The sequence below is a fragment of the Cheilinus undulatus genome, linkage group 4, assembly GCF_018320785.1.
Source record: "Cheilinus undulatus linkage group 4, ASM1832078v1, whole genome shotgun sequence".
In the NCBI taxonomy this organism is placed as follows: domain Eukaryota; kingdom Metazoa; phylum Chordata; class Actinopteri; order Labriformes; family Labridae; genus Cheilinus; species Cheilinus undulatus.
This window is the reverse complement of record NC_054868.1, coordinates 20,736,132-20,808,220: the sequence shown is the minus strand read 5'-3', so window position 1 is coordinate 20,808,220 and position 72,089 is coordinate 20,736,132. Positions and strand designations below refer to the sequence as shown.

The 72,089-nt window shown below is 38.8% G+C and overlaps 1 protein-coding gene across 1 annotated transcript; it reads left to right on the top strand.

Moving 5' to 3' along the window:
- The first annotated feature begins 43,029 nt into the window (after positions 1–43,029).
- Positions 43,030–63,426, top strand: cxcl12b (chemokine (C-X-C motif) ligand 12b (stromal cell-derived factor 1)). The gene is made up of 4 exons (XM_041785188.1): positions 43,030–43,191; positions 46,345–46,462; positions 55,469–55,552; positions 58,930–63,426. Exons 1-4 carry the CDS (start codon positions 43,125–43,127, stop codon positions 58,967–58,969), a joined length of 309 nt encoding a protein of 102 aa, XP_041641122.1. The 5' UTR covers positions 43,030–43,124; the 3' UTR covers positions 58,970–63,426.
- The last annotated feature ends 8,663 nt before the right edge of the window (positions 63,427–72,089 follow it).

Below are 72,089 nucleotides of genomic sequence, written 5' to 3'. Positions count from 1 at the left end.
ACAGATAACTTGACTAACTGTCGTATGGTTGGCACCCACCTAAAACACGGTGTTATAAGTTAGAGTTCAGTACGAGACGAGAGAAGGAAGTAACAGGTGCTGATCTGAATTATCAATCACCCATTTAAATTTTTATATCTAGATGTCTTTGTGGTGACCTTCCTTACTCATAAATACAGCCCTAATATGCTGTATTTACAAGCTATTTATAGTACTATAGGAATGAAAGTTACGCGCTCCATGACGTCTGCTGTCATTTGTTTATATTTATGTTTTTGAGCCTGTGGTCACCTTGGTCAAGTGATTGTGTCACATGGTGCTCTTCTTGTATTTAAACATATGTTTTTATCTGCTCATTATGTCCTGATGAAGACTCTCTGGAGTCAGAACGCGTAGATATCCCAGGTTAAATAAAGGATTTGTATTACATCAGAGTGTTTCGGATTCTCAGTTCTGTCTGCCATTTATACTATGGACTTTCATTGATGTTTATGGGCAAGTCATTGCATTTTTTTTTTTGCAAACAACTTTTTGTCCATTCCTGGTCCTGACTACACAGTGTTGGATACTTTGACCCCACGTAGCACTCACCCACTCTTTTTTTTCTATGTTTACCCATTTAAATAACTTGGACTGATATTGAAAAAAAAAACAAAAAACAGAAAAGGTTTACCATTCCCCCCACCCCAAAAAAAAAATCAGACTAAAGTTTCAGCGTCAGTGTGTAAAAATGTCTGCATGCTCTCAAATCTTAAGTTGTCTGCCCAGATTTTATGTGGTCATGCTCAGCCTGTTCTCTCACTAAGGATGCGTCTGCTTGCTCGTGAAACTGTCAGTCACATTTTTCTCTGTTGTTGCTCTAAAAACTTTCTAAAAAGTATTTTTGCCTTTAGACTTTTTGATGAACCAGCCAATAGGAAACGGAAACAGAACCAACTATAAAAAGTAGACAAATTAATGATAATTTGTCTACTTTTTATTGCAAAAATGAAGTCTTTAGGAGCACTTCAGCAGGAATTATAAGGCTTGGAAGTCGACTGAGATGATGTGTGTATGTGATACGATGCTGGGACTCTCAGGTCAAAGCAAGTGTGTCCTGGAGAACAGCACAGTGACAATGGGCAGAGCAAGTATGATCCTGTTGCTGTTTCCTATGAGTTCATCAAAAATTCCAATAGCAGAAATGCGATTCGAGGACAAAGTTCTGAGTGCACACAGATGAAGTTTCGTACGTGCAGAAAGAGTTTTCTATGTGTTCAGAGAAAGATTTGAGAGCGCATATACAGAGAAAATAAAAGATGCAGTTTCACAAGCAAGCAGAAGCAACCTGAATGAAATGAGCATGAACATGAGCATGAGAAGCAACTGAAGATGTGAGAGCAAGCAGACATTTTGAGCACAAACAGAGAAAATACAAGCATCAGGAGGACATTTGTAGGCAGGCTTTCGTAGCTAGTTTGAGAGAAAATTCAGAGCCAAAATCAAAACATTAAAATGTGCCCTTGACTCAACAATAATGACTCCATAACTGAATCTGCTTTCATTTGACCTGAAAAGAGAGCAGCTTTTTTTCCTTTTTAGTTTAGGGGAGTATCAGCATAGTATGTTTGGTGTACTAATATAAAATCCTGGAGCGGAAAAAACATTTCTGGTTTCCGTGTGAATCCAGCCAAACCCTCTTTTTTACCCTCACTTGGTAAATGAAATTCTAGAAGTAGAAATACTCCCTGTGAAATCCTTTTGCTATGCAAAAACAGCAGGATTTCATGCCTTTAAAGTTTTTTACTGAGATACTCTGCCACCTTGATCCAACAGTTCGAGGGAGGCTGTCCTTAAACGCAGCAGCAGATGGGTTTCAGAGCTCATTTCTTCACAGAGTTCACACTTTGTAGATTTTTACTGCAGCACAAAGCTTACTGTAATCTTTTTTATGTTTACCTTTAAAAGGAAAGAGGTCACAAAATGACATCTGTGCACTGAAGACACTATTTTGCTAGAGTGGTCAAATTTTGGGAATGTGTTTCAGATAGACAGTCTGTGTTGATGGTGATGTTTTAGGCGCCAAGCAGGAAAGTTTATGATTTAGTAACATGGGAGGTAAAGCATTAAAGAGTGAATAGAGGTGGCCTTCGCTGGCCTCTGGACCTCGGTGTAGCTCAAGATGTCCTTAATGACATTCATTCATCACCAAAGGCTCATTCACAGTCCGGTGCTCAAAGCTTGACCATGGACTTAGACACATGAAAACTCTCCCTCTTTGCACTTTTTCCCCCTCAATGGCAGCTTCTCTGCCTTTGTGGGTCGCCCACTGGAACGAGATGGGTTTTGAATGATGGCTGTCTGTTTGTGTGAAGTAAAAATGTGGAGTGAAAAGGAGGGCAAAAGAGGACTTCTGTTTGCTATTTTCCTGAAGACTTCACAAAACTAACATCCTATAGAGTGGTTTCTATAGAAGCCACTGTTTTTGTCCTTTGGAGTCATGGGGTTAATGCTATTCTGCAGGAACCTGGGCTCCAGTTGGTTGTTCTGGGTGCTGAAGTGGTCCTTGTTGACTCAGTGTGAGTCTGTGAAATCTCTTGGTGTGGTCATGTTGGTGTCCTGACAGTCAGTCAACATGTGTATTCATCTGTGTTTGTGATATACTTAGGAGACATGAACCTTAATTGCCAACCTTAATTTGAGTCTTAGATTGTGAAATGAGTGATTGTGATTAGTGATTGTCACAAAGTTTCAAGCCGGCTTTAAAGTGTTACAATGAAATGATTTTTTGTATTTCAAAATTTCATCTTTGGACTCTTTCAAATTTGTTCCTTTGGCCATTTAAACGCTGCCTCTCATGACATATTTTTCAGTTGTGGTGGCTAGCAGTGTGCTGGTACGTTATCCTTAATTTATTCTCATTCTCACAGTACTAACAGTTTAAAAAAAAGACAAACACATTGAGAAAGAAGGCAACGACAAACATGCAACATTAAATCTAAATAAACCATGTCAAGTGTTGTAGCAATCAAGCTAACAACCTTTGCTAACAGCTTGCTAGTGCTGTGTTTATAAGGAATGCCATTTCATTAACTTCTGAGTTGAGATGTTGACACACTTTCTATTGAAATAAATCCTTGTCTAAACCAAATTTTTAGATGAGCAAAAGTATTGGAACGGATATACTTGAAATAAGTTAAAGTGAATAAGTCTATAATTTTGTCGCAAATCCTTTGCTTGCAATTACTGCATCCAGCCTGTGACCCACTGACCAAACTTTAGCATTCTTCTTTTGTTACGCTTTTCCAGGCTTTCACCACAGCCTTTTCACTTGTTGTTTGTTTTGGGGGGTTACTCCTCCCAGTCTCCTCTTTCGCAGGTAAAATGCATGCTCCATAGGGTTTAAGTCTAGAGATGGACTTGGCCAGTCTACAAATTTCCACTTCTTGTCCCTGATAAACTCCTCTGTTGTTTTGGCAGTGTGTTGTGGGTCATTGTCTCGTTGCTGATGGTGGCATCTTTCTTAAAATTGGCAGAAAAATTGTTTCTGCAGACTTCTGAGATATTTTGCTGCATGATCATGAGCAAATCCTTATGTTCTCAAAACTTTAGACTTTACATCACTTTGGTAAAGGTTCTCATCAGTCCATAAAACTTTGTCCCAGAATTTGTGAGGCTCACCTCTGTACTTTTTGGCCAATTCCAGCACCTTCCTAACCTTGTAAAGCAGATGGGTACGGCTGCTTCCGTGTTTCTCACTGGCGAATCTATCTTGCAAAGCTCCCGTCTGAACCGTTTGGGCCAAGTGACAGGACCAATCAGCAACAAGGGGCAGTACTTTCAGGCGTGGCAGAGTCGTGACGTAAGCAAGCGGCAACAAGAGGCCGGTGCAGATATGGCGGAAGACATTAGCATGGATGCTGCTAAAGCGTAAGTTTTATCAGAACCTGACGACATTTCTTCATTAAAAGAAGAACAAAGAACAGAAGTGAGTTGTTTTCTTTTCAAAAATTACAAAAGTCGTGTACTGACATGTCTACAGTTGCCATGGTTCGCGTTATACAGTTTTCTGTAGTTTACTCCAGCAGCTACGTCACGTGTTTTGTTGTTCTGATTGGCCTGTAAAAATGTGACTGACAGAACGTTTATCAAATCACCTTCCGAGTTTTTTTTTCAAAGCCTCTGCCCTTTCCCAAACGCTGTGTATGAGGGGTTTTCGAGATGGATGTGTGAAACATCGTGGCGGTCACTTTATGTGGAAATTGGAGGTTAATATAAATACAGTTTGCACAGGCAAAACCCAAATCTGAATGTGTAGACATTCAGCACTGTTTATTGTTTGAATAATCAATGTAATAGGACACACCTGGGCAACAGAACACACCAGTAAGTCACATGTCATGTTCATCTTTTGATGTCAAACCCAAATTGTTTTCAATCTAATCTAAAGACAGAGACTACCACTAAATGTAAAATAGCTGCCAAAATTAACACTGCAATATAACTTTGGATGCAACTTTGTTGCCACATTTATTTTTTTAATGTAATCCAGTAAATGCCTTTGTGGTACAAAAGTTAACTGATGCAGCTTTTAACTATAAATTTGTTGACAGAGAGTGTCCTCTACTGCAGTTTTTAATGGAAAGTCCACTTTCTATTGGGCTAATGTTTAAAAATGTGCAGTCTGGTGTTGTGCCATCTTTTCCCTGATAACCTGCTTCACTTTTTCTACTTCTCTTGAAAAAAATTGCTATTATTTTCAACTATAAAACCCCTAACAGATTAACACAGATTTAATTATTTATCATGTTTGTTGTCGAGCATTTCCATTACCTTTAGTTTTTCCTGCCAGGTGTATTTATTGAGTTATCAGTGAGAGACACTGACAGCAAAATGGTAATCGTGGACACCGAGGGCAAAAGAGAGGAGGCTCATGATGGGGGATTTCAGCTGCAGGCGAGCTTGCCTTTATTGAGGTGAGAAAAAGGAGAGTATAGACAACTATAGGAGTACAGAGCCTGTATGCCAACAAGCCCCTTAATCCTCAGACATGGAGGCATGACAAGACTCCTAACACTGAGTCTAAACCCAAACAGATTGACACAGTGATTGAGACGTTTAGATTTGCTTTTTGTTTGGGTGCTGGTTTTCCCTGCAGGCTGGGTTTGAGCTGTTTGGAGTGTAAATGCAGTGTTTAAGTGAGAAGTGTGTGCCTGGGGATGTTTTGGTATTCTTTTGTAGAAAATCTGACCAGTTTATCAACCATACAGTTCAACCATGCTTTGTGAAACTGGAATCATCAACTCAAAAACCCCACACATCACCTCTACTTCAGTATACAACCCTACACTGACTTGGACCAGCTAAAAATACAGCTGTGTGTTTTCAGTAAAAGCTGATCCCAGTAAAGTGATTTTGGCTGCTTATCAGGATTAAATTAATCATTTTGGACACAAAAGAATCGCATTGACCATTCATTACTATCATAGTGTACCAGATCCATCCTTAGTGCAGCTGGTGTGTAGATTGAATAATCCCTAAACACCATGTGAATGCTAAACACTGAAGCCTTTAGCTGATTAAATCAAACGTGTGGGAAATTGAGAAATCTGCTGTTTATGCTGTAAGAATTTCCACATTTGTCTAGGATTATTACGTTTGGCTGAATGACACCCACTGAAATAATTTATTTTTGTTTAAAAACACAGGAGCATGAACTGATTTTGTATGTCTGGGGGTTTCTGTGTGTTCAGGGACTAATTTTGTTTTGTTTTATGTTTGAAACCACCCAGGCTAGGCTTAAAATACCCTTAATTCAATTGAATCAAACAAACTGTTAAGTATTCTTTTCAAATCACCACGGAAAAGGAACTTTTATTTATGTTTTACAACTTGTGTTAGTGAAAACAAGCAGGGCTTTTATTTTTACGTCCTTGTGATTCTGAGATGAAAGAGGAAGAGATGGAGAGGAGACTGGTGTTAAGTGGATTGACCCCGGCCATCATGATTAAGACCATAAACATGACTCTGGTCAAGGGTTATTAAAGGATCATAAAGGGCTCTGTAAGTCATAAAAGGACAGGTCTGGGAAAGATTAGCCATCGCTGATGCTCAAATCAACACATTCCTCTTCCCACGTTTACACAGAGCTGAAGAAGACATCTAAATAACTTTCAATTTCTGCTAAGTTGTTTAAACTGTGAGAAGAAACCAGCGTTTCCACAGGTTAAAGTTTTTTCTTGGTGGCATGTAGATGTTCAGCTCAATGTCAAAAATAAAAATCACGTTTTATTTTATAATCAATTGTTTCTTGAATGATTGTTTCCTGTCAGGCTCTGATTATATCCCCATTCTCATGTAATAGTTTCTGTTTACCATCAATCATTCCAGTCCAAATGTGTCAGTTTACAAATGTGGAACTGGAAATAAAGCTATACTCAAACTTGAATAATTTCTACCCATGGTGAGATCAATACCAAAAGACTTAATCAAGAATCATGACACAAAAATAAGTCTAGGGATGAATAAGATCAAACCAAGCACTGAGGAGATGTTTCCATTTTGTCATTTTGTGTACTGAGTGTAGATTAATGAGATAATAAATTAACTTGTAGCATCAGGCTGCAGCATAACAAAATTGAAAAAAAAAGTGAAGGGGACAGAATACTTTTTGAATTCACTGGAGCACCAAATCTCAACAAAAACATTAAAATAGCTGGAATGCATCATAATCAAATCACCTGACAAACATCCTCAAAATTTGATGGTCCATTTTAAGCTGCTAGATTTCTGGACTCTCCCTATGCCCTGCAGTTGTCAGCTCTGCTATGTATCAGTACTGTGCTTTTGCCTGAAACCAACCTCCACCCCAGCATCCACCTGACCGCTCCAATAGGAGGTTTAAGATGCTGGCTCATAGCTCCTCAAATTCTGCATGTAAAATAAACCTGTGAGAGGTGTAACTAGAAATATGCCATTATACTGTAAATGTTTGAAAATTGTAAACATGAATTGACTGACTGAAGTGCATTTAACTCTATGTATATGTATTGCAAAAATATCTAATTTACCAATTAAAGCCATACTTATTTGACAAGTTCCAATAAAAATGTATTTTAAGATAAGATTCACATTGTCTGTCACAAGTCAAAATACCTGCATTGCTGAGCCTGTAAGAGACCCAGTAAATGGGAACTACATAAGATTTGATTTGATAATGAATTTGATGAATTTGATTCATAGCTTTGGTGAAAGTCCAGAACATTCACCTTGTTGTCTTTAAACCATTTCCGTGTAGCTTTCGCTGAATGCACTGGGTCATTGCCTTGCTAGTAAATAAATCTTCTCCCAAGCTGTAATTCTCTTGGAGACTGAACGAGATTGGCTGAATGCTGAGAAGCATCCTCACAGCATGATGCTGCCACCACCATGCCTCACAGTGGGGAAGGTGTGTTTGTGGTGATGTGCAGTGTTTGGAGTCTGCAAAACAACGTGTCTTGCCTGATGACCAAAGAACAACATTTTGATCTCATCAGAAGAACTTTCTTTCACTTGACCATAGAAATTCCCACATACCTTTTGGTGAACTCTAGTCGAGACTTAATCTGAGTTTTCCTCAACAGTGGCTTTCTCTTTGCCACTTTCCCATAAAGGTTTGACTGGTGAAGAAACCAGGCAACAGTTCTGTTGTATGCAGAGTCTCTCCCATCTTAGCAGCTGAAGTTTGCAACTCCTTCAGAGAAGTCATAGGTGTCTTGGTGGCCTCTCTCACTAGTATGCTTCTTGCATGTCCACTCAGTTTGTACTGATATTAACTGATATTATGGCCATATTCCTTCCATTCCTTGATGGTGGATTTAACTGAACTCTGGGGGATGTTAAGTGCCTTGGAATTTTTTTTCATCAGTTTCCTGACTTGTACTTTTCCTTCACTTTTTCTCTGAGTTGCTGGGGTGTTCTTTTGTTTTCATGGTTTAATGGTAACCAGGAATACTGATTAACCAGTAACTTGACCTTCCAGACACAGGTGTCTTTATACAACAACCACTGAGACACATTCACCGTACTCAGGTGATCCACATTTCACTAACTCTGAGACTATTAGCACCAATTAGCTGGACCCCTGTTGAATTAGGTCAGTCACTTTAAAGGAGGGTGAAAGTTAATGCCATCACTTATTTTATTCTACCTATATTTGTTTAAATGATATAACAAAGAGGTTATATTCATTTTATTTTTGTAAAAGTTAATTATATTTACCATGATTGATTTTATGAGATCAATAAAAAACTAAAACATCCAAGGACATGAAAACGTTTTATAGGCACTGTAGTTTTTCCCCAGCTGGTTCTTCAGTGTTCACTGTTTGTCCTTAAATTTTTGCAGCACTGTCACTTGACTTGCCTCTGCTCCTTTTTTCCATGCATCAGTCCTGTTTTAAGTTCAAAGTCCTTCCTCACTTTCCCTCTCTCACATACACATAAACACTTACTGCAGACTTGTGTTTCAGCTATTTATCAGCAGCTAATCTCACTTGTCTGCTTTGAGGTGTGTTGGGGCCACGTGCTCTGTAATGAGGAATAGCCTGGGGGCACAGTGAAAAACAGATCACTGTGTTTCCTCTGTGTGTCTGTATTTGTGAGTTTCCTCAGCAGTGACCAGAGGTCTCACTTACATAAATATTTGGTCCCATAAAGGCCGTTAGCAGGGACTTATGAATCATAAAGCTCGTTAAACAGGAGTGTAAATAAACAGTAAAGCAAGTCCTGGCGCCCCGCCGAGCTCCCTCTCTATCCATAACTCAGTCTGGCCTCCCTCTGCTGTGGACGGATGTGTTCAGCTCTCCACCTGGGCTGCAGGTCCCACTGCTTGGTTCAATAACCTGCTCAGCTGGGTAGAACAATTTTGTATCAGTTCGCTGGAGGCTGTAGCTGTAGACATGTTTGGAAAAATCTTTTGACACAGGTTATCTCAGGCATGATTGCTTTTTATGGGGTTTATCGTTAGGAAGGAGTCAAAGTTTATGATGCATGGGTAATTTGGTTTTCACATCAAACAGACTTAGGATAAAGTGTGTCAGCTTGTGTGTGTAAAAATGAACACCAGATCATTTTCTCATGACTGCTTTTTACATAAAATGCTGTTTGATTTCTGTTGCATGTGCTGTATGGAAATGTGAATCCAGTAAATGTGCGCCCCCCCTTTATGGTCTGAAGTGCATATGAGGCTACGATGTCAGCAGGAGTTACATTAATCAAACCAAACGTTCAATACAGATAGAGAGCAGACTCTGACAGTGATGGAGTAGAAGAGAGATCTAAACTGAGGTTGATCTATGGACCATGACATCACCACTGGGACCAACACTGGAACCATTTTCAGTCCAAATACAGTTACCAAAAAGATCCACAGTGCTCTTATAGCAGCCATTTTTCATCTCTTGTACTGAAATATGTTTAGCCTGACCATTGTCCCTAACAAGAAGGTGACAAAACCTTTGTATCAGTAATTTTTTTATTAAAACTTTAGTATCTACCTGCTCCCACAGTTATGAAGAAAACACTGCCACTGCTCCTTAATGTCTCATTTCTCATTATACATCTCCCAGGTGGCACAGTGAACAATTCAAAAGTAATATGAACCTTCTGATGTAAAATACTTCAGTTATCCTATTTACTTTTCTTTCCATATAGACCTTTGTGGGCAGCAAAAAAAACGTTCTTTGTATTGAGAGCTATCGTGCTAAATAAACACTTCTATCCACCAACCCCCCTGATATTTCCCCAAAGACATTGGTGGCCAAATGTCAAGATGTAAAATTACCAACTGAATAAAACAAATTGCATATGTACATAAATGTATGTAATGCTTTAAATTATTCATCACAGTTTCATTCTCGCCCCACCACTATGACCAATAAAACAATGCATCTTTAAAAAAAAAAAACAAGAAGTAGTTTGACACCAAACACACTGTCAGCTGGACCATATAATCTAGACAGCTTTTTTTCCTTTAAGCAGGAAACTAAGAAGTGTCTTCAGTAACGCCGTCCCCTGTGTTAACCTCCAACATGCTCCCCTTTTGTTTGCTGCTGCACGGTTGATGTGGTGACCCTATGAACTCAGTGCTGATTGTCTTGCGTGGTTAAGTGCCTCCTGATTGTGGGCAAAGCTGTGTGGTGATAATGTCTCCCAGATTCTCCTCCCATCACTCACACCGTGCATGCATGCAGCAGCACGTAGGCACACATTTCAACAAACACAAGTCTACACACGAGCTACTCTTTGCTTTTTGATCCCAACAGTAAACAGTTTTGTGGTTTCATGATGCTTCCGAATGTTTTCAGATGGTGGGGAAAGCTTGAAAGCTGACATGTTGACAGGAGGATGTTAAAACATGTTAAGTGTTTTCAAGTGTGTTTGTTTTGGAGGCTAGATGGAGTAAACTTGTGCCCCAATTAGCCTGACTTCATGTCAGTATTTTATTACTTGACCTGAACCTCCACTTTGCCTTGGTATCCCAGATCTTTGCTCTGCATGATTGCTGGATTTTGACTAAAGAATCAGAGGTTTTGTAAATATAGTTGGAAAACTGGGTTTTGTGAGCAAAGTTTCAGAAAATGTGTCTCAGCAATAGGGAAAAACCATGACTCTATGACCGTCTGACCCACTAATGGGAAGAAAATGTTGACTTACTGATGAAAATAACAATTGGGAGTCTGCAATTGTGTAGTATTTTGAAGCTGATTGGATGTTTTGTGCGTTCACATTCCTGTGTGGGTTGATCGATCTACACATTTTGGCAGCAGCCTTTGAAAAAGATAGAAACACACTCTGTATGCAGATTACTGTGCAGACGGAGTATGTGGAATTTGAGGGTAGGTTTATGTACAGTATGTCATTTTTTGTTCAATTCTTCAAACACATAAAACACAGATATATTTTGTGCATGTCTGCATTGGTGCATTTCTCTCAGCAATCAATTTTCCATATGTCCGTCACTTTTTACTCCTACCCTCACCCCTTTGACCTCAGCTTCTGTTGTGGTGACTTCAACTGTCAACACTAGACCCATCCTACAGCACGGGTGCTGATTTAGTCTGCTGATGTGAAAACAAACCAGGTGTCCCCTTCCCCGCCCCTCACCTCACCTCTTTACTCTTAGTTCTTTTTCTGAAGTTTGTCTCACTCTGCTTGGGTGATTAACCGAACTCAGTGGTTATCAGGTCAGGTGTAAGAGCCGTCCTAAATGGCCTTGTGGCATCTCCTGTTTTCGCCATCACCAACATCATAGGAAACTTGAATATTGGGATTATTTCACTTAAACACAGACAGCTCTGTTGAATTTCAAAGGTAGCATCATCAGTCTCTTTACCTTAAACTGTAGTAATTCTAATAGTGCACCCTTTTTACTCATGACTTCAACATGTCTTGTAGAAATGAATTCCTGTTAAGCATGGGTCCTATTTCAAATGCTTAGTTGTGTAGATGACATGTAGGTTGAAATGTTTTGAAAATTCTTGAGAAAATCCCTCCAGTGAGCAGTTGTGGCATTGCTGTGATTGCTATAATGTAATCCTTTGGGTCAATTACCAGTAAGGGAAATAGCTCCACTTAAAAGCACCTTTTTTTCCTCTCACAAACTCAGGTTAAAGTATTAAACTTGGTTAAAGAGCACTGAGTGCGGGAATGTCTTGCTCTCAAGAAGGGTACTTGCTATAATAAAGAAAAAAAATCAAATGAGTAGACCAGCAAATTATGTTATATTCTCCATTTCCTGTTGGAAATCTGATTTCTGCAATAGAAACTAAGAGTCAGCTTCACATAATTCCTTGTTATGCTACATTCAACAATTTGCCTCATCATGAGATTTCAGAGTTACACTCCTTTTGGGCAAGAGCTAAACTTTGCAAGAAAAGTAAGGGAATTTGTGTTTGGTAGATTATTTGTTGTAACAATGCTTCTTGGCAATAAATCTTATACTCTTATAAAAGCTGTTTATCCACATTTGTAAGGAACATGTATTTGTGGGATGAGCAGCAGAGCTGAGAATGTGGGTTATGCCCATGAAAAATTTGCCAAATCTTCTCTGTCAATGCTTATTCTGCCATTGACTTTTACTTTTGTTTGGTGGACTGGATGAATGAAGTTCAAAGAAACAAGACATTTTAACAATGCACAAGGCAATTAAACAATTCATTCATTTAACAAACAGGAGCCTCAGTAGTGTGTGAGAGAGCCATACACAGCCACAACAGCCTGGCACCTCCTCATGCTGGTCATAGGGATGTAATGGTATCAAAATCTCACGGCACGGTATTTACCTAGGTGACAAGTCCACGGTACAGTATTTGCTTGGGTATTAAGAAAAACTCAGAACAGCAGATGTAGACTCAGAAAAAAATGGCATTGGCATTTTTTAAACAACAGTTTCACTTTACAATATGTGCAAAAAAAAAGTGTTGTATGTGTCCATAGTCTCAAAAATGATTGAGTATTTTGAAAGCTCTATTAAAAAATAGCAGATAAAGGAAATAGGATGGAGTATAGGATATAGGTGACTTAAAAGTTTTTTTATAAAATAAAAAAACTGCACCAGCTGGACCTTGTTAATAAAAGGCATACCTGTTTTTATGAAATCTAGTTTTTCAAACATTCTCAATGCTACTACCTATTTTATACTTTGCTCCAGCATGTTTACTAACCTTCTAAAACCTTCGTCACCCACCACTAAATGGCCGTAGGTCTTTGCCGATATATTCACCTATACTCTTTGTGATCTGTTGAGCCCTCACTCTGTCGTGGGGAAGTGGGGCTGCGAACGCTTCCTTAAGAGTCTTTTGTTTTGGCCGGATTTTGCTCCGCGGATCTCTGTTAAACCTTTTGGGATGATGATTTATCAATCAGCTCCATGTTGTATTCTTCGTATTCCCCATGAAGTGTGTCACTGCAGTCTGGCAGGGTATGCATACTGTCTTTTGTTTGTCCGTCACTTTTTCTCCTTTCTCATTTCTTGAAACCAGGAAGCCAAAATGCTTCCACACGTCAGATTTAAAAGTCACTGGAGCCTCTGCAGTCTCAGAAACGTTGTCACTCGTCTCTCCCTCACTACTCCATGCATCCGCTGTTTTCGCGCTGTAGAATCAAGCAAGTGAGTGGAGTGCAAAGCATGGTGGGTATGCAAGGGCTGATTGGAATTGTAGTTTCCACATCTATTAGCTCTGCTCCACTAAAAAATTACACTGTCTGCTCTGAAGGCATGCCATTTGAAACTGTCAAATGTCTGGGATGGGATTTAGATGCTTCTGTTATTGCTGTATTACCAATACCATTACACCCCTAGTTGGTCACCAGCCTGGTCACACACTGCTGTAGGATGACATACCATTCTTCAACCAGCATTTGTCACGTCAGCCAGTGTGGTTGTGTTTGTCACTCTGGTACAAATAGCACTCCCAAGCTGATCCCACAAGTATTCAATGGGGTTGAGGTCAGGACTGCTGGCAGGCCATCCCATTCTCTCCGCTCCCAAATTCTGGAGGTGGTCTCTGATAAACTCTGCTCTGTGGGAAGACAATTGTGATCAGCTGGCCATCAGCTGACCACAGCTGGGTGAATGACTACCATGTCCTGCATGAACTAAAGCTGAGCTTCATTAGTGTGCTAAATCTGGTTCATATTAGTTGGACAGAACATCTTCTACTCTGGAGGTCATTTATGTAACTGAACTTTCCCTTTTAAATGATGTAATGTTTTATTTCAAGAAAAAAGACAACGGTATCTGTGATCTTTGGTGTTTTATTTGTAGTTGAGATTAAAATGCATCAGAATAGATACTACTAAATCAACATGTTATCTAAATAAATTATTTTCTCACTGAATACCTTCAGTCATCTGTCTTTATTTGATTTACTTATTTATTTGGGATACCAGATTCCCTCTGAGTATTGCCAAAGTCATGGAAACTTTGTACCAATATGCAGATCCAAGGTCAGTGCTGGCCACTATTTATGGCACGTTTTATCATCTGAAGCACAAGACTGCACACTGGGGTTTAAATGGAATGGAAACTTGGTTTAAGGATCTGTTTATAGAAAATGCTGTACTTAGGAACAAAGACAGGGCAAGGGAAATGTCCTTATGTCCATTTTTGATACAAAACAATGTTGTGAAACATTGCAAACATGAGGGTTTGAAAATGTTTGTTCTTCAACAAGTGTAGAATTTCTGTTAAGCTGTTGCAGAAAACACTGTGGTTAAAGATTCATATTTCTACCAAACATGGCACTGCAGAAATTTTATCAACATTTCACCTCCAAAAAGTCTGATCTACTCACCCGAGGAATGTTCATTTGATTTGAGTAACAGCTGCAGATAATCGATAAATAAAAGTGTTTCTGCTCAGTCAACGCTCATGCCATGTAAGAAATGCTAACAGATGTCTCACATAGTATTCCCTGCAGGGAGATCAGTGACACACACAACTAGAGCAGATCAGGTTGTGTCTAGAGGGTTTTTTGAGTAGAAGTGGAAAAAACTTGTATCACTGTGTAATGGACAGAAGTGCTAAGATAAGGGCTTAGAATTAGAAATGGGATTTGCCCTTGGTTCAGGTTTGGACAGAAATAGCCCATGTGGCCCTTTGAGCACATATGATGCTTGATTATAGCGTTTGTGTTATGTGTATTTTATCAGCAGGCTATCAGTCATATATATTTCAATCAGGAGAGACTTATATGAGTGTATCAATGATTAATGATTACAATGATTATTTACAAGTTTGGCGATGTTTAAATTGTGAAATGTCTTTGGCGTATAGACTCCATTGTGATGTCTTTATGAACTTGAAGGGGTAGTGAGGTGCACAGCGGGATAGGATACCCCCCTATAGAGTCTTAGACACTGGTGGTGGTGATGAGTAAGAGACTATTGAGGAGCAGATTCTGGAGGAGCTTAACCCAGACACTGATAAGATGATTGGAAGTAGCATTGAAGGGATGTAGGACGCATGGAGGAGCCTGACCTGGACACAGATAAGATGTAATGGAGTTGGCTGGGGAGGAGGAGGGTTGCAGTGATCGCACTGAAACATCAGACTGACTGTGAAGGAAAGAGAACAGATTTTAAAATATGACGGGGGGGGGGGGGTGTCAGTTGGTTTCCTCAGCTGGGGACCACCAGCAGGCTGATTGCAAAGCAGTCAGGATGAGAGTCAGCACCTCCAAGCCTCAGGCCATGGCTCTCAGCTGTAAAATGGTAGATTGCTCCCTCCAAGTGGGGAGTGAGTCTCTGCCTCAAGAGAAGGGACTCAACTAGTTTTGGGTCTTGTTCAGAGTCAGGATAGAACGGGCTGTGAGATTCACAGGCAGATTGGTGCAGCATCAGCAGTTTTGCAGGCATTGTGGTGAAGAGGGAGCTGAGCCAGAATGACCAGAGTCTGGTCATGAACTCTGGGTAATGTCCAGAAGAATGAGACGGATACAAGCAGCTGAACTTAGTTTTCTGCAGAGGGTGGCTGGGCTCAGCCTTAGAGATAGGGTGAGGAGCTCGGACATCTGGAGGGTACTATGAGTAGATCTGCAGCTCCTTAACATGGAAAGGAGCCAGCTGAGGTGGTTCAGGCTTCTGATCAGGATGTCTCCTCGCCGCCACACTACGGAGGTATTCTGGGTACGTCTGGCTGGGAGGAGACCCTTGTCCCCTCGATAGACTCCATCTTGAATTTTTGCATCCTGGGCAGAAGACCACATAGGCGGTGGCCGAAGCTTGAAAGTGCAAAACAGTGCCAAACACAAAATCTTTCTGAGTGAGAAATTTAAACACTATAAACATTTTTGATATAGTGTGCAATGGAGCCAACATTTTTTTTGCCCATTCATACCTTAATGTTATGGCATTAAACTCGGGCCATAACACTTACTCTTGCAAAATTATGTGGAGCGGCCATATTCATCTGCTTTGCTCCTCAACCTCCAGCACATCCTGTTTGAAGTGGCAAAGCATATTAAAATCACTGGAGGCTAATGGTACTACTTTTGCCAAGTACCTTGTACAACTGAACTTTAGAAATACCAAAAATATCCCTTTAAGTAAAGTTTGGCATCAATAAAAGGTAGTTACTAAGTACTCAAACATGACATAATCAATACCTGACCATAGCTTACTTATAAGACCATAAGTTTTTGTGTTCATTAAACAGTCTACAACGAAGGCCTATTCTATTCTATTCTATTCTATTCTATTCTATTCTATTCTATTCTATTCTATTCCAACAAATTTGCTGACACACTCAAAAACACTCACACCTCCTCATCTATTTAGGCTCCTTTTTATCTGGACTGTGTTCATGATCTTTTCTTTCTTGCACCATTTTCTTTCTTTCTCAGTTTCCATTGAAGCCACATCTCCACCATCTGCTCTTCTATTCAGCGTGGTCTTCAGCCCTGGGCCTAGCACCAAAGGTCAGAGAGAGAGAGAGAGAGGTGTTTGTTAGTGGACAATGACCCAGTCGGACAACCCCACACACACTTCAAACACATCTCACTGAGACCTTTACTGTGGCCAGCCCATCGGCATCTTTCAGCACGGGTGTTAGTTCCACAAAGAGGTGAGAGGATGGAATTTATGTGTGCATCTTTAAGTGTGTGTTTGTGTGTCTCTGTGTGAGCCTTGTCTGCTTACATCCACACATCTCTCCATCACATTTTCATACACCAGAGGATCGGGTTTTTAAAAGCAGGCCAGATGAGAATCTAATCAATATAACCGGCCAGAAGTGAAAACCTAGGAGTCCACTCTCATTGATTTTGAAAAAAAATCATTATGGGTGGCTGTGTTGTAAAACACTTAAGATTTTTTTGGTTTTGTGTGCATTCTAAGTGCTAATGGTCAGCAATGATAAGTCTAACATTTGCAGGGATAAAGCTTTGAATGTTGCTTTCACCTCATCTCATACACTTGCTCTGACTTTGAATAGGTATAAAATATAGACAAACACAAAGATTAAAGTCTTAAATGTAAAAATTCTCTAGGTCTACTGGATATTTGGGTATTGTCTAACCTGCTATCATAAATAATAAAGTACCTCTAGAAGAAATTTCTTCAACAAATAATACAAGACAAAAAATACTTTGCACACTGTGCAATTTTTAGCCCGATAAGTACATATACAGAGTAATATTATAGATATTATAGCTTTAATACAAGCTATTTGCTTCATCCAATACAATGCCACAAGAGCCAATGCAGTGAATCGACACTAAGAAGTTGCAGCTGGGAAGCTAATTGGAGCTGCAGGTATTTAAGGCAACACAATCAGAGTTGTCAGACCCCCTTCACTTTATTCATTTTTCTTATGTTGCAGCCTGATGCTACAAAAAGAAATATTTGTCACCTAATTAATCTATATTCTGTACAAAAAAAAAAAAAAAGTTAAAATTCTGTTTTCACTTTGTCCTGATGGGATACTAATTTATTTAAAAACTACAAAAGCACTCGCAGAGCGCAGACCTCTGCCATTAGCCCTATCTCCCAATAATACAGAATCCTTTAAAAAATTCCTGGATCCAGACGGTGATCACTCCCAAAATCTAATCAGTTCTTCCTTATGCAATTTCTGACATTTCCTGAAAATTTCATCAAAATCCGTCCATAACTTTTTGAGTTATGTTGCTAAGAAACTAAAAACAAACAAACCCTGCCAATCACATAACCTCCTCGGCAGAGGTAAATATATATATCATATTGACATAGGCCCTTTTCAAAAACACTTGAACTTTAGCTCAGGTTCTCCCCTTTTCTATCAATCTTTGCTTAGATGTTTCTGCACCGTTGACTGGAGTCCACCTGTGGTAATTTAAATTGATTGGACATGATTAGGAAAGGCACACACCTCTCTATAGAAGGCCTCGCAGCTGACAATGCATATCAGAGCAAAAACCAAGCCATGGAGGAACAGCCTGTAGAGCTCAGAGACAGGATTGTTAGAAGGCACAGATCAGGGGGAGGTTACAAAAACTTCTGTTGCACTGAAGGTTCCCAAGAACACAGTGGCCTCCATCATTCTCAAATGGAAGAAGTTTTGCACAACCAAGAGCTGGTTCAGGGGAGAAAGGTCTTACAGTTAATTGCACGCGTTTATGGTGAATAACTTGCGTTAAAAAAAAAAAACGATAATTGCAGCATCGGCTGGAAAAATAGTAAACTAATTTTTTTTTAATGAGTTGGTTAGTTGTTTGAAAATGATTGATGGATATTTAGCTCAAAGATAAATTTAGGATGTTGAATCTGCATAGGCTGCTGACTGCCAGTCAAGAAACCAAGGCTTTTTAATGCTGCAGCATGACGCCTTGTAACACCCCTCATGTTATACGCCCATTTGGCACCAAAGAATTGCTTTTATTCTGCACATGGATCAAGAGGAAACCTCTGACCAACCTGTGCCACTGTATGAGAGAAGAGGGACATGTGGACTTCGATCCGTCACGTCTCATTTAGTTTGAGGATTTGTAACTGCTCCATCTGGGAATGATCTCAAAGAGGCTTCAACAGGTAAAAGTTTTCTTTCCTCCGTCTGGAGGGAAGAAGATGAAGGAGGAGAGGGAAAGTCCTGTCATGTTTCCACAGATGGGTCATAAATTGGCACTACAGAGAGAAGAAGACTCATAAGTACTGTGAATGGGTCTGTAGACATAACTAAGTGGCCAAAAATGTTTAAGTTGAAGCATCTTTGCTTTCAGAAAGAAACTAGACTCTAAGGCCAAAATATTTATTCCATTAGATAATATGATTGAGTGCCACATAAAAGGGGCCTCTTTTGGTCTTTATATTTATTACAGAAGGCTTGTTTTGAAGTTTGAAACTGCTCAGCTATATTATTCTTTCATGCTACTACAGTCTAAATATACATGACCCTCACTGAAAACATCAGCTGAATTATGGTTGTTTATTTTTATCTAAATGTATTCTTAATGGCTGCATATATCGCAGTTTATCATTCGAAAGCACAGCATGAAACAGAACATCTCATGACAAGTGCTGCTTGTTTGAGAAAAAAAGAGCAGAAGAATTCAGTCAGAGATTGAGCAATAAATTGAGCAATATCTTTGTTTATTCCTCAGGAATTTCACTGGATGTTGTTTAATCTAACTTAACTGCGATGAAGTCTACGTTAGAACAGAAGTGGATTTTGTTCAGCTTCTCATATGCAGATACTGCCGAGGATAAAAGATAACTTTCCCTCAAATATCTTTGTCCAGTCCCAGCTAAAACAAACTAATGAAACTAGCCTGGTATTTTGTAGCACAACCTTTGGAGGCAATCACTGCAATAAAGGTATTTCTGTAACTCTCAGTGAGACTTCTGCACCTGTCCACAGGAATTTTGGCCGACTCCTCATGAGCAGACTGCTCCAGCTGTCTCAGGTTTGAAGGGTGCCTTCTCCAGATGGCATGTTTCAGCTCCTTCCACAGATGTTCAACAGGATTTAAATCAGGGCTCATAGAAGGCCACATCAGAAAAGTCCAATGTTTTGTTCTTAGCCATTCCTTGGTGTTTATAGCTCTGTGTGTTCTGTGTCATTATCCTGTTTGAGGACACGTGATCTGCGACTGACACCAAGCTTTCAGACACTGGGAAGCACATTTCACTCCATAATGCTTTTTCTTGAGATTTCTTTGTACCTTGTGCAGATTCAAGACACCCTGTGCCAGATGCAGCAAAGCAGCCCCAGAACAAAACCGGCCTCCTCCATGTTTTACAGTAGCAGTAGTAGACTTCCTTTCTTTCTATGCTTCATTTTTGCATCTGTGACAGGACACACCTTACTTAACTTATGATCAAATAACGTTCAATCTTTCTGGGGGACCATCAGTTTTGTCCAAGCCAGGCCAGACTCATTTGTTTTTAAAATTATTCAGTTGAACAACGATTCAAAAGCAGTCTGATTTTCATCAGCTAATTTTTAGTAAATTTGATTTATCATTACTTTTGTCAGTTTCAATCTATTTGCGAGACTATTGCAGGGTTTTCTTTCTTTAATGGAAGGGTACCAACAATTTTGTTCATTACTGTGGCAATGGTTTTTGCAGCGGTAGCCTGAAGTATGTTTGCTCAGTCAAACAAGAATGAATAACACAAATTTACCCTGTACTAATTGGAGTTAAAATATCAAATTAAAACACAAATGGATTCACCTCAGAGCACAAAGTCAATCATTTTTCAGAATTTGGAGTATCAGAGGTGGTAAAATTAGATTAAGTCCATGGTTGCCCTCTGAAATCTTGCCTTTTACACACAACTAACAGAAGAGGACTTTCACTGTCAGACTGGGAAATATCAAATGATGTCGACCTACTATGAGTGAGTACATTAGGAAGCTAAAAGATTTATGTTTTCCATAAAGAATTTATGGTTTCATATAAAATCCTTTGGGTTTCTACCTCAAAATGTAACTTTAATTTATCTATTGTATTATGTTTCCTCTGTGACCCTCTGAACAACTGATAGCTCATGGCTTGTGCCACAGGTCAGGATGTCAAGTTGATAGTGATGAGTTTTACAGTTGAGTCTGTGCATTGTGTTGTATTCTGAAACCAACCGGATACTTTGTGCACTCTTACTCCTGTTTGAATCAATCTGCTCTAAGAAGATTAATGCAGCGATCTCCACCGAAATAGACCCATTATATCCAGCTAAGCAGATCTTTTTACGTGTTCAAGGGACAGAGAGATGCACATGCAGAAATGCAAATACTGGTTAGAAAAAGAGTGATTTACTCCAGAGTGCACTCTTATTTCCACATACTCGCTGTGTAGAGAGAGTATGTGGAAACTAGGGATGTTCCGACACCATTTTTTCATTCCTGATACGATTCCGATACCAGGGTGTTGGTTATCAGCCGATACCAAGTACTGATCCGATACCAATGTGAACTTTCTGAACTGACTGTTCAGACAAGCAAATTATTTTAGACTTATATTTGAATCAGAGCAAGTTCCAGGCTTCCTGAAAATGCTGCCACACTGGATTCAAAGGCATCAATCGTGTCGATGGGAAAACACAACAGCTAGCTTCAGGAAAAAAAACAAGTGAGAGGCAACGATGTATGATTCAAAAGTTATTTAACTCTTGATAAACTATGTCACTTTCTGTCTTGTGTGACAGCGCCGGTCTGGAAGGCATTTTAAGGATCACATTCACAAAAAAACTGTCAGGCAGCAACCATTCTTTGCTGCTGCAACGGGTCCCTTGGTTCTTCTTCGCTGGGCTAAAAACAGAAGCCCGTTCATACAGTGGCAGGGAAGAAGAATTGAGTTCTGGTTTATAGCGCTAACATTTACCATGGCTTAAAGAAGCAAAATATGAAGATAAACTGGTGTAGTTGCCGATACCAATACATGCATTTTAAGCAGTATCGGACGTATTTCCAATACTGGTATCAGAATCAGAACGATCCAAGTGGAAACTCGGGGTTGCCCCGTCTGTTGCCTCTCCTGTTGTTTTTGCATAACTTATCTCAACATCATGCAGAAATTTTATTATGTTTTCAAGAGTTTTGTGCTCGGTGATGTCTTTCGGGAAATGTCTTTTTGAAAGCCTTTTTGTTAAATCAGCTGTTCTACTGTTTAAGTCAGAACCATAAAGGTTTGGCCCATAGATTATATTAAAGCCTAGGAAATACAACTGTCTATTATCAGATATTCAGCACAAGCACATAGTTATTCTAACCAAAAGTGTCCCTTAAATTAGAGAAATGATCCATTTCTGTGCTGTACAAATTTGGCAAGCCAAATTCATGCTTGTTAGCAAAGTAGAGAGAGCATATGTCCGTCAAGTGTTTTAATTACACCACTAAACAATTAAAATCTTGTGAATGTGGCTGTCTTAGGTCATGTTAACTCTTACACATATGCTTTTTGTTTTGTATTAAGAATAAATTTCCTTCATGGAGCACTGCATCAATGGTTGAGGTCGCTCAGCCTGCAGCCAAAATCTGCACAGGTCTGAGGTTAAAAAACTTAACATTTGGTGCTAATTGCTGCCTTCCAGGCTTATAATGCCTTTATCTGACAAAAAGCACAAAGCATGTGTTTTTTTCTTAATTTTGGTGCATAGGCTGAGGATTTCTTCTTCTGCATGTATATTTGTGTAGAAAACCAGTCTATCTGTCCTGCTTGGATCAAACTTCAGTGTTTCTCTTAAATTGGCAGTAAGGCTGCTAAGTTCCCCCACAGTAGATCCTATCAACTGTCTGCAGGGTTTCCCCTGCTGACGGGGGAGATCAGGCTGAACTGCTCTGAAAACAACTCTGCTGTAGGCTGTGGACTGATAGAATAAATGACTGGTAACATTAGAAGAAGCAAAGTACTGTGAGGCCGAGAATAAACATTGAAAAGATGAGGGGTGAGACAGGAGACAAGTAAAATGACCAAACTGATTGAAAGTGAGAAGTGAAAGCTTGTCATGTTACAGGAAACAATAAGATGAGAACATTCAGAATGTCTGAAGTTTCTCGTGTGATGTTCTGTCTGATCTAAACGTCTGACATTTATCTGAGCCAAATGGCTTTTGGTTGTTTTCTTTATTTCAGTTAAATCAGTCGTATAGCTTGTGCCCTATAAGTCGGGTACATGAAAATGGTAACCATAAGTGCAGTTTGAACTTTTAGGAGGTTCACTCAAACATAACTGAAGAAACCTGTGAAACTGGGAGGTAGGAAACTACCAGATACATTTCAATATGCAATTTGTAGTTCATAGCAGTTGATGAAATTGTGGAAAGCTACTACAAAAATGAAAAACCTAACAGCTTGACACACATCCAGGGTATTGGCATTACTCCATCAATGAGCCTTCTCCAGGCAAGAGCTGTTCTATGGCCTCCAGTGTCCTGTGGTCAAAATGTTTGTCTCCTGGATCACATGTCTTCTGAGGCACATAAACACACTGTCCAGGTATGACCAGATAGATGCAGCTGGATCGCTGTTGTTGCTGGCACTGATGGGCCACTAATTTCTGGGTGTCAACAAGCACAGTGGACTGATGGCATCTTTATTGGGAACACCTGTTCAATTGTTTAACACAAATAGCTCATCAGCCAATCACATTGCAGCGCCTCAATGCATTTAGGCATGTAGATGTGGTCAAAATGACTTGCCAAAGTTCAAACTGAGCAACAGAATTGAGAAGAAAGGGGATTTAAGTGACTTAAATTGTTGGTGCTGGACAGGGCACAACCATCTCTAGGATTTACAGAGAATGTTCTAAGAAATATCTAATGAGTGGCAGTTGTGTGGATGAAAATGCCTTGTTGATGTCAGACGGGTTCAAGATGATAGAAAGGCAACAGTAATTCAAACAACCATTCGTTACAACCAAGGTATGCAGAATACCATCTCTGAACACACAACACGTCAAACATTAAAGCAGAAGGACAACAGCAGAAGACCACACCGGGTGCCACTCCTGTCAGCTAAGAACAGGAAACTGAGGCTTCAGTTCTCGACTCAGTCTCAATTTTTGCTGCAACATTCAGATGGTAGGGTCAGAATTTGGTATAAACAACACGAAAGCATGGATCCATCCAGTACCCTGTATCAGTGGTTCCGGCTGGTGGTGTAGTGGCGTAGGGGATATTTACTTGGCACACTTTGGGCCCCTTAGTATCAACTGGCCACAGTGTACCCATCCTTTCAAGGCTACTTCCAGCAGAACCATGTCACAAATGGTCTCAAATTGGTTTCATAACCATGACAATGAGTTCCCTGTACTCCAATGGCCTCCACAGTCACTAGATCTCAATCCAGTAGAGCAACTTTGGGATGTATTGGTACAGGAGATTCTCATCATAGATGTGCAGCAAACAAATCTGCAGCAACTGTGTGATGCTATCATGTCAACATGGACCGAAATCCCTGAGGAATATTTTCAACACCTTGTTGAAACTATTACATGGGGAACTGAGGCAGTTCTGAAAGTAGAAGGGGGTCCAACCTAGTACTAGCAAGGTGTACCTAATAAAGTGGCCGGTGTAAATGTGTTATCAATTCTTCAATTGATTTGAAATATACTGAAAAATATTATTGGCACAATACCAACTTTCAACTTCAATACTGATACGAAGTTTAGTATCACAATACTCGATACTTAAATGATACTTTATTACTCTTTTTTTTTTTGTGTGTCATTTGTGCTCATTGTCCTTGATGTGAAAGGGACTACAGTCTGGTCTACACAAAAAAATGTTAGTTGACTAACAGTTTTAGTCGACACAATTATCACAGTTATAGCTTGATCAAGACATTTAACTGTATTACTACCATTTCTCTAGTGTACCAGCATGAAGAGAATGGGTTTATTGACAAAGGTATGTCAACCTCAATTATTGTTGGCAGCGACATGTCCCCTTTTACCTAGTTACTTCTGGACCTTCTTTCAGGTGACCACACTATCAAGTTAACAATTTAATTGACTGCTGTTCAGTGAAACCATCATTTGACGTCAACAAAGTTTCAACTGATGGCTTTGATACCTTTTTAAATGGTTCATAAATATTTTCAAAATATCTGTAGATATTATTCACAAAGCTAGTTGGCTCACTGGTCTATAGACCAAGGTAGTTACAACTGCTGTTTACAACCATATGGCTGATTTCCTCTGCTTTAACAATCCAGTGTTGGCTGCGGTTAATATTTAACCATGGCAACAGTCTTCAGCCCCTAATCAGCCATCACACCCTCACATAGCCTAAACATCCAAGTCCTTCTTGGCCAAAGACTGAACTACACACACCTATCTAGACACAGACAGTCTCTGTTCCACCCAGGATTATGTTGGCTGTAGTAGTCCAAACACTCTGTCAACTATTGTAGCCCTAACAACTTAAAGAGAAAGTGCTGCCTGCGTCCCACCTGCCAGACTCTGAGTTCTGGCCAGACCGGGAGCACTGAGGAGGACTCCCGCTGATACTGGCTGACCAATCCAGGGTCATGACCTCTGCTCCTTCCCAGTGGGATCCAGTCCTTCCCTTGCTTCAGGTCTGGCTTCGATCCACAGCACTGCTCTGTTTATTCGTGAGTTTATCTTGAGAAGCCGTAACATAGATGTGTGCTGTGTCTGTGAGCGGTGTTTAAATTAAAGTTATGTGCATCTGTGCCAAAGCCAACAGATTTGTTCCTGATGTGCCAGACATACATCCCATTAAGCCTTCACAGCCCATAAGTAATTTACATTACAAAGACGGCATCCTTTCTCATTTGACTGTGCAGGTTTTACATAGTGAATCGCCTCAGAGCAGAACAAACTACAGATTTAACAAAGAGTGGGCTCAAAAATGCTGCTGTTTGCAGAGTTGTTACTATCAAAGCCTGAGCTGTGAGATGCGTGTGAGCCAAATTGACTGTAATTTGCCAAAGCTGAAAAGCTCAACAGAAGAAAAAGTTTTTTAAAACTCTGCCATGTAACTCTGGTGTTTTCAATTTATCTCCTTTTTCTTTCCAAGCTGTCTTGGCTTCAGACAAACTCAGCAAAATTAGATTTGTCAATTTGAAACTGACCTTCAATCCTGCATCACCATGGGACTATTAAAGGAAGAGAGTAGAGCAGTGGATGCTATTAGTGTGCTACTATGACCGAGAATCTCTGAGTTTAAGTCATGAAAACTTTCACTTCCAGATGAAGTCTGTATGAGCGCTCAGTGGCAAATAAATGAAATCCACAAAATGTTTCTGTGCACACTCATGCATCTTCACACAGCTGTAAACGTTCTGAAATAACACAAATGCTCAGCAAACCAAATTAGGATTGGATTTTTATTGCTAACATTTTTTATTACACTTCTTTTTGCAGTCCAAGAAACTGAAGCTTCTTCACATTTAACTGATCCCAATCTACTGCAGAGAATAACAGCTGAAATGTTGAGTTTCCACACCAAGTACTCAACCCTCATCACCACAACTTGTGCAAATACTATTCCAATCAGAGAGACAAGAATGACTTCAGGATTGGACATTTGGGGTGTTCTGAACCCTAAACAGAGTGTGACATGTGTGCTAAATAAGTTATTATTAGTATTATTACTTTTATTCGACCAATCCAGAACATTCCTCTTTTTCCTCTTTTTCCTCTTTAAACCATTTCTGTGTAGCTTTCGCTTTATGATCGAGGTCATTGTCTTAAATCTTCTCCAAAGCTGTAGTTCTCTTGCAGACTGAATAAGATTGTCCTCCAAGATTTTCCTATATTTGGCAGCATTCATTATACTCTCTACCTTTACAACACTCCCAGGGCTGGCTGCCGAGAAGCATCCCCACTGCATGATGCTGCCACCACCATGCTTCACAGTGAGGATGGTGTGTTTGTGGTAACATGTAAAGTTTGGTGTCTGCCAAACATAGCATCTTGTCTGATGACCAAAAAGCACACTTTTGGTCTCATCAGACCAAAGAACTTTCTTCAACTTAACCATGGAGTCTCCCACATTAATGTGAGATTTCTTCACCACACCTCTCTTCCATAAAGCTTTGACTGGTGAAGAACCCAGGCAACAGTTGTTGATCACTCAGTTTGTGAGGACTGCCTGATCTAGGCAGATTTACACATGTGCCTCATTCTTTCCATTTCTTGAGGACAGATTAAACTGAATTCCAGGGATGTTCAGTGCCTTGGAACATTTTTTGTATCATCCACTGATTTATACTTTTCACTAACCTTTTCTCTGAGTTGCATGGAGTGTTCTTTTGCCTTCCTGATGTAATGGTAGCCAGGAATACAGGTGGTTTATATTACATTCACTTGAGACACATTCACTGCACTCAGGTGATCCCCATTTCACTAATTGTGAGATTAATAGCACCAATTGACTGGACCACTGTTGAATTAGGTCAGCCACTTAAAAGGAGCTGAATACTTGTGCAGTCACTTATTTTACCTTGTATATATATATATATATATATATATTGACAATACATTGTATAAATCTGTTTTTTTGTTAAAAAAAAAAATAGCCAAATTATATTGACCATGATTGATTAAAAAAATTATAAAAGGGGATAACATCCAAGGGGGTAACTACTTTTTATAGGCACTGTATGTGTATTCATACTGCTGATATTGCAGACGACCAATGCATTGACCATGCATTAATATTAGCAGAAATTTTCATATCTGCCGATACGATACTTAATCTTTTAAAATTATTTTTACTGATACTGATATCATACCGATAACATTGTGAATCCCAAAACTAAGCAAGAGTTAGGATGGCTAAAACTGTGTGTAAGGTCCTCAGACACCATGATTTTTGTTTTGTACTGTTAAGCACTTGCTTTGAGTTCACATTTTCCCACAATAGATAAAAATAGATGATTGATTGATTGTTTATTCTGTTGATTGTGCTTTTTATGTTATTTTGTTGCTGCTGTTGATACAGTCATTTTAGGTCAATATTTCTTAAACTGTCTACCCACATTTTGACAAACCCTGTTTACTTTCCCTTGTTGTAAACTGTCCTCTGCCACAGGCTCCCACAAGTTACAACCTTTATTGTACAAGATTTTAACCTTGATTGGGAAAATATAACTACTCTGAATTCCAGAAATATCAGGGGCATCAGTGGCCTCCATTTTAGGATGATTTTTTCCCCCAGCATTTATTCTCATCAAGATTTATAAAGACAAACATTCCTGTTTACAAAAAAACACACATGTGGTCCGACCACAAGCCAGCGGTCATCGTGCGCTCATGAAATGTCTCATCCAATTAGAGTTTGAGTTGTGATGTCTGTCCCTTCATACGGCTTTCTGTATTTCTCTAAAAGGAGGAGCAGACAACCACCCAGCATTAAAAACATGCAAAGTCTCACACACTTGAATGTGGCACCAAAGGGCACCAGCACTCCAGCCCGCCCTCTCTTTTCTCAGCATCCCATAATGCATACAGCAAACACATGTCCGGCCCCATACAGGAGCTGAAACCATGGCGACAGGGTCAGAAACAAACCATCTCTCGACAAATATATGAAAGACGAGAAGGATTCAATGTGCTCGTCAGGAAGGAAACAAGGGGCAGAGGAGGAGGAGGTGGACATTTTTGCCGCCTTTGTTTGTAAAAGCATCCATTGAGTGGCGTTTGGTGTCATGCCAGATTCTCTCCTCCACAGACGGCCACAAAGTAAACTGGATTAGTCACTGAGAGGCCTTTCTCCTGTAACTGACAGCCAAGGAGAGCTGGAAACTTCAAACACATTCAGGACGTTTCTACCTAAAGACCAGACACTCATTCACATGGAAATGCCTTTATCATCGCTCTCTGCTGGCATGCACAGCTTTCTGACTGTATGTGCTGTACATGTGAAAGGAGAACGCAGGATTAAAATGGTCAAGAGGCGGACTTAAGGAGGAGCCCTCTACGCGTTTTGTTCAGCCAAAGCCTCATGGTCTCTAAGCACTGATTCTTTGAGACTTCTGTAAGACTGCTGCCCTCTGAGTGCTGTAATGTGCTGGTATTTGTTTGTTCCTCATTTCAGTGGTTAAAAAGTGTGTCTGCAGTATTTCTTTCTCATGCTGGTGCTTCAGGTACCTGTGAAAACATTCAGCTATGGGTAGAAAATAAAATTATATAACTTCATGGGTACAAGCATGGGTAAAAATAAGCAAAATGTGGGCGGGTGGAAGATGTAAACAATAAAAACAATTGAAAATCATAGGCTATGTGTCAGTTATAACCGTATTCATCCAAATAAGCAGATTCTGTCAAGAATTAGTTCCTAGTAGTTTTGTGATAATTCTTGGCACATTTTTCCTCCTTGTTACCTTTTAATCAGAAATACAGAAATAGAAGACAGAAATACCTTTAAAAGATTTGATGGTCTGAGGTGTTTTAGACATGTTCATGGTCATGAGACTTTACACCTGATTTCTCTGTTAGTCTGCTTTAGCTTTAGATCAACATCCACTCAGTAATAATATGTTCATAATCATTAATCATAGCAACACCACACTAAATAAAAAAGAAACTGGCTAATGCAAACAAACTGCAATAGAAACATTATTTTATTTATTTGATTTTAACATATATTTACAATAAATTTTCAGTAATAAACAGAAGAAATCTCAGTCTTGTTTTCGAGGCTGGATGCAGCAGAGGACTGTTTTTTCAAACCACCTGTAGAAGCGAAACATTACAGTCTCTGAGTCCTCACCCTGCACTGGAGCGGGGGGGGGGGGGGGTCTGAAGAGGTGCTCTTCTCTTAGGTTCCTTATTTATGAATTCACCCTTCATGACTGAAACCATGAGTGTTGGTTCAGCAGGTGGGGTTAAAGGCGGTGATGAAGTTTGTATCTTGACAGAGACAGCCAGAGATTCTTCTGCAGCCTGAACAACGGTGGAGGTTTCCAACTGCATCACAGCAACAGAATTTAGATCCTGGCCTGGTAAAGACTCTTCCCTTATAGCCCCAATGACACCAGAGGATGTTTCACTAATATCCACTGGAAGAAGTGAAGAAAGCTCTATTACTAGGTCTAATTCAAGCTATGAAAGCTAATGTTAGTTAGCTTTCATAGCATCTGGTTGAGTTATTCAACTCCTAGTTAAAGTATAAAATTAACCCTACATGACTTTAACTGACACTGTCAATTTTGCTGTGTATGTAACTTCATTACAGAGGTGTGACTTTACCTGAATAACCTGGTTGTTGATCTATTCTGTTGTTCTTGCCACTAAGAAAAGATAACATTTTACTGTACAACCCCTCAGTAGCTACTTAATACTTGAAGTAAACTCTACATTAGATAATTTTAACTTTTTCTTGAGTAGATTAATAGATCAGTACTTTTAATTCTACTTAAGTACTATGGTCGCAAACTTTTTCCATCTCTACGGCCTTCTTTTTAACTACACCCATTAGTTTCAGTAAACACCACAGCATCACTTCCTACTTAGTACTATTCCTCTGACTCTACTAAAGAAAGTCAATGATCAGAACTGATTATTTGATGAAAACCTTTTCTCTACACAGCAGGAGGACCCTTCTCACTAAATGAATCCCCAACAAAAGATATCATCACACGTGTGTGTATGTGTTCCCCTGAGAATCCAGCTGCTAAGGCTCATAAAGAAAGGTGCTAACTGATAACAGTGACCCCTAAAAAACATCACACACGCACACCCCTCCCCCTCTCTTAGCCCACAAACACACAGCACTTTAACCCCTAAATATCTCACATTTATCCTGTTTATAGGGCCCACATACAGGCAACACAGATATTAAGAATACAAATCAAATATTTCTAACTCAACATAGAATCCAAATCTACTCATTAAAGGTGCAGTGTGTAATATTAGATTTAGTCACATTTAGCAGATCAAACTTAGTAAAAATAAATCATGATATTTATAAGTAGGCCTATCTAACTGAGTGTTTAATCACCTGAAAATATAAAATTGTTTCATTTTTATTGACTTAGAATGATCCATGTAGTCATACATACAGTAGGGAGGGTACTCAACATGGAGTCACGGTCTTAGATTTTGCATCTTTCATGTTTCTACGGTACTACAGAAGGGACAAAATAGCTGATACACTATTCTTTTCAAATTCCAGTGGTTGCTACTGTTACACACTGTACCTTTAAGAGACATGAGGCACACAGAAAGTGGAGAGAAAAATACAGCCAGGAAGTGGACTAGAAATCAAACATAGCAGAAATAAACGACTAAATTAAGCAGGAAAGTGATCAAACTAAATCTCAAACTGAAACACCACCTGATAAATTACGACAAAATCAGATCAAATACATGTGGAAACATAGGAATATGGAAATATATACAAGAACTCTGGGAGAAAAAAGTCCATTTATGTGTGACTCAATTGGGCAGCATCATTTTTTTTTATCCCTCTGTCACATGCCATGTGAAACCACATTGTCATCACTTCAACCTTATTATGCAATAGTATTGCAGCCCTCCAGTGTTAAAGCAAAGCACATGTGGTTATGACTTACCAATTACATACCACAGGTGGCCCAAAATGCAAAAGTAATATTTATGTGACAAAGCAAGGTGTTTTTAGGACCACTTTTCCAAACATCCTAGTTTTATTTTGAATGCTCACATTATTTTATTTTGCACACAAAAATGCATTTTTTTTTTTCACAATAACCAAAAACTACCAAGGTGTAATTATTAGGTCTCCTGATTCTAATAGTCGGTTGTGTCTCTGTTTTGCTTGACAATAGACGGCAGTTGTTCATTTTAGTTTCAACAAGTCTCAGAAACATCTGAGGAAGGCCCATTCTTCTTTGGTGAATCTCTCAGATCTGATGGTTTTCTGGTATGGACCAGAGATGCATAGTCATTATGTTTTGCATGTCCGAGTCAAGTCTCAAGTCTCCTGGTTGTAAAGAGCGTTCTAAGATCTGTTGCTGACATCCTGTCTGCTTAAGGAATTCAAAGCATATACTTAAAGACTATTGCAATACAATATGAAAAAAAAATGCGATAGCCATCCTCATAAAGTTAGTTTATATATAAATATGTTAACATTGTTTATAATTAACGTGAATTAAATGAGAAAAAGAAATGTGTATGATGTAGCTTAAGATTTGCAATTGGATTCAGGACATGGCATTGTGTAAGCCATTCAATAGAGTTCACTTTAGTCCTCTGGAGGTAGGTCTTCACCAGTAGCCATGTATGGTTTGGATCGTTATTGTGCTGGAAGACAAAGCGATGACCCAGACCCAGACTATTAAAGGTTTTCTTTCAAAACTTCACAAATACCACCTTTCTCACAATTCCTCCCACTTTTACAAGATTCCCAGTTCCAGAAGCACTGAAGTATCCCAACAACATATAGTAAGTAATACTCCCACAGCTGTTTTTCACTGTGGGGACGGTGTTCTTTGGTCTCATCTGATCAAAGGACACGCTTCCACTATGCATAATCTTTCTCCACATTGACTATAGCGGCCGATCCATCCAAAATTAAAGCTGCTGCAGGCTAAACACGGGAGTCAAAGTGATGACACGCACTTGCTACTTTATCACACCAAACCCAGTTTATTTACATAGCGCTGCATCTTACATTGAACAACTTTACCGAACAAAAACCCGATTATTGGTCAAATTCTGACCAAAACGTGCGGTCAACAGAAAATGTCCTCCCTGTGCTCACCCCGCTCCAACTTCCAGCAGAAGCACCCCACAGGTGCACAGGTGAAGTAAATTAACTGATCACCACCGTGCCACCAAACACCATACCCACTAATCCGTGTGTGAACCAAAACCCACCTACACCCAAAGGCATCTCCAAAACTTACATGTTTGGCTCCTACATTGACCTCAGCATACTTGAGTCTTGCTTGAATATGTCTCTTCTGCTTGGTCCATTCCTGTGCAGGACTCTAGTGATCATCCTGTCACTTGTTCTGGGATCTTTATTCACATCTCTCACTAGTTTTCTTTCCAGAGACTTTGAAATCTTTCTCTTCCTACCCCTGCCAGGCTTGTTCTGCACTGTGTGACTCTCTCTTAATTTCTTGATGATTCTCCTCACTCCTGCTCTTAGCTCTTAGCTGGAAATGCTGATAACTTTTCGTCTGCTTTGTGAGCATCAACAATTCTTTTTTCTCAAAGCTTAACTTCTTTTGTTTTTTCCATGATGCTCTCTCCAGTGACAGCTCTAAACATTACTGCAATTTTTATATTGTGTGTAAACTTGAAGATAACCCTCATTTTTAACATGATTTTACAAGCTGTGAACATTACAAAGTTAAAGCACATCATTGCACAACAGGGGTGTGTGATATGCTTAAACTAAAAGGTCAGTTCTACAGGGGGTTAAGAGTTTTGACTCTGGTAGTTTTTGTTTTCATGAAATAATTTGTTTCTCTGTGCAAAGTCAAATAATGTAAGCATCCAAAATAAAACTTGGATGTCTGGGAAAGCCATGTTTAAAAAAAAAACCCTTGCTCTGTTTAACGGTACTTGTAAATACTTTTAACTTGTAGTTGGGCCAAGTGCTCTAATAACAGAAGTTTTCCAGAGAAGAAATCCCCTCCAAGTCTGATGTTACGCCAAAACATTTGTGGTTCGGATTTGGTTTCATACGTTTTGCCACATCTCAGCCAAAGGTGCTCAATAAATGCCACATTTGGCCTCAAAATTGATGCTAACAGAGTAAAGGTGTAAATCTCTTTAAAAAGTCTAACCAGCGCAGCCAATACACAACACTTTCTAGATGTATAAATAGTACACAAACTTTTGACTCGACACTTTCCCTTCATTATTTCAGCAGAGAGATTTTCCACATGTTGATTAATGTGTGTTTACATGCCACATTTTAAGCCTCTCATGCGACCCCGGCTGTGATGGTGAACTACTGTTTATCTAAGCCCAGTGGAGGGAAACCTTTCATCTGTCGTGCCACCATAAAATCAAACTCTGCACCAGTCTCAAACTGCTGGACAAACACAATAAACTGCGGATCACAGAGCGGCCTCTACACACACACATCCCAACAGGAAGGAACAGAGATTTGCTGTCGTGTTGGGAGATTAGCCAAAAGATTAGTCTGTGTTTATTTGGGTTTATATTAACATGGAGGGGTATTAAATACTTAGATAATGAGTCGTTTAAGTGCAATGACACACCTGCTGATGAAAGATAGTCATCGAAGTGGATTGAAGTGTGTTTTTGTGCTCATATAGCAGAAAGGTTTGTTTTATTGAGATTTAACTTGTGTTTCACCGCATTTCTTCAGACCTCTTTGCACAGGATTACCTGGGGACCGCTAATGGTTTGTAAGGACGTCTGTGTTTTTAATCCTATGTGAGCCTGTCTGTAATTTCTAAAGTAAAAATTCCAAGGTAAATTGCCTGCCATATTTCTGCAAACACAGAGGTCCTTTGATGAGAGTAATCAGTCTGAATTGGTGTCTCAGTAATTTGGATTGGAACTTTTTCTGAGAAGGTCTACGTGAGTTTTTCTGCATCTTTTTTCCATCAAGAATATTGGAGGTTGTAAACAGAACCCCTATTCAACCGTGCCGCTCAACCTAAAAATCTTCTGAAGTTTCAGGTTCAGCTGCGCCTACGAACATCCAAATCTTTCATCCTGACTATGGATTTCCCTGAAACCCCCTTGTAAGTTTCTAACATGAAGTCAGGTGAGCTGATGTGAAAGTGAAGCTGGAAACATTAGACAAAATCATTGCAGAGGTGGGAGGGAAGTCATGACTAGGTCCGGGTTAAAAAGATCGAGCCAACAATTAAGGTCAGTTTTCATTTTCTAATAATGCAGAGATTGCTCTTTAAATACAGGCTTTCTCTTTTTCCTGATGTCGCTTCCTCTCCTGCACCCAGCTTCAGATTTACAACACTCATATGGTTCTTAACCTGCACTTGCACGTCTAAGTCTTTAGGCGTAGACTCAAGGTTTGAAACTTAGGCCTAGTCATTTCATTGTTTCTATCTGGTGGGTGTCAAAATGAGCTGGTTCCTCCCTCACACTGTACAATTTACAAAACAAGTTGTTTTTTTTCTGTTGTGTTTTTTGATTTTTCTAAATGACTTCCAGGCACTACCTCAGTGGCCAGCACTGGTATGAGAGACTGTTGTTTCATCCACTTCTTCTACTCCTTATTTTTACATCATGTTTCGCCTCCTGGAACTCCCACCCTGTCTGACAGAGCGAGTCTCCCACTGTGAAGGAAATATGAACAATCAGCTCAGGAAGATTACAGAGGCAGCCTGTCTGAGATTTTAGAAATATTTCACAGAAACATAATAATAATAATAATAATAATTCACAGAAAGAACCAACTAAAATAATCAGAAGAACTAGACGTTGGGTGGATGTTATTCTTTACAGCATTCAGTAAGAAACATTTTTTACCATCTAACAGGTTAAAATCAAATGCCTTGTAGTGCCAACAGTATGTGTACATTATCGCTTTGTCACCTGCAAAAGGCAAGGTGCCCTACCCAAGCTTTTTGTATGGAATATGAAGAGTGAAGAGTGCAGAGCATCATTGCAAATTAGCTCAATTTGAATTTGATGGCAGCAACAAATCTAAAAAAAAACTAGTGACAGGCCTAACCCTAAACGTCTGGGAAGTGAGGAGAGCAGTTGCTGGAGATTTGGGAGAGGAATGTTGGCCCATTCTTATCTGATGTAGGATTCTAGCTGCTGAATAGTCCTGGGTCTCTGCTGAGTTTTTGTTTTATGATGCGCCAAATGTTTTCTATAAGTGAAAGTTCTGGACTTCAGGTGGGCCATTTGGAAACCTGGACTCTTCTACTGCGAAGCCATGCTGCTGTAATGGACAGGGATTTAGTGTTGTCTTGCTGAAATATGCAAGACCATCCCTGAAAAAGATGCTGTCTAGATGGGAGCATATGCAGCTCTAAAACCTCTACATACTTTTTAGCATTGATAGTTCCTTTCCAGGTGTGTAAGCTGCCTACGCCATAGGCACTAATGTAACCCCATATGCAGGCCTTTGAACTGTGCACTGTGTCACTCCGCCCAGTGGTTCACAGTTGAAATAGTTCAGAGTGTTTGCTTCATGTGTCATAATGTTACATAATTATATATTATTATTTCATAGCGTGGTGAATGTGCAGGTCACAACTTGTCCATGAGAGTGTTTTGGAGTTGTAGGATTGTGTATTTGATGAGTTTGATGAGGGAAAGCAAAAGTTCCATCATAGCGCTAACATAGCGTTAGCTGTGCAGCTGGTATAACGGTCCCCCCAGATCTAGAAACAGCTTGCACCGACAACTAAAGGAAACTGACCAGCTGAACTTTTATTTTATTTTTAATGTGGTGAATTCTCACTGTACACCTCTAAAATTTCATATTTTGTTGTATAAACTGTTATAGACTAGATATATTCACACACTAACGTACCGTTATAACTCAAAACTGCACTCTATTCCATCAGCTGGGGATCTGTACAGCGGTTAACATAATTAAGATGTAGTAATTTTTTTAAAAGTGGTTTCAGCTGAAATAAAGATGTTTACTCATTATTCCCTTCTGATTTCTGTCACTCATCTTTCTAAAACTCTGAGGCTGGACTAGCATACTTGCACTGCATGTGACTTCACATGCATGCCTTTACAGTCTGCCCACCAAGTCAGGGTACGGGTGACTGTAGAAACACAAACTATTTTGGAGTTTCGCGTACCAAACCATACCAAACCGTACTGAGTGAAACTGGACCCCCTGATGGAAACACAGCTCAGCACAGCTATTGACCTTTGGCCTTTTCCCTTGCACACAGAATTTTCTCCAGATTCTCTGAACCTTTTGATGATATTATGTACTGTAGGTGGTGGGATATTGAAAGTCTTTGCATTTTTATGTTGAGTAATATTGTTCTAAAATTGTTCTTCAATTTTTAGATGCAGTTTTTCATAGATTTTTTAACCTCTGCCCGTCTATACTTCTGATAGACTCTGCCTCTCTAAATGCTTTTATACCCACTCAAGTTCCTGATCTGTTGCTCATCAAGCTAATTAGTTTCAAAATGCTGCTCCATCGGTTTTTCATTTGAGCCATTTCTCCGACCTTTTGCTCCTTCATCCCTACTTTTTTTTTAGATGTGTTGCTGCTATCAAATTCAAAATGAGCTTATTTTTAGGAAATTGTAAAATGTAATGGTTTCAACATGTGATATCTCATTTATTTCCAATTGTTATTAAAATATGAGTTTAAGAGATTTGCAAATGATTGGATTCTTTTTTATTTACATTTTACTCAGCACCCCAACTTTTTTGGAAGTGGACTTGTACTTGAAGTCCCCAGGTCTTTTGTCTAGTTTTCCTCACTAACCATGAGCAGAATCCCAGTTGTAACACAGCTGATTTCATAACTGGAAAACAATTATCACAAGCCTGCCCCAGACATCAACCACATCCTCATTCATCCTGCTGTGATCAAGATTCTGTTTTACGAGAAGCCATTACTTAAACAAGGAAAATATGCTTTGATATTTCTTATTTGTGTTATTACTTGATGTAGGAATGTCTTGCACGTGGGCCTGCTCCAGACCAAACATTCATCTGCTCTCCATCATGTCCCTCATCATGGCAGCTATTTGTGCCGGCTCGTCTATCAGAACTGGTCCGCAACAAAGACCCAGCAGCCCCTAAAAACCCTAAACAGGGACATGAAACGGTGACCTTTTTGACCCCACCTGTGATTCGAGTGGCAGTGTTGTCCCACAGCTTGGTGGTAAACGTGCCAAACACATTCCCTGTTTCTGAAGCAGACATGCTCCTGTTGCATGTTAGCCCTGTAGTGGCTAAAACACTAGTGACATTTGTTTTTGTGCCTTGGTAAACACAACTCTCTGTGCTGATGACGACCAGGACAAGGTTTGAGGTAGTTTGGGAATTTGGAGTTTATCTGGTCTAACTTGTAAATGTTATCGTTTGCATGAAACTTGATATGGATTTATTTAAACACTACCAAACTTGCAATAACAGAATCATTATGTCCATAGAGGAAATCCAAACATTGCTTTATGTTGAAGGTGTGGAAGCTGAGCTCCACTGTGCAGCACTGTGCTAAACCAAATCAAAGCTTTCAAAACAACATCTGTTTCCCAGCCCTGATAGAAAAACTACTCCTTTAAAGAAACTATAATCTAAAACACAAATAAGAGGCCTTTTTAACTTCATAACCTCTTTTACATTAGGAAATGAAGAAAGGTCAATAAAATTTAGTTTAAAGTTATTAAAACAAAGACATTAGAAGTTGGCCTTTGCACATACAAGCAGTAAATATTTGGCACCTTTAGGTCCTTTTTGTCCTGTTTTCTGTTATGCGTGTGTGATGACAGAAATACTGCAGTTAAGCAGATGAAAGTACAATAAATCAGAAGTTGTCAGAAAAGCATCATTATTTCACTAATAAGTTTAGATTTACATTACACTGATATTTAGAAATTTCTGCAGGCTATATTACTTTTTTGATTTTGTTGAGTAGTGCAAGCTACTAGCTGATTTCTTTCTTTTTTTGTTACATTGAAAGAATGAGCTTTTCTGTATTGATTTACATTTTAAAAACATGAGATAGGCTTCTTTCATTCATTATTAAGTTGTAGTGTACACAGATACATCTGTACATCAAATGTTGTGGGAAATTTAAGCAGTTAAAAGTGTAGTTATTTGAGAAAACGGTGGATTTCTTGATCAGAAACAAATTTCACTTTTAGTTTCTGAAAGGTGACTGCTGTGACTGAGTTAAGGAAGGAAAATAATGTTTTGCTTTAAAAAAGGCCACTGACCATGAGAGAACACAGAACATTAATTTACACTGGATTGTTACTGTTCAGCATGTCTGGAGGTTTAAAGTAATCAATGTAATCTGCTGATGTGTGCACAGAAATATGGCTGGAGGCTGAACAGAAGCTGGGTTTCCATTGCAGTTTTTCGCAAAATAAAAGAGATATTTCTTAAATTTTGGCTAAGTACAAATGTGCTTTGAATGTTTTTCCATTGAAGAGAGTTTTGGGCATGAGCCTCGCAATTCTTGTAAAATCTCATCTCGCGAGACTCCGCTGCAAGGAAGCTGGATGCTCAAAACCTGTTGCATGCTGGTACAGTTATGATTACATCTACAGCAGCTGCCTTGATAATTTTGAACAAGCGACAAAGGCGATGGATGATAATCAAACACAAAGTCTGTATGTTTGGCAAAAGCCACTAATAAGGGTATGATGTTAAGAAAGGTCTCTTCTCCTAATCTGTCCGCACTTACCATTGTCTAGGAATGACCTGGTCATGTGACACCATATGTTACATCCTGTGAGGTGTAAATGCGGAAAAAGTGTTTCCATTGCACTTCTGCGATATATTTCCATATCAAAACATCAGAAAAACCTCCTCATGAGAGCGTAAAAAGTTTTTAGCGATATTTGAGAGGTTTTTCAGAATTCAGGTGTTTCCATTACCATTTTTTTTATTGCACTATTTAGATTTTGTACATTTCTAAGAGTAATGGAAACACAGCTAGAGACAGGATGCTTATAAAATGCAACCCCCAATTTCCACATACTCCATCTGCACAGCAATCCAGACACAAAGTGCACTTCAGAGCAAATTGCCCCCTTGAAGACTGTCAACTGTTGTTGATGACAACAGTACACACCGCTGTGGTATGAAGCAAAATATACACAAACTACGATGTAATACAGCATTATAATTTGAAATCTAAACACTACAGTAAATATAAGCATTGATAAAAGGCACAGATATGGTTTAAGGCTTGAAAAATTATCCTAAACAAAGAACAAGATGAATTTTTGCACTGAATTCATGTTTTATAATCATGACTATTCAGGTAACTAATTTGCTTGGTTCATGTATCAAAATAAGGATTTTACTAAATTTCTTTGGGGAATTTGAATGGCAAATTTTCCTTCCTGTACCAGAGCCACCAAAAAAAGTTTGTGACCAACACATCACCATTTAGAAGGAAGGACATTAAGTAAAAAGATGCAGCAACAGAGGAAAGACTTTAACTTGATTTGGTTAAATATCACCTCATCCTAACTTCACACAGAAACTGTAGAAGGGTGGCAGGAAAGAATCTGGGTAGAAAAATTTGGCTGTCTGCATTCATGTATGTAGCTCACCCTAAAAAATTCTGGGAAATTTTCAGGAGTTTTGAGTTGCTGTGAAAACACCAACAGTGCAACCTTCTTGCTAACTCAACATTATTAACCACTTTCTTATGGTAAGTACTTCTTTGTAGTTAGAAAGAAACTTGTTTACAGTGGGGTCTGTTGATCTAAAAAAAAAAAAAAAAAAAAAAAACATAAATCTTTCCCTGAAACAGAAACCCTTATTTCAGTCAGGAACACTTGTTTTTACCATTTTATTGCAAAATGGATATACAATCTTACTTGAAGACATTTTGAAAATGCATACTGAATACAATAAAATTAGTTCAAAAGCAGTTAGTACATAGCATGAATCTCAATATGAGGGTGCAACAAGCTCTAAGTTTTAACGGAGGAGGCTGGGGTGGAGGAAGTGAAGATGTGCCAGCAGCAGCATGGTGCATCAGCATTTATGCAAGCAGGTATTAGTGAGAAGTACGTCATACTCCACTGTGTTGAGAGAAAGAGCAGTGGTTGGTTGTGGGAGCTGGGAGGTGATAGTTGGGATCAGCTGGCCATCAGTTGGGTGTATGACTACCACGTCCTGCATGAACTAACACTAAGTTCCATTAACAATAGTGGATCTTTGAAACAGTCACTTGCATGATTACAGCTACACTGGAAAACAACGATTGCCGCCTGAAGTTACTTTTGCTTTAAAAGTACAAAATGACTTTATAAAAAAGGAATATTGTGTAAGGTTATTAGCTGTGTTTACTCTGAAGCCTGGGTTCATTTTGTCTCTGTTAATGACCCGTCTATTGGATGTCTCTCGCTGATAGTTAACACCATTGTAGGTTAACAGCTTACAGTAACATCAGACCTGTGATCAATCTCTGAGACAGCAGTCCTGCTTCAGCTCTGTAAACTGCAGGGAGGAGTTTTAGTGGGCGAACTGACAGGCGGTCTTTAGCAGCATATGGTTTTATTACTGCTGCTGCTCGTGGAAGTGGGCTGCAGATGAGGGTGGCGATGGGGGGGAATGGTAGTGTGTGTATGTGTCGGTGTGTGTGTTTGTAGGGGGGGGTTAAACACCTCCAACAGCTCTGTCAGTGAAGGCGTCAAGTTCTGGCATGAAAAGCAGTTTCAGTTTAGCAGCTGCTGGGTGCAGCGCAGCAGAGCGGAGGGAGAGGGGACAGATACATGCAGAACTGCATGCAAGTTTGCACACACACACACATGTACAAACATGTACACACATGCAGAAACTACACTACCAGCACATCAACATGTACACGCAAACCTTGGTCCTGTAAGATTGTTGTTCTTTAGTTTGTTTTTGCAGCTGAAAAGTTCTGGATAAGATCATTTAGAAAACAAGAGATACAGGGAAATGTGGAAAAACATACATGGTGTGAAACTATATAAAAACAGTTTCTTTAACTCGCTGATTCTCTGCACTGTGTTTACCATGTGCTGCTTTCCTTTTTTTTTTTTTCTTTAACACTCTGCACTGAAAATCCCCCTTTTTTGGGATCAATGAAAGCTCAAATTTACTGCAAGAACTGGAGGGACACATTCAGTGATGGACTGGGATCAAACAAGAGCCTGGGACCACCCCTACTTCTAAAACCAGCTCATTAGTACAAAGAAGTTTTAATAGCTTTTTTATGTTAAAAGCAGCAAATGAATAAAATGTTTCTGCTCTGATTCATCCAAAAAATAATCTTTTTGGATTGAAAATGTACATTTTCTAAAAATAAAAAATAAATAAGTAAATGGCTTTATATAAATGATTTCATGTAAGACTAAAGCATCTTTGCCCTTTTTCTGTAACGAATGCATTATAGGGCTTTTACTTTGAAAAGTCACATGCTGCAATCTCTTTTGTGCTCCTGCCCCATTAATGACAACATACAGCCCCCAAAATAGAGATTTTTCATCTCTGTCTCTAGTTAATTACATTTTTGAAATGAAGAATATGACCCATTTTTAGCTTTATCTCATCTGCTTTCAACCATAAAAACTATGTTTTTCAAATTATCTTACCCTTTTCAGCTATGACAGCCTCCACTCTTCTTGGAAGGCACTCTACAAGATTTGGGTTGTTTTTAGGGAATTTGTGCCCATTCATTCTGTAGAGCATTTACTGGGCCAGGCACTGATGGCCTGTCTCACAATCATCCCAAAGGTGTTTGATGTGGTTGAGGTCAGGGCAGTCAAGTTATTCCACAGTGAAATCATCAAACCTTGCCTTCATAGTCCTTGCTTTGTTCACTGGGGCACAGTCATGTTGGAATAGAAAAGGACCTTCCTCAAACTGTTGCCACCAAGTTGAAGCATAGCATTGTCAAAAAGCATTAAGATCGCCCTTCACTGGGGATAAGGAGGCCTAGCCCAAACCCTGAAAAACAACCACATACCGTTATCCCTCCTTCACCAAACTTCACGGTTGGCACAATGCTGTCAGACAGGTACCAAACCCAGACTCGCCCATCTGACTGTCAAACAGAAAAGTGTGTCACTGTCCAGAGTCTGTGTGGCAGATTTGCCCAAATTGCAGCTAGCCACACATTGGTTTTATTTAATATGTAAAGAAGATGTAATAATGTCTAGATTATCTTAGGGAAAAAAATCTGAGACCATCTGATGGGAAAGCCAGATAGAGAATACTACATAGCTAAGGTGACAGAAAAGCAGTTTTCAAACACTTCAGTCAGATTTGCGTGAGCATTAAAATGAACACAGGAGTAATCGTCTTTGACTATCACTGAAAAAAACCATACTGACTTTATAGAAACTAGCAAGGGTCCTTTTTTAATTGCATGCAAATTTTTTATTGATTTTTTATTGCCTTTGAAAGACTGATCTCAAGACAAGAGAGGTTGATGTGAAGTCTAGAGGAGTCACATAGACATGAAGCTGGTGGAGAGGACAGGAAGCAAGCCAGAAGACAAAGACAGAGAGAGAGAGATAGCCTGTCAACAATAATAATCTGCTGAAATAAACAATATTATTGGTCCAACAGCAGGGAGCTCTTCTCTCTCTCTCTCTCTCTCTCTCTCTCTCTCTTTGCATTTGTGTTGCACACTGAAAGGACAAGAAAAGAGAAAGCACAGAAAGATGAAATAAATGTAAAGAAAATGGAAAAAGATGAAACACAAAAGAGGAAAGTCTGATAAATGGAGAGAAAGCGAGACAGAATTCCCCTCAGACTTTCTCCTTGAGTCCCAGCCAACACATTTAACAATCGAGGAAGTCTCTCCTACATCGCTGCTGCTGCTCCCCTTCCTCCCCTCCTCTCACCTCTTCTCCTCTCATGCTGGGACCCCCCTCCTCCCTTCTCCCTCCTCCCTCCTGAGAAAGTGGGACTCCCTCCCTCCCTCCTCCTCTTCCTCCTCACTCTCTCTCTCTCTACCATCTGAAGATTTAACACAGTGCAGAGTGGAGCTGGCGGTCTCAGTTGTGCCCTGGATTGTAACAGACACAGAGAGAGAGAGTGAGAGAGAGAGAGAGAGAGAGAGACCTCCACCATGGATGTCAAACTGCTGGCACTGACAGCTCTGCTGGTTGTGGCCACACATGTACCAACGTCTAACGGTAAGTCCAAGGGAAGCAGAATACCCAAGAGGAAAGTTTTAGAGGGGTCTAGTTTCATGATTTTGAGGAGTTTTCTCTGGTTTTAGATGCTGCAGGAGATGTTTTATTCTGAAGGATGGAGAAAATGTATTTTTGATGTTGAGATAAATTGTAATTCTTACCTACATTCAGTTACCATAAAAATGTATTAGAATAAGCATCTGAAACTTCAACAATGGTTCTTTGGATGAAAGCTACAGTTTTAGCATACTTGGTTGTTCTTTGTGGGTTAAATTAGCTGAAACTTCAATGGTTGAAAAGTTGAATTAGTTGCACAGAGAAGGATCCTGTTTTTACTTTGTTTGAGGAGAAGCTGCAACTTTTACAATCAACACCTTTCACTTCTTCTGTTTGACTTACTTTCCAGGTCTAAGACTCATAAATTTTAAAATTTTAGTTCACTGTTTAAGAAAAGTCAATCTATGGACTTAAAGAAAATAGTAGTCTGAAAAATGTAAGGAAATGTTAAGAGTTAGTCGGAGTTCTGGCCTTTTTTAAGGCAATTGATAGACATTTTACAGGCTTTTTTCTTGCCTCAGATGTATGGGAGAAAACAACATCTCAAAGATGATAAGTGTCTGAAAAATGTCAGGAAATGCAAAGAGTTATTCTGGCCTTCTATATGGCAGTTGATAAGGCATTTTTACCTGAAATGTCTCCATTAAGTCAGATTTTCTTTAGTTCACCATGAAAGAAAAGTCTGTCTTTGTGGACTTTTGCTCCAAGATATAAAGAGCCTTAATTTGTCAGGAAATGCTCAGAGTTACTCTGCATTCTGGCCTTCTTTAGGCAAATGATACAGCATTTTTCAGGCATTTTTCTTGCCTCAAATGTCTGCATTCAGTGTGATTTATTTTAGTTCCCTGTGGAAGAAAAGTCTGTCTTTGCAGACTCTGTCTTGAAGATGATAAGTGCCTGAAAATTGTCAGGAAATGCTTGGAGTTACACTGAATTCTGGCCTTTTTTTAAGGCAAATGATAAGGCAGTCTGGGGGGCACTGGTAGCCTAGTGGTTAAGTCCATGCGCCCCATGTACAGATGCAGGAGGCCCAGATTCAAATCCAGCCTGAGGCTTTCTTTCCTGTATGTCTTCCTTTGCTCTCTCTCCTGTAAGTTCCTCATTCTATATAAAACCCTGTCCCTTAATTTAAGGTATAACAGCCCAAAATGAAAAATGAAAATCTTGCACTGATAAGGCATTTAATAGAAAATAACCTGCAGATTAATAAATACTAGATTTATAGTTTCTTTTCATTTCACTATAATCCCTTATCTTCCTGACCTTGTAATAAAAGCTCAGTTCCTGTATTTTAAACCTGTGTATCATATGTGGAGTGAAACCTTTCATGAACCACAGGAGTGCTTCAGTTCCCACTGTGACCCCACATTAATCCTACCACATGTTCACCTTGGTGGGAGACACGCCGGGGTGTTGAGTCGCCTGGCCTGCGTTATGCTAAGCTTGTTGTTTCGGCCCCCAGCGAGACCCCTGCTTGCATATTAAAGAGTTAGCCCTAAATGTGTGTATTTGTCTTTTCCCTTTGCTTTCTTTTAATTAGTTTCTAATTAGGGATAAACAATGCGCTGCTGATAGAGCTGGATGCTCACTTGTGGCCTGGGTGATGCGTGCTGCATAATGATCCTGTAGTTTGCATGACAAAAAGGCTGGGACGGAGTGTGAGTCATTAGGCTGATATTAGTAAGGACTTAGCCATTTGTGGTGGGACATTTGGTGCAGCATCATAAGCATGAATATCACTGTGGAAACAGAGTGAAACTGTGTCAGTTACACCAGATGAAATCTATTTGGTTCATTTGTGTTTATACAGGCAGGAAGAGGCTGATCCAGAGAATGAGTTGTTGCAATTTGCTTTATATCTGCCAAATCTTTATCTGCTGGCTGACAGTATATGATCCAGTGAGAAACTGCAGCCTGGCTGAAGCATTTCCTCTTTTAAACTCTGAGTAATAGATGGCAAAGAGCATTAGAGCTATTAGGATGGATTCTCATCATGTTTTCCACGGGCATTTTTACAACCACCATCATTTCTTTGTGCATTTCAAACAAGCAAATAAGTCCAATCAGTTTATAATTGGGTGTACTCAGAGGTATTAGAGCTTTTGGGGTGCATTTGCAGACCTCCATGGAGGCACAGCAGTGATTTGTAATCATTTTAAGAATGTACTCGAGGTGATTTCCTCTGGGACGCTGATGCTGCCTGAGCCGCAGAGTGCTCTCTCTCATAAAAGGGGCAAATATTGGAAACTGAATGTAGAGGACCCTTCTCCTTTAGAGTGGCCCGGCTCAATGCTCCGGGAGTGAAAAGCTGAAATTCTGCATTTGTGTGTGAGACATTGGTCAGTTAATCTCTTTTTAATGAACATGTTGTTCGCAGCAATAGCGGGTAAACTCATACGTTCCCATACTTTGTTACAGTCGAACAAAGTGTAAAGTGTGAATTCAAAGCTCGTTACAGTCCATTAAACACACTTTTATTTTGTTATCTGAGGGACATGATGCGTTTAAATAAAAGTAAAATGCAGTAGAAGCTGCTGTGTTTGAAATCTGATCTGAATTTAAGCTGATGTAAAAACCTTAAAGCTTGTATGAACCAAAATAACTCCTTTGTGTTGCATGAAAAGTGAAATGCTTTAAATATTTTGAAGAAAAAGTAGGCAGTTTACTCCATCATACTCAGTTTTTCTGCTCCTTTAGCTAAATCAATTCATTACATTTCAACTACTCACAACAAAATGACATTAATGTTTTACAAACCTAATGAATGCGAATAAAACCACAATATTAAAGTGTTATTTTTATTCAAATCACCATAAATAATGCATTTTATGGCCTTCCCACAAGGAAGTCATAACTGTTGCAGTGTATGTTGGGTTTATGTGAGTAACAAGACTTAGATAAAGATTTGTACGTCTTTGATAAGGATGATTTTAGGTGGGAAATTTAACTTAATATTATAATGTGTTAAGTGTGCTTTGTTGGCTGATTTACATTTGTTGTTACACAGTACTGACAATCAATGTAATCATTTCTAAATGCTTCTTGACCTTTTATTTTAACACTGATACTAACTGATAAATATCCTTGTGTTTGCAGCAAAGCCCATTAGCCTGGTAGAGCGCTGCTGGTGTCGCTCCACCCTCAACACGGTTCCTCAGCGCTCCATCAAAGAGCTCAAGTTCCTCCACACACCCAACTGCCCCTTCCAAGTCATGTGAGTACATGCCAGTGACATTACTGAGCTGTTAAATGTAAAAAGAGTTGTACCGAAGTAAAGTTAGGGGATTGAATGTGTTTGTGATGACTGCAGCCTCATTCTAAAATGTTACAGCATCAGTCCGACTGTTTGGTTTGTGTCTGATCTTTGTTGAGAAGAGAAATGATCTAAAACAGTGGTTCTCAACTGGTGGGTCGGGACATAAAAACCTGTTTAAGTGAGTCGCGAATGTGTGCCATGAAAAAAAAGTCAGAAGTTAGAAAATCTATTCATCTTTGGGGGTTTTCTTGTGATGACAAGTAAATTTCATTTTTTCCCTGAACATTTCGACGTATTTACCTCCTTTTCCTGAATAACAAGCTGGTTTACCAAAGAAAGTCATGAAATTCTTTTAGAAATTGGAAAATGTCCAATGCTATCCTGGGAAAAAATGCAGTGAAATAAAATGTATACATACTTGTCCTTTTAAAACATGACACACAAGAAAAAGTGATACATTGCAGCCAAAAATGAACATAATTGTAATTATTAGTATAAATTGTAATTATTTTATTGTCTAAAATAAACTTAAACACAATTGTTCTCACCAAAAGTCCTGTGTATGAACTATTAAAAGTGTTTTATCATGATTGCAGTAAGTATGAGTAAACTTTATTTTAACAGCCTCAGAGCAGACGGCCCCACTTGAAATTCCTGGCTCTCCTCTTAGGGTGTCCCCGACCCCAGGTTGGGAACCAAGGCTCATAGTGACATTATCTTTAACTGAGTAAAACTGAGCTGTTTCCATTAGTAGGGATTTTTTATTTTGTCATGTGCCACTGTGATTGTTTATCTAATAAAAGCTGAGTGATAGTGGAGAGTCACTTTAATTGGCTTTGGCTGCAGATTATCTTCAAGGATGAGAGGCTTTAGGATGAATTATGAACCATTACTTTAAAAAAGAGCTAAATGAGAAAACTATGTATTGATTTATTTAATGAGGACTAATTCCTACACAAATAATCAATTCTGTTTAGAGATAGAAGATGTTGTTTTTGCCCATATCTGATATTCCATTACTAATATCAATATACAAATGTTGTCCAGACCAAAAACTTCAGTCCTTAAAGCACATTTTCAGGTCTCAGGATGAACACAGAAACAAGTGATAATTTTGTTGTCAAACTCTATGACTAAAAATGTTAGTCGACTACTTTTTCCCATGAGAAAGATGAAACTAAGAGTAGTTAAGAAATACAATCTTTGATGACTAAAACTCTGATGAGAAGTATATTTAGTTTTTACTAAGATAAATAAACAAGCCCAAAATGTAATTCCTTTTTAGTTGGACATTCAAAATCCACAATATTCCTCCTCTGTGGGTAAATCCAACGCATCTGTTACTCTTCTGCCTCTCAAGGACTCAAAACTAGAAAGGGTAGAAATACTAAAATAAAAAGACATTTAATCCATAAACTAAGACTGAAATTAAAAGTAGCTGACGAAAGTAACATGGACAGAAACAAAAACGCACTTTAACATTTAAGGAAAATGGATGAACAAAAAGATAGTCTTCACCAACTTTTTTGTACATACAGCTGATATATCAGTTGTAAATATTGAGGGATACAGATAGTGAACTTTATTTTTCTGTTGATTCGGATCAATCTGGTCGACGTGCCTTAAACTAAAGAAATAAATGAGTATGAATGACTCACTTCATGGTGAATTCAGCCAACCGGGGCCCCAGAAAGGGTGTGTTTCTGCAGATATTCAATTCTCTGATTAAAGGCGCTCAAACATTAGCGCTCCTTGATTTATATCAGATTATTCTGATGATTGCACAATTTTCTTCTAACCCTTTGGACTTTCAGTTAAACACCTGGTGCTTCGTCATCCTTGGTTTTAACGGTTTTACCTTCTACATTTCAGTACTCTTTCTTTCACTAGCATTGGTTTATGAAACAATAAAGCATGGAGTGGATCCATTAAGATTAGAAGTGTTAAGTATGGTGTAAATATCCTTCAATTCTTCCTTTAATGAGCGACCTGAGTTTAAAACAACACTGTCGCTCAGAGAGAGGAAAGCAGCTCCAGGGGCCATTTATGTTTAGCAAAGGAAGCAATAATTAAGGGTCAAAGTGATTACCTTTGTATTCATTCTGACCCCTGCGTCCTTTTCTTTTTTTTTCTTCTTTAAAACATTTTCTGCCTTAAACTGCCCGGCAACATGGTGGATAATGTGACCAGCCTGGAACATATTAACTAAGACGCTTCATTCATTTGTTTGCAATAGAAAACAGGATGGCAGAAGCCTTGCAGCCAAAAGGCTAAATAGCCGAGGGGCTTCAGCCAAATAAAGGGGGGAGGAGGGGGTGTAATGGGTGTTGGGAGAAGGGGTGAATCAATGGCAAAAGGTCAGAGAGGATACACGGACACAAACTCCCTCCAAAAATCTGCCACGGGAGTCAAGAAGTCATTCAGACGAGCTGCTCCAATATCTTTATCGAGGGCGGATGAAAGAGAGCCAGCCCCACTAGACCCCCTCTCTCCCCCTCCTCCATTAACAGGCTGTTGGTATTAACTTGCTGTGAAGTAATTACTACCTGCTGCTCCAGGAACTCTGGCCCTCCAAATTCCAGCCAAGTCAATTAGGATTTGAGGCTCTCGGTGGGTCATCCAGACAAGCAGACAGATAAACAGGATGAGGGGAGACACATGAAAACAACACGCAGCGCCCGAGCCCATGAGCCGACCACCCCCGATCAAATAAAAGAGGAGGGAGAAGAAGAGGGACATCCTCAGAGGAAAAGCAAACACAGATCCAGTTACTGAGCTGTTGGCCTCCTGACTCACATGTTAGTTTGAAGGATTTAAGGACTGATGCTCCTGATGCTCCTTTTAAGTGCAGGGCCATTTGCTTGTGTGTGCATGTAAATGGGGTGAGCAAAAGGGGAGGTGGAGTATTAAAGGGGTAACACAAGCAGTAGAGAATCAGACAGCAGAGAGGAGGATTGGCTTTAATTTGCAGCATCGTGTGATGGAGAGATGAGGGAGGAGAAAAAGTAGACACCTCTCAGGTTGTTAAGTCTCATACGCGACCTTTTGCCACCGAGGTGTGAGCTCTGCATGTTTGGACAAGGAAGAGACCCCGTCGCCCGCCCCTCCTCAGCAGATCTGAGAGCAGCAGCAGTGTCTGATAACAGGACAAATCCTCTCCTAAATATTTGGATCAGCTCTCCATCATCAGACCAGATAACACAAAGGAGCTGCTCATCCCAAATCCCTGCAGCTCCTGCTCTAACCGTCCACTCTAAATAAAGTCTGTGCTATTAGTGGACACCTTCAGAAATATCTAAGTGAGGGATCAGTTTTCTTCCAGAGATTTTTAGTGTTAGTTAGTTTTTATGGAAAAGATAGTTTCAAAAATGCAGATTTTTTTTCTTTTTTAGACGAAGTTTTCTCTTACAAAATTGTGGATTTTTTTTGTTTTTGCTATGTCAATAGATTGGACCTCTTTAGAGGCTGTGTTGACTTTGAAAACAACAGTTACAAATCTTTACTGTAAATTTATAAATAATAGAAACTTTTTTATATATCACCACTGTCTTTATTCAGACTGCGCCGTGTCAGTATTTGACTTCATATTGGTCAACCAGCATTTCAAAATAAAAGCACCTGGGGCAGAAATGGGCATTTTGGGTAATTATTCAATAAGTTCACTGCAGTGTTAATTTTCACTGCTATTTTGTCTTTAAAATAAAATGCCTTTTAGTTTTTGTCACATTTGAGTATTTTTCATTCTTGAAAGTTTAAGTTTAAAAAAAAGCATTACATTTTAGTATTTACTTTCAGTCAGAACAGTTACTGTATGTTTGAACTACTTTTATTAGTCGTATTGTAAAATCAATATTCACCTCCTAGGACCCTGTGTGCACATCTGAGGACATTGTTCCAAGTACATTTTTCTACAACATTGTAATAAATTCAGCAATTAGAATTTAGAGATAATTGACAAGAATTTCCTTAAAAGATTAACTAATTTACTTTGAAGTTTTCAGGATTTTTTTTTTTATTGTGAATATATTTGTATGTTTTGAAGAGCTTGGGTAGAGAAGTTTGGATAATAGACATTATGTGGTATTCTTTAAGGGCTTTATGAATTTCACAGAAATTTCTGGTCATGTCTTAGAAATTATACAGAGATTTTTTTTTTTTTTTTTACATTTGTGAATTTCTTATTACTTTAAAGCAAAATTTCCAGAACTTTAAGCGAAAATTTAGTTCAAAGCTGGCCTTAAGTTCTTGTGGCCCATCACCAGAAAAAGGTTTGTAATGTTTCTGAACTGACTGACAGCATTTCTTACTGACTGACAATCCCTCTAACAACTGCTCGACACAGCTTTGAACATCTTTCACAGACTTTCTTTCTCTCTCGTCCATGGTGGCTTTAAATGTGATACAACTGTATGTAAGTAACAGATGTGATGTTTACAGAAACCAAATTTACTTTACAAACAAATAAGGTCAATAATTAACGTTCGCTTAGAAAATATATGTCTAGCTTCAATGATAAAGAAACCGCAAATTCATCTGTAACCTAAAGATCACAAGGAACAGATTAAAAGCAAATATTTTTATTTTTCTGTCTTTTTATTGCAGATTGATAAAATACTATAGAAAAGGACAGAATGTATTTTTCTGTTTAAAATGTGCTCTGCTTTGTTATGAAAAAATAACAAGAATTCTCACACTCAGCCACATACACATGCTGATCCACTAATACAAAAAAATATTTAAAAAAAAGGGTTAATAACAAAACAAAGCCAAGAAAAAACAAGAAAAATTGCAATTAAAAGGTTAAAGTTGTAAATTGTGTGTTATGCATCTAATTTTACTTGTGAAATGTTACAGTGGATAAAAGTGCTCATCAAATGTTATTTAGCATGCTTTTAAATAGATTAAATGTTATAAAACCACTAAAAAATTGCACAATAAATTCTGAGTATTATTGTTAAATAAATGTTTGTGTATCATCAGTAAATGATATGTTGTAAATTGAATACTGTGCACCATGCTCATGCTGTCTGCTGTAAGTCTTGGAGTATTCATTATTCATTTTTCAGTGTTAAACTAAAGAAGGGTGCCCTGATCTACTTTAACTCTTTTATGTGACCTACATTGAATTACCAGAGCTGGAGACAAACACGCTCATTATAAAAAAAATTGTCTACAATAACAGATAAATCACACCTAAAAATCATCTTATTATTATAAAAAGGAATCCTGTGAACAGCCTAAAAAGCAAATTTAAAAAACCTGACAAATGACACTTTTTACATTTTTAACAGAAATTCCCATTATACGTTAAACCCACTTTAAAGATGCTGTTTAAACTTCCCTTCACAAAACTGTCAATTAAAGAGCGTTAGCTGTTTTTACATACTTTAGTATAAATAAAGCAGGTATAAATGTTTGTCAAATAATGGCATAAATGTTTCTTTCAGGTTTCAAGTCTGAAATATAAACTTTTTAACATAACTTTGTAGTAAAGATCTCTCATGACACATTCTTGCCCATGCAAACACTCCCTCATGTCAGCATGAACATGTTCACCGTACAGGCCGTTGTAAAGCCGTACAGTCCGTGTGATCACATGTGAGCTTGGAGCTGTCCCTGAGTGAAAACAGAGCGCTGATTTTTCACTACAAACCGCAGGCTGACACTCTCCTCTGTGCTTTAATCCTCAGGATGGACGTGTTGTTGGATCTGCAGAGGTTTTCGGAGATTAGCCGAGGTGTTTCTGAGCTCAGCCTTTCTTAAATATATCACATGCCAATCTGACACAATGAGCTCATTTTAACATACAGGCTTTTTCACCAGGGACTGAACCATAACTAGGGCAGATATTTTTTTTTATGTTAAAGTCAGCACCACCCGGGTGGTTATTTACTCCTGACATCGAGGTGACACTTGTTTGAGGTACAGCCCTCTGCTCTAAACCAGAAAGTGTTTTGAGAGGTTTAGTTGAAGTCATTTCAGAGATAAACTTGACATTACTGTGGTAAATTAGTCTTTAAGCAGCTTAAGTTAAAGGTAAGTTTATGTTGTTGTTTGACTTCAGTTCTTACACCTACCAGTCACACACACAGTCTGTGTAGCTCCTCAGGGTGTTATCAGCCTTACGGCACATTTAGGTTTAAAGGGCCATGCCAGTGGTTTGTGTGTTAAAGTTTAATCACTGTAAATTGCCCAAATTGTACATTTCTGCTCCTCATTATCCAAATGAAAGGTTGCCAGGGGCTTTATATTTTTCCTCTCTGTTCTTTCCTTTTACGTTTACATCGAATGAAGAAAGTTGCAGTTTCAGAGTCCTAGGTAGGAATTTCTCACATTGACATTTAACCTTTATTTTAGTTTGTAGTATATAGCTATATTCTGTGAAGAAGCATGCAATCTGAAATGGTGTTACTGCTATGCATTTATCTCCCAAATATTCCATCATAACTATATCACTCTAAAAATAAGATTTAAAAAAGAAGGTGGTTGTTTGCTGTGACTGATCACATGTATTGTACAAGCTGCAGGTTTTTCCATGTTGATATAAGGTAGTCTGGCATTAGTTAGAGCTGTTGGCTCTCTCTGCACATGGAAAACCAGCCAACAGAGGTCTCTGCCTGGGAGATCTTTTGCAACTTTGAGAGCTTTAGGTGGGAGACAACATAATGTGAGGAAAAGCGTGACAGGTTGGGTAATGAAAGGTTTATGAGCCTGGTTATTGCTGCTAAGAGTGGCCTTCCTGGTCTGCTCCCAGTGCAGAAAGGCCACTATTAACAGCTTTTCTCCCCCATTATGTGAAATAAATTGTTGAGCAGAGTCCTCAATTCAAAAGAAGTGTAAGCCAGGGACATGACATGCATATTTTTGTGTCCAAATCAATTTTTTCCTTTTGAAAAAGTTAATCAGTCCATGGCTTTAACCAATTTGTCCTATGAAACCTACTTTATCTCAAGCCCTAAAAATATAAGGGGGTGCGAGCATCTGAGTAATGAACAGATCATTGAAAATATCAAACATGTGATTTTTATTGTGAGAAACTCAAATTGGAATACTTTGGGATAAATTTATGGTTGAAATCTTTGAAACAAACAAATGTTATAAGAACTTACCAACACAAAGTTTTTGAAAAGAAATCATTTGAATTTGGAAGTTCTTAAATGTCAGGGTGGCGCAATTTTAATTATGATAGAGATGAGCAGCAGTGGTCTTTACTTGTCATATTTTGTTACTGATTTGATAGACAGCCCCCTAGCTACAAACTTACACACATTGTGTTCAGGCCCTGCAAAAACTCAAATTTTAGCAAGTGTTTGTTACTGATTTACTGTCAAAAACATTCATTTCACTCATTTCAGCCACATTCACCTTAAAAGTTCAGATAATCATTTTGTTTTTAGTAAGGTTGTCAGGATTAATTGCATTAATTGTGATTAACTATAATCCACAATTACTGCACCATTCTAGCCAGGTCAGCATTTCACCGCAGCCACAGTGATGTGAAATAAGTCCAGCACTGCTCCTTCATGTCATAGCTCAGTGGACAAGTCAAAAGTCATGTTTTGTTATCAAACATTTACCTTGTTAATATTCACTTATTTCCTTTATACTCCATACCAAGTTCCTTTTTCCATGGTAAAGGTCATGTTAAAATCTTCAACCTACCTATAAAAGCAGGTCTGTATCAAAACTAAAAATCTCTTACCCTGAGTAGAAAATCCAAAATGACACAAAGTAGTTCAAATGCAAAATAGTGACATTTTTAAAAGCTATGAATAGGGTATGATTAATCACAGTTAACTACAGAAATCAAGAGATTAATTGCAATGAAGTTTTTAAATCTTTTGACAGCTCTAGTTTTAAGATATAGAATGGAGAAAACACCAGAATTAAATGTGGCTGAATTTTAATTGTAAGGCTCTTAAATTCAGATCTTTGCATTATTACAAGAAACTACATGAGGACTTGCCAGTTGAATGCGGCTTATGTTACGTGGAATGAGATCTTTTTTTACCAGAAACTAAACTAATACACTCTCTAAGATTTGGGTTTTTGCATTTAAATCAGAACACAGCCATATCTGAACACACAACACGCACATTTCTATGTTAAGTTAGTCTTAACCTTTCTGGGGAGCAGCTCTACTCCATGATCATCATGAAAATACCCTCCTTAAAACTGCAGACTTTGCCTGAGTAAGACTGTGCTCATATATTTTTCACAGTATTTGGTTTCTTGAAGAATCTTTACAAGACAAAATTTCCTTGAGCTAACAGAGAGATTGTTAAAGTTTGCTTGACCACACAGAGAACAGATGCAGTCTTTATGTGGCAGAGCTAGACCACGTTTTCAGCTGCTAAAGAGGTCCAGAGGGACAAAGATTCAAAGAACAAGACCTTAAAGAAGGATTTATTACTTCTGATATCATATTACATTAAAATAGCTCTTTATTTTTGCTACTCTCTTTTATAACAGTTAAAATTGGATTGTTTTATCTGTGTGTGCTCTGTCTCTAGTTCATTCTTGTTTATCCTTGGGGTTAATTTGAGCAAAGCATGTCTGTAAACCAAGCTCTTGTTTTCCTTTTGCCTCTAAACTCAACATTCATGTTCAGTTTGTGTGACTACTTCCTGTTAAAATAATAAAGTGGCTTTAAAACCATGCTTTGTGAGGTTGGTGTGTATTCTATGAGATTGTGTTGTTGTGTAAACCACAGACATGTGTGATTATGCTTTTTGGCTAGCTTCACTGTCTCCACTAAAAAAATCCTAAACTGAAGAGATATGGAGTCAAAGTGTTAATCTTTGAAAAACTGCATCCCTACAACAAACTTAAACTGTGCATTGAATCTAAGAAAGACAAGATGATAATTAAAACTCTCTGTAAAGTAAGATTGTTGCACAAAAACATGCAAGTGGACTTGAACAGTGGTGCATAGCTTCTTAAATTTTACTGTTTTTCCCACAGTGCCAAACTGAAGAACAACAGGGAGGTTTGCATCAACCCGGAGACCAAGTGGCTTCAGCAGTACTTAAAGAACGCCATCAACAAGTAAGAAAAAGTCCTCCTCACCCTTTCTCATCACTGACAGCGATCAAAATGAAATACTGCTCTCCTCTCTGCTGAGCTCAGAGCCGACAGAGAAGAAATAAACCAACTAAACGAATGTCTTTTTCTCCGTTTCCTGCTGACAGTTTCTCTCTGAGCTCACTGACATGGTTGATGTAAGGAGCTGACTTATTATCTGTGAAATAATTAGCAGCGAGTAAGAGGAGAGATAAATCTGTCACTGCTCTGTCTGCTTCCTTCTTTCTCATAAACTCTGAGGCTTCAGCTGTACAAAAGAGTATCGCCATATTTACCTTCACAGCAGAATGTATTTGTGTTTTTTATTTTCTAGCATCACTGAGAGACATTTCCCTCATAAATCTATGATGTCACTCACACAAATGCTAATGTCATCTGGGTTTTGGTGCAGCATAGTAAGAAAAAAAGAAATCAATGCAGGAGCTGGTTGAGTTTTTTAATGAGCTCTGCAGTGAAAATGTGTGCATTTCTCATCAAAAAATGTTCCCAGCATGTCTGGTGGTGATTATCAGCAGGCTGCACGTCTGTGTCTTAAAACACCGTAAACACTCAAAGCACAATGTGAAAACAAACCCTTAAGAGATTTCTGAGGGTTTATGAGGTATTGTTAATTGTGTTTGTTAAAGACCTGCATGAATGTAGACTTAACCTTGGCGTCATCACCATCATTCAGACTGGAATGTAAACAACAACAGAGTATGGAATGAATGCAGACATGACCTCCCCTTACTGCACACTTCCTATATATTAAGCCAGGATTTTCCATTTAGAGCTAATTAACACTGCAGAAAGTCTGAGCTAAACAAGTGTGTTTATCTCATTTCTAATCATAAATATCTAATTATACTTATTTTAGTAAGCAAACGAGTCTGGAAAAACACTTTTTAGATGCGAAAGGGACCAACTTTGACCTGTATTGCTTTGAGTAGGCTAAGTTAAAAAAAAAAATCTGCCAATTAGGCAAACGAATTGAGAACGTTCTGGCTTCAGACCGTAATTTAGAGCCTGCCTCTCTCAGACTGTTACTGTGAGACACTGCCCTGTCAGAATGCACCACAAAACTTTCAGAATAAGAACCTATTAAACTTTGAGTTGTTTCCAGAAGGATACCAAAAGCTTGTTCCATAAGAAAACATTCTAAGTAGCTACATAAGCTGCACAAGCTACATAGATTGTAGCTTATGTAACTAAAGCTCACAGAGCTCATGGATATTTAGGCCTTTGTGAACATAAGTATGAAGCTAACATTAGTTACATTGGCTATGTAAGATACGTAGCTACATTATCTACGCAGCTTTGGTAGCTATGTTAGTTTTAGCTACTTTTGCTAAATCTCACATTGCTAAAGCTAACCTAGCTACATTTGCTGACAAAGGAATTTTAACTACGTAGCTAGCATAACTATGTTAGCTTTAGCTAAAGCTAAGAAAGATAAAGTGAGCCACCATAAACATATCTACCTCTAAAACATATCTATACATAATTTACCCCAGGATACACTTCTGAGCATCTTCTCTGTTTTAATGTTGCTTTGTCTGCTATGTTTTCACTGTGGTTATTTCATGAATGTAGCTGTTAATCTCCAAACTAAAGACTCGTGTAGCATTTAGAGAGGTGTATTTCACACATCTGGAGAAATAAATAAAAGGGAAAAAATAGGAGATAGGAGAAATATCATTAAAAAAATATCACCAGTACTGTCAAGACAGTATTTTATTCAAAAGAAATTAACTGAAAAACTAAGGGAGCTTGGAGTGCAGTTTTGTTGACTCCTTGATTCAAAATAACAATTAAGCGGTGGAGGTGGGCAGATCTGAGCAGCACATCTCAGCCTTTAAAGCAATAGCCAATGTTTTAATGGCTACAAAAAATATATATATATCATTCTGTTGTTTCAGTTCGGCCATGGCGGTCACCATAATAAGACACGCATCATTACCTTTACAAAACTAAGAACTTCTCATCTTGAAATCTGTTGGAAATATTCAAGTTAGTGTAAATGCTCAACTAGAAATATATATAAAGACGTCATTATTTTTAATTTGACATTTCAGTGTGACAGTTCTGCATATAGTGCCTTCAAATCAGATGTTTATCTCTGACTCATAAGAAGTGTTATTAGACACTTTAACTGGAAATAAGGGGGGTTTGCACATGAATATTCAGCCAAAAATGTCAACTGAGAAGAAGCCTGGTCTGAAGACTCTCCACCTGCAATCATTCTGAGATAACTGAAAGATTTTGTACTCTGAGTGGTGCCTGCTCAGCGTGGGAACATAGTTTAGTGCGATAAGTATGTTTTATTTTGTAGGAGCTCACAATTGTAGTCATGAATAAATTGAGGGTGAGTTACTTTAGAAATTCCACCTTAGATATCAGAGAAATCCATAAAACACACTCTGCCTTTAAGCAGACAGCATGTGCGTGTAAAGTGACGTGTGTCCAGTCTTCACATAAAAGGAAGTCACGGCTTGAATAGTTCTCATTTTAAACTTGTAAATATTTTTTTTCTCTTTGCTGAGTATGAGCACAGCTGCTCTCTGTCAGTGTCACCCTCTCTCATGTTGAACTACAGTTACACATAAACTACATTTATGTGCTACATGCTCACCCATCGGGACCGTTTGCCAACACCTGAGGCCCTTCACATGTCCCGTCGTCTGTAATATGAGTGACTCTTTTTATCAGAGTTCTTCTGCCCATTTATATCTTCTGCTGAAAAAAAAAACAGATATGTGGACATTTTCAACATGTTAACCCGTGAACTAGGGCTGTCAAAAGATCACCATTTCTAATCACAAATAATCTCAGAATTTCTGTAGTCAATCCTAACTATTTTAAATTCAAACATTTTTGTGTCATTTTGGATTTTTCTACTCTCTGAAACTAGACTGAAAAGACTGAAAAGAAAATAGAGGAACAGAAAAATGTAAATGATTGATAACACAAAGTGAAAATGACTTTTGGATTGTCCACTTAGCTATTGGAGGGTTTTAAAGTGAAATGAGACATTAAGGAGCAGTGGTGGACTTAAACCAAAGTGTGTTAAATGAGACAATAAGGATGCACTTTAAAAAAAAATCAATGCACTTATTATAGAGAGCAGTTTATCCCAGTTAATTACAATTGATGCCTAGTTAGATTTAAACTAGAAATGTGTAACAACAGAGTAAAAATTACAAATTTTTATTGACATTTAAGAGAAAAAAAATTAACATATTGTAGCTTCAGGATTAAGCTTGCATTTTGACAGTCCTACTGAGAATCTTTCCAGTAAAATCAAGTTCTACAAAAGTGCAGAAATGATCGTCTGCAATTACTCTTCCTGAATTTCTCCTTAGGGTGAAGAAATCCAGAAGACGCAGCAACAAGAAGATCTGACTGTGAGGAGAGACGTGTATGCCGTCTGACCTGGAGTCCCTGGGTGGAGCCTGTACACCTCCCTGTCACTGCTATGGATGTTATTAAACACGCTGTATGTACCCGTCCACCGCTCTGGACCACCTGCAAAACCAGCACTTCACCATCCACAGCGCCACCACTGAACCCTCTGGACCCCCTCTTCTCCACGTTAGCACTGTGCAGTCATTCCTCTGAATGACGGATCACATGTTAACATCATATAAACATGAATGTGTATGTGAGCGCTGGGTGAGAGACATGCGTGTGTGAGACTGTGTTTTGAATGTGGTTGTAAATGGTATTTTCAGACTTCACTTTGCTATAAAAGATTGATCTGAGCTTTCCTTTAAACACGTACGGCTTTGAGGGAAATGCTGCCTTCACTTCCTGTCAAATTAACTGTAAATATGAGCTGCTGAAACATCCACATGAGCCCCTGAGGAGGAAGTTTTTGGCCAGTTATGTGTAAATCACCTTAATGTGGTTTTGTGATCTGAAGAAGTGTTTTATTTACACACGGTAAACTCTGAGAGAATTTGCCCGCACATAAAACCATCAGATTTAGTTTTATAAAGTTAGAACAGTTTCCACTTTAAGAGCTTTATAAAGACATTCACTCTGCTTTTAATGTTTGATTTTAAATGTTCAGGATGTAACAGGTAAAACAAAGCAGGACTGATCTAAAGGGTCCCAAGCAGGGACCAATCAGGGCTTGGCGCCACTATAATAGCGCCTTTAAACACACAGAAGCTCACATACACTGCTAAGGAACCTGCACTGATCTGATGGTGCTATATATTCAGAATAAGGGATCTGATTTATGAGCATGATTTTATTTCTCTGTTTCTTTATGAGCTCTATGTCTTATCTGAAACACAATTATGTTTTTATAAGTCACAAAGTATGTAAAGCGCTGTTGTTGAAGTCTATTATAGAAAATGAGTTGAGGAGCTGATGTAGTTCTAAGGCCACACTGGTTTAAAAAGTAATAGCAGTGGAATAAAACACCCATAAATGCAGCCTTTTGTTGATTCTATATATCACAATACACAGACCAAATATTTATGATGTAAGACATGAGGGAAAAACTCAGAAACATGGCTGTTTATATCATTTACTGTTATAAAAATTCTGAAAATCATCATAATTAACTGTAAAAATGTTTATAACGGGCACAGTATTTTTATAGCAGCATGGTCCTCAGTAGGGATGGAAAGCTAATAAATGCTCCTATAAAACAACTGAGATATTAACGTTACAAAGGGAAGGTTAAAGGTGGCAAAAACACAGTTTTACATGTTTTTATTTTAATATATATTTGAGCCACTTTATAACCAGATGTGTCTTTAAATGTCATTGTTTTATGTTTATATTGAGTATAATCTCACTAATGATTTTAATGCAAAGTACAGCAGGCAGAAGCTACTAAATGAAGGCTACTCCTTAACATGTGAGAAACAGTATTACACTTCATTTGTGAGGTTTCCTGCATTTTTACACATGCTGTTTGTCTATAGCCTTTACACACACTTACTACTGAAGAGACTGAAAATTTATAGAAGATTTCAGACAGGCTGCAATGAAGAGTGAAACTTAAAAAATTAAATGATAAAAGTGGAGGTGATAAAAAAAAACGTGAATTGAATTATGAAGGAAAGCATTTGAATTAAAAAATGAAGTGACAAATTATAGTTTGAATTGCTTAATTTAAGGTTGATTTGATGAAAACTGTTGCAATGTGTTGAAACTAGTGGCAAAATGTATTATATAATTTTATGTTGCCAGCTGCTGTAGTCTGATCACTGCAGGTCAGGAGGCGTCTGTGCTTTCTGGCTTAATTTACCTGGCTGAGCCTGGAGCTTCTTAACTCTGAAAAAAATGGAAAAAATGTCCTTTCAAAGTCAAAATTTGTGAACAGTAAATTTAAATAATCACCAACATCAGTTTTTCGCCTGAAGAATTCCCTAAAGGTAATCAAGCAATGAAATAGTACTCAAAAGTCTCTAAAAACTCTCCATCATTGCTTTGAAGATTGAGACATTTGGGTGCAGAGTTAATGTGGAAAGTTTTTCAAGCTGGGACTCCCGATTGCAATTCATAAAAGGTGACACAAAAATGGCACGATGTGTAGATGATAATAGATGGAACTCAGAAACATTGCATGCTGTCAATGTTAAAGCAGAACTCACAAAAAGGACATGCTGCAGATGATAAAAGGTGGAATAATCAGTTAATGGCAAATGATGAAAGAAAAACAATCAAAATGACACAATTTGTCATTATTTTAATCAAATTGCAACATTTCTTATAAATCAACCTCAAATTAATCATTTTTTTAATTCAAATGCTTTTTCATCACTTCATAATTCAAGTCACATGAGTTTTTATCACCTCCATTTCTATCAGTCTGTTTTTGTTTACTTCACTGTTTATTGGCTGCCCCTGAAATCCTCCAGAGTTGCCTCTTACTGCCTGATTCACAGCATAGTAGTTTTCCCTATCCGTGGGTTAGAGACATGACGGAGATAAAAGACGCCATGATGTTGGATTAAGCGAGAGAATTAGACAATAAAATGACTATTTTTGCATCTGTTAGTAATTTGTGGAATTGGATGTGTTCACAGTTTAAACAAACTGTGAATAAATCCTCATTACATGCATGAATATTGCACTGGTCACTCCCTATTCTTCGTGATATAAATTTCAGATCCCTCAGCTGCTCCTTTAGAGTGAGTTTGCCTTCTTATTTCCTGTTCAGCTCACCTTGACCTTGAAGGGGCGTGCAGGAAAAATAGTGGGTAAACCTGTGGTGTTAAACTGAGCCATCTGACACACAGGTCGCCTCATAATTTTCAGATTTTTTTTTTCCAAATGCATGGAACAGTATTTGCAATGGTTTGATTGCTAATTTGTTACACAGTATGCCAACCATTTTCTTTTTATTGTGGATGCAAGAAAAGGTCCTCATGTTGTGTTTTCCTCCCTGCCGTCTCCTAACAACCAGTCAAAGATCGAACAAAGGTGACCTGAATGAAATCTGTGAAATCCAACACAGGGACTGAGAACAAAAGCTGCTGTCATGGTGTTGGAGCCACAAGTTGCCCTGTTCAAAGCTTTGATTTGATTTTTGAACAGTATGCCTGAAGTTGATGTACGATGTGTCAGAAGGAGCAGTGAGCCAAATAGAAAAAAAAAAAAAAAAAAAAAAAAAAACTTAGTGAGGAGATCCAAAATGACCAACATGTGCTTTCAATCAGGACACTCCCAGCAGCCCACAGGCTTTCTGTTCACTTTCACTCAACCGTTGCCATGCTGCTAAATTACAACACAGCTTTCTCCCCCTGAAATTGTCCTGGAAATCCTGGTGTTTCAGTCATTGTTGTGGTCTTTTATAATTTGACATGATGTATTCGCTGAGTGCCTGATCACAGGTGACGATCAGATCTGTGAGACTCTAATAAATGAACAGGATCATTGCACTATTATCCTGGGTAATAATGCAATGCTGCTGATTCCCCATGAATTTAAAATAAGTAAATGGACCTTAATCATATGGTATTTAGCTGTTTCATTTAACACATTACTAAATTAACTAAAATTCTGCAGTTTTCTGATGGACTGGCATGAGAAACTGATGCCTTAATTTCACAGAATTTATAGGAAAACCCAACCCTCAAGTCTTGTAACTGCAGTTACCTCTGATAGGCTGTTTTTATTTAACTTTCTGACTATAATATGGTAGTCTCGATAACAAAATCACATTTTTAGTTTCTTTTTTGCCATTGTTTTCAAAGGAAATTTTAATTTGCCATCATTGTGATGATCATTGTGAACAAGATAACTTTCCACTGTGTAAAAAAGTAATGTTTTCACCTTCAGTCTCATTCTACTTTCTTGTTAGAGTCACATCTATTACACGTCAGTGATCTTTGTCATAAAAGACATGCTTTAAAAAGGCGGTTCAGGCCTTAAAAGAACAGTGGGGAAAGAGTAATTATTTATGTAAAAGGTCTTGTTTGCAAATTAATTTCAGACTTTCATTGCAGCTTTGATTTCCTCACAGTAGCTTTGAAGATGAGGAACATTCAACTTTTATGGTGCCACTGTCACTGCTGTGAATATTTAGTTTGATTAAAATAGTTCAGATATAGAATCCTTTATCGTCATACCAACTGTGTTTTTTTGGCAGGTTTCTTTTTGTATCATTTGGACCAAATACACTTAAAAGTGTGAGAAGAAATAAGTCAAAGTGGGTGCATATGTTTCTACCCCGACAGAATGTGAAAAAAGTTTTGTTTAGGCAGCTCCTGACGCATATTCTTCATATACATGAGATGTATTACTCTCTGTATTGTCACTGTTTGTAAACAAGAAGGCAATATTTTTTAAAGCTATGATACTCAAGCCATTTTTCAATAAAGTCATATGAAAATAAATCAGTTTTGCCTGTGTGTCCTCAGTCATATCATATTTTTCATTAATTCATTCACTGAGTGTGTCTGAAGTGATTGTTATATAAAGACACCTGTGTCTGGAAGTTCCAGTCACAGGTTAATCAGTATTCCTGGCTACCATTACACAATAAAGACACAAGAACACTCCAAACAACTTAGTGGAAAGGTTACTGAAAAGTTTAAGTTAGAGGATGGATACAAAAAAACTGAACATCCCCCAGAGTTCAGTTAAATCCATCATCAAAGAAATGGAAGAAATATGGCACATCTGTAAATCTGCCTAGATCAGGCTGTCCTCACAAACTGAGTGACCGTGCAAGAAGGCAACTAGTGAGAGAGGCCACCAGACACCTGTGACTACTCTGAAGGAGTTACACGCTTCAGCAGCTGAGACAGAGAGACTCTGAATACAACAACTGTTGGTTCTTCACCAGCCAGTTTTACGTGGGTGGCATGTTGAAGAAAAATCATATAAAATCTCAACTAGAGAGGAGAGAAGACTCCATGGTCAACTGGAAGAAAATCATCCGGTCAGATGAGACCAAAATGGTGCATTTTGGCCATAGTGTAACAGAATCCCAACTGTGCTTCATAGTGGTGGCAGCATCATGCTTTGGGGATGCTTCTCAGCAGGCGGCCTCGGAAGGCTTGTGAAGGTAGAGGATAAAATGAATGCAGCAAAATATAGGATAAACCTTAAGGGCAATCTTTTTCAGTCTGCAAGAGTACTACAGCTTGGGAGGAGATTTATTTTCCAGGAAGACAATGACACAAAGCATACAGAGAAAGCTACACAGAAATGGTTCAAGGACAACAAGGTGGATGTCTGGAGTGTTCTGGACTTGAAAAGGGCTGTTCACACTTGATTCCAGTGCAACCTGACAGAGCTTGAGCTGTTTTGCAAAGACCAATGGAGTAAAATTGCAGTCTCTAGAAGTTGCAAGCCTGATTGAGACCTATCTACAAGGACTCAGTGCTGTGATTGCAGCCAAAGTGGCTTTTACTAAATACTGACTTGAAGGGACTGAATACTTATTTGACATAACATTTTATTTAATTGACATTGGCCAAAAATAATGCTAAGGGAGGCACCGCCTAGGCAGGTAGTAGGGTTGCTGTGGATGTCACATGGGCCTGAAAACAGTCTCTGGGTATGTTACTAGGGGTGAGAAAGCCCAAACGAGAGAGATGCTGTAGAGCTTGACCTTGGTGACTCAGCAACACGTATGTCAACATGCGTGGAGCTTGACTCTGATTGAAATCTAAATGTTGGCTTATTCCTTAGTAAGTCCTTTTTAAATGAACAGAGTCTTCAATTCAAAACAAAGAGTAAACAGCAGAGATAGGCATACAATGCATTTAAGAGACAGGATGATTATAATGGCTCTTGAAAATCAGGTTAATTGTGTCAGAATCAATTATCCATCCATTAGCCATACTGATTTTCTCATTCTGGGTTGTAGGGGACTGGAACCAATCCCAGCTGATATCAGGCAAGAGACAGGGTACACCAATGGAGATTTGAACCAGGAACCTTTTTGCCATAACATGGCAGCACTAGCCACTCCACCATCATCGTTTGGTTTGACAATATTTCAAATACTTGCTGCAACGGTGGATGCCAAGTGCTGAGGAATGCCTCCCTTTAAAGAACTGTCACCAGGAGTTACTAACTCAGTTTGATGGTAATGAAAAGTGGCTGAACCACACCTCACACAGGTGGGATAAGTCATACCACAGACCCTGTAACCCTTTATTTCCACTGCGAGGAATAAATCGCTGGAGACCAGACTTCCTGCTGCAAGTTCACTCAAATATTCTGACTCTAACAGAAAAGCAGCAGCAGAGCTAAACCCCACGCAAAACAAGCCTGCAGTATGTGAGCAACAGCTTTAGAGTTTAATGAATAATTCACGAGACTATCATTTAACATTTTTCACCTCAAAGCTGAATCCTATACAGCCTGTGTTTCTCCAGTGGAGGGATAAATAGGTTAGAAACATGTAATACCCATTAACATCCCTGTCTGATATTTTAACACCTGAGGTTTCAGAGGTACTCATTTATGCAGGATCAATACTCATCCTCAGCACCAGGGAGCTCTTGTACCCATAATAAGCTGTCAGCTCTAATAAAGTGGAACCATGCAGCGTGGATTAATTTCATGCTACAGTTTTTACCTCTGACCTATGTGCGGATGTATATGAGGAACATGAGACATGCTTTTGGACGAGGACCAAGAGGTTTGAAGGTTGAGAGTTGCATGTTCAGGCCTTTTGGGCACATTCAGAAATGATTATAGGATTTCTGTGCTTTGCTTACTCAGCTGAGACTGGAGGTCGTGATGGAGGTGTCTGACATATGTACTGAAAGTTTATGATTATGTATTTTTACTGACACGTTGCTCTGATCCATGTCAGCAAGGGAATGTAGAGGCTTTAACAAATAGAAAGGGGCTTTGGATCACGTGTGAAATATTCTTAATAAAACTAGATAAAACATTAAAAGCCTGCTGTGACCAATAAAAAAGTCCAGTGGGCTAATTAGAGTGTGGTTTAGGCATACTACGTCCAACCAAGAATAATAAAAGCACACACTGATGACAAGATGTTTCAACAGATAAGGCAGCAGAGTAAATGTTGCTATAAAAGTTAAAGGAACCTCACATACCTCAAGGACACACAGAGGAACATTATTTGAGGACTGGAGACTATTCGCTTATAAAACACATAGCATGAGAGGTCAAACTGTGCTTGAAAATACTAGGAGTGTGACAAACTGTCAGTGTATATTGATACATCGATTGGTTGATTATCCAATCTGATTGATGGAAAGTCCAAACATTTATCTACACCGTAACCTTTAAGCTGAAATTTTGAAATTTTGAAATTCCTCCCACTGGTCAGTTCAACGTTTCCACCCCAGAGCACATCCTCTACAAGCTACTGTTAGCAGCATTTGCTAACAATTAGTACCCTCACTAAAAAGGATAACCACTTCTCTCTTGGGTTTGTGGATATATTTCAGACAGAGACAACTGCAGACTACATTAGCATATTTTATCCATACGCAAAAGCCCAATGAGAGCATTTTGGATGAAAAAACTCTCCTCATTAAAGTGGAAGTAGCACAAGTGATGCCCGATACAGGCTCTACAGATAACAGAAAGAGAAAAGTCCAATGTTTCATTCCTCCATTGATACACTGATTGTAGTCTGCCGTCTCACATTAAATTTACAATGAAAGAATAAGCTGCTCAAACTGGACGTGGTTCAAGCAGGACAGCTGCTCTCTTTATACCCCCCCCCCCCCCTTTTTCCTACTTGTTAAGAGGCCGTCATCACAAGAGAGCATCCATTAAAATGAAACTTTGCTATAGTTCCTTCATTTACACAGACAGGTTGGTTCAGATAAAAGTGTATTAAGGAAAGTTTCTGTAAGGCTAATTCATCGTATTAAGCTGCGAAAAATCCATTGATGAGTAGTAAACAGGTACTTGAAGCTGTTGGTGCCTTTGGAGTCCCAAGAACCTCTCGATGCAGGATCCTCCTGAGGCTCTCTAATGTATGTAAAGCTGCCAACCTTTGGCACCCGAATCCTAAAGGTTAGGGTAAGGGTAAGGGGGAGTTCATATTAAAAAATTACAAATCACAATCTAAGGAAACCCTCAAAAGGGTTAGGGTTAGGCACCAGAACCCTGAGGGTTAGGTTTAGGGAAGGGGAGGGGAATGGTATTAAAAATAACACTGACCACAAATTAGGCCCCCATTTCCCAAAGGTTAGGATTAGGGGAAGGGGGAGGGGTAGGGGTAGGAGGATCAAACTGAAATAACACACGGAAATACTAAGTAAACCCCAAAGTGGGTTAGGAGTAGGCACCTGAACCCTAAAGGTTAGGGGAGGGGGATTCAATTAAAAATAATACACCACAATCTAGGGAAACCCCAAAGAGGGTTCAGGTTAAGCACCCGAACCCTAAAGATTAGGATTAGGGTAAGTGGGACCAAATTAAAATATCCCACTACAATCTAAGGAAAACCCAAAGTGGGTTCATACATCACTTCCTGCCCCACAGTCAAGGTTGTGAATCTGCAACAGATGAACCAAAGAAAAAGAAAAAAAAACATAGAGGTCTGCAGCCAGAGGCCTCTCAAAGTTTCAGCCTGATACACCATGTGACTAGAATATGAAATAAATAGACTGACTTTTTCTTCTTATGAAGGACAGTGTCTCTGCCAACATGTCAGTCATTTGAATATCTGTACTGAAATCCACAGGGATCACAATGGAAAATGAGGAAGAAAATCACCAAAGCCAGGAGGATTTATCCTCCGTGGATGTTTCATAGTTACTTGAGTCTGCACCAACACTGAACATAATGGCCAAAAAAATCATCTAACATGTAGAGAGATATTTTCTGCTCTCATATGAAATCAGGTAGTAACCACATGACATAGATACTGCTTTGCTCAGCACACAGCAGCCTTCAGCTTAAATCACCTGAGACAGAGAACATAACCAGGCTGGACAACAAATTGCCCAACTGATTTGGTCCTGGAGGTCGTTGGTAATCCGCTGTGATTTCAGGCTCTCAACTCTGAACATCTTTGAACAACTGAGCACTCAAACAGCTGAAGGGAAGCTAATGGGAAACATGCAGATGGTAAAACACAGGAGGACAGAGTGTGAGCATATGGGACAGGTTCACAGTGTAAGTACAACTGGTTTCCTATAGAAAGTCACTGTGTGAGCCTGTCCTGAAAAAGTCAATCAATTTTAATCGTGTCAAACTTATACTTGATACTGGCGTGGCAGAAGACAGCACACCATTCTGACAGGATTCACCACTCTGTGATCTCCTCAGCCTCTTAAGTTAGAGCCTGGCATTCCTCCGACTGTTGACCCCTCCATGCATAAAGACCTCCAGTTACCCCCTAAAAACACACCATCAACACTGAGCACCAACAAACACACAAGACAGATGAGGTTTGCATGGCCTTTAGTGATCACTCTTTTCTTATAAAAGCAGAGAAACAAAGCCAGAACTGTTACAGGAGAGGAGGAATAAGGAGAGGGGAGTTAACAGTTCTGGCTGTGACAGAAACCACATATCCCACAAGACACTTCTTCTCTATCAAAGCGACAGGCATTAGCACAAACAGCTCAGGGGGGTTTTGGTATGTAGTCTGATCCATCATGGCCAAGTGTTCAGTGTTTCTCTGACCTTACCGCAGAGAAAAGGGTCATGGGTGATGCTATTGGAAACAGGTTGATCAGAGTTTCCACACAGACACATCCGTGCATTTGAATGAGAGAAAAAGCAGAAAGGAGACAGATGAATATCATCATTTATTTGTTGAGGCCCGATTGTTCCACAGCAGAGAAAAGAAGGCAATACATCTTTGTTTATTAGCACTTTCTGGAAAAAAGAAGGCAGCTGTTATCATTCACGAATCATTTTAAAAGACGTCACGTACAAAAGAGTCGCAATGATCCCCATTTAATGAGTCATTCCTCTGTGATGTAGGACTGAGCGGCCTGTGTCTTTGTTGCCTGGTTATCAGACTTCTCTGCTGGTATTTAACAGACAAGCATCATTAACATAGAGCAGAGCTGACTTCTCAGTTATTTCCCTCTGTAGACTGGCTTGCCCTGCAGGCAATTACCACTGAACCAGACTGATTCCACTGTAAAAGGTGGGGGAAGTTTTACGTTTTCAGGAGCTGTGGCTATAGTAGACACCTTATGAAAATAATCATGGAATGCAAATCTTTCACAGCAAAAAGAAAATAAAACTCCTGATACAAAGACACTTAAAGTGTGTGCAGCTTATAAGTATATTACACAATATATTAAGTTTATTTCAACATTTGTTAAACTCCTCTTAACAGCACTGCTGTTTCATTTTAATTTTTCATATCAAATAGTAAAAAACAATATATATATACTGTATGTTGGGCAAACCATTTCAAATTGTAAATTGTGTTGTGCGTGGAATGTAACATACTGATATAAGATCAGGCACTTGCGAGGACAAACTGTAGAGCAGAAGCTCTGTGTATATGAAGCGAGCAGCAGTGAGCACATCTGGACAACAGAGTTTAAATGAATAAGTAAAATAAAGACATTTTTACACATGGGCTGACATTATCTAAAAGAAAGGCACTATTTATAATCTACATGAGTCAAAACTTTACTAACAATCTACTACACTGTGTCTTTTATATTTTTATCAGAAAAAAAGCACAGGAAAAGTTGCACAAACTCTAAAAAAAACCACATAGTTACCACAATGAATTACAGAGATGCTGATTCACACGTGGTCAGAATTAGCTGTGGACCTCTGTATGCACTGAAATATAGTGGATAATTTGCACTGGAATTTTTACTCAGCAAATTACAGACATGGTCCCTAGGTAATACTAATCCCATGTGAAGAGGGCATAAGCGTAAAAATACTGGCTCTTCAGCTACACAAGTCTCATGAGTTCCTCGTGTGTTTCTGCCGTTGTAACCTGGCTCTGAAAGCTCTCTCTGACAGCTTCATACACTGCTGAGGAAAAAGTGACCTCTGTTGCTGTTTCCTCCAACTGACACTTCAAACTTCCAGGTTATAGTTTTTACAGCTTCTCTGGGTTTCCATTTCTACCGATGAACTGCTTCAAATTCTCATCTATGGATGCTGAATCCTTGTGTGAATACCTGTCTCTGTTTGGATTTCTTTCTCGTGAGATATTTAACAAAAGAGTACTCTCCTTTCTGACATTCTAATTCAGTCATGGGGTTTTTTGTTTTGTTTTGCCACATGCATGGATTTGATTTGATTTCCTACATATTTTTAGTTTGTGCTTTGGAGAGATGACGGAGCTTTTGGTTTTAGAGGCTGATTTTCTGTAACATTTTTAGAAAATCAGCCTCTAAATATATCAGGTAATGACTATAACAATATCAAATACTTTACATATTAAAGTTATCTAAGCACCTATTATGCAGCATTCAGTGATAATAAAAAACATTAGCTTTAGGGTTAAAATAGATTTTGTCAATGATATTGTCTACTTTTTGGTATTAGACTTCCCACTTGTTTTCAGAGATTCAGAAGTGTTTATGCAACTGTTTGAAAATGCCATAAATCATCTTCATTTTTTACAGTGTGTCTCCATGCAGTAGCGATTAGGAGTCAAATGCCATATTTCTCTGAAGCCCGACGAACCAGACAGAGCAGAGTTCAGGCGAATCTGCCAGCATTTCTTTGAAGCACATCGTAACTTGCTACACACGTCTGAAACAATACGAGTCACTGAAGCTGCTTATATCTCAGCTCCCTCTCACTACCATTTTTCTCAGAGTATTATTGCTTTTACTGTCTGCTGAGTCATCTGTGGAGTTTTTTTATACTTGTCTGTGATACTTGATAGTGACAGAGGAAGCTGTACATCAAAACAGCACTTAGTCATAAGAAAGTTGACAATTCCTTCTTTTCTGTTATAAAACTCTCATTCCCTTTATTTCACAGAATGAAAGAGTGCCTCAGGATATCCATGTTAGTAGTTTAGTGGTTTTTCCATTTTTATTTTGCATAATGGTAAAAGAAAACAAAAAAACTTTTGCAAGTGGTAAACCGTTACAACCCTTACAAACATTTGGCACATACAAATCTGATTTTATTTTTTATCAAATGGATTATCTTGCTTTTTAAAAGAAAACAAATGTAGTATAATGAGGATATGTGTTGCCTTTTTAGTGCAGGCAGGGCCTATTTTTCCACTCTTTCTCTCCCTCCCTTGCACTAAACCCTCACTTTAAACGTGATTTGTGTTACAGGATATCAACCATGGAAATAAGATATACAGACAAGTTTGTAGCCTACTCACAGGTCAGAGACTGATTTAAAAAGTTGTTCTCCAGTTTGGCTCAGCACTATGATGCATGAACGGTTGCTGTATAAAGCTCTCTGTCAGGTTGGATGGATCCAGATTGATTTTAAAGGAGTGACAGCGCCACAGGTTCCAGTACGAAACATTCGCCACATTCTACAAATTTTTGCTGTAAAGGCAAATAAAAATGCAACAGATTCAGAGTGCATGGATCCAGTGTGTGATGTTTTTTCAGATTACAGATCCAAAATTAAACACATCTAAAAATCACAGCCCCAGTGCATAAAGACCTCTAGAGTAAGCCTTTTTTATACATAGATAGGATGCCCTCCACAGACTCCAGAATCTTGGATTTTTTTGCACTTCGCATATTTCTACAGTACCACAGAAGGGACCAAATAACAGATATGCATTGTTTTAAAATCCACTCTCACAGTTACCATCAAAGGTAAGCATCACAATCTAGAATCAGAGGCCCAAAACACATCAGCACCATCCTGCATCCATACTTGTCTTATTTTTCGAAGTGCAGAATAGGTGATAGGCCTTGGCCGCCAGTGAAATACCAATGCTCCTGTTGTTTTTTTCACTTGCCCGGTGAGGTTGGGAGGCAAGCCCCATGCGGGCTCTCACTGTGGTATCAAGCACCTGGCCCAGCAGTGGCTGCTGAGGGAGTTGACTGGTGACACACTGCTGCTGCTGGAGTGTGCTAGGGGTGGCAATTGAGATGCATCATATGAGGTGGCTGTGGCAACACACTGTAAAACC

What these genes read in the sequence shown, in the direction of transcription:
- cxcl12b (XM_041785188.1), top strand. Translation starts at nt 43,125, where the DNA reads ATGGATGTCAAACTGCTGGCACTGACAGCTCTGCTGGTTGTGGCCACA. An exon ending in ACATGTACCAACGTCTAACG is followed by an intron (nt 43,192 to 46,344) that starts GTAAGTCCAAGG and finishes TTGTGTTTGCAG; the next exon opens with CAAAGCCCATTAGCCTGGTA. An exon ending in TTAAAGAACGCCATCAACAA is followed by an intron (nt 55,553 to 58,929) that starts GTAAGAAAAAGT and finishes ATTTCTCCTTAG; the next exon opens with GGTGAAGAAATCCAGAAGAC.